The sequence below is a fragment of the Leuresthes tenuis genome, unplaced genomic scaffold (assembly GCF_036924035.1).
Source record: "Leuresthes tenuis unplaced genomic scaffold, fLeuTen1.0.hap1 SCAF_78, whole genome shotgun sequence".
NCBI lineage: Eukaryota > Metazoa > Chordata > Actinopteri > Atheriniformes > Atherinopsidae > Leuresthes > Leuresthes tenuis.
The window spans coordinates 193,080-254,526 of NW_027325432.1; the positions used below are offsets into that span (position 1 = coordinate 193,080).

The 61,447-nt window shown below is 43.2% G+C and overlaps 3 non-coding genes and 3 pseudogenes across 3 annotated transcripts; 5 read left to right on the forward strand and 1 right to left on the reverse strand.

The window, feature by feature from the left end:
- The first annotated feature begins 39,422 nt into the window (after nt 1-39,422).
- On the forward strand, nt 39,423-39,612 carry LOC140286245 (U2 spliceosomal RNA). Its single transcript, XR_011911096.1, has one exon. It is a non-coding gene; the product is annotated as a U2 spliceosomal RNA (small nuclear RNA).
- Nucleotides 39,613-40,023: 411 nt separating this feature from the next.
- On the forward strand, nt 40,024-40,137 carry LOC140286241 (U5 spliceosomal RNA). The gene has a single exon (XR_011911093.1). It is a non-coding gene; the product is annotated as a U5 spliceosomal RNA (small nuclear RNA).
- A 275-nt stretch (nt 40,138-40,412) lies between these two features.
- LOC140286226 (U2 spliceosomal RNA) lies at nt 40,413-40,600 on the forward strand. Its single transcript, XR_011911088.1, has one exon. It is a non-coding gene; the product is annotated as a U2 spliceosomal RNA (small nuclear RNA).
- A 2,566-nt stretch (nt 40,601-43,166) lies between these two features.
- Nucleotides 43,167-43,334, forward strand: LOC140286235 (U2 spliceosomal RNA; annotated as a pseudogene).
- A 3,767-nt stretch (nt 43,335-47,101) lies between these two features.
- On the reverse strand, nt 47,102-47,251 carry LOC140286238 (U2 spliceosomal RNA; annotated as a pseudogene).
- A 12,681-nt stretch (nt 47,252-59,932) lies between these two features.
- Nucleotides 59,933-60,099, forward strand: LOC140286230 (U2 spliceosomal RNA; annotated as a pseudogene).
- The last annotated feature ends 1,348 nt before the right edge of the window (nt 60,100-61,447 follow it).

Consider the following 61,447-nt stretch of genomic DNA (forward strand, 5'->3'; position numbering starts at 1 on the left):
TCAAATGGTCTAAGACCACAGTTCTGCCCATTAACTGTAGGGTCCAGAATATACCTGCGATCACTTTACAGTCAGGAAATATTAGATATTTAGGCATAAACATTTCCTCCAGGCTCTCAGAGCTAACAAAGCTAAATTATGTGCAATTATTAAAGAGAGTAGAGGACGATCTCTCTCGTTGGAAGTCCTTACCTATATCACTTATGGGGAGAGTTACAACCATTAAAATGATGATACTACCAAAAGTTAACTATTTGTTCTCAATGATCCCCATAAAACCATTTGCTACTTGGTTTAAGTCACTAGATTCATGCATCTCCAAATTTCTGTGGAAAAACAAACCACCACGTATTAGTTTAAAAACCCTACAGAAGACCAAGGACAGTGGTGGATTAGATTTACCTAATTTTCAGCACTATTCCTTAGCCAATAGGTTACAATATATATCAAAATGGTTTAAACCTTGTTGTTGTCACAGTTCCCAGAGACGTTGTAATCGTTGAGGATTCTATATTCACCCCCTCATTAGAGGCACGTGTTGCAGATTGATGACACTGAATCTTCTTCTCTGTTCATTGCTGGCATCATTCCCAGCATCGTAAGTGTTCGTGGCATTGTTAGCCTCTTCTTCTGGATCTTGATATCGAGCATCCTTTTGTATTTCTGGTTTGTAAGTCCTCTCTCTTCGTTCACCGGAGTCTTCGTCTCTTTGTCCTTGAGTTTGGTGATTTTTTCTTCTTTTGATGCCTTGACACAGTGTGACAGGTGATACCACGTGGGAGATCCTTTAACTTGGACTGCTGTCCCTGTGCTGCGAAATGGCTGTGCTGCTCAAATGGTCTCTCCTTCATCATATACACAGTTATTTATACATCACCTTCCACCATGAAGCGTTGTCCCTTTTTGTTTCTCTCTTTGTTCTTAAAATGCTGTTATGCATGTCTAAACCAATCCATTAAACTAGATCATTTTGGCAGTAAAGCGATCTACAATGTGCTTGGTCGCAAAGCTGCTCATCTGTGGTAAACAGCTCTTCAAAAAGGCATTCTTCAATTGATTTCACTAATTTTATGTAATAATTTTGTGATTTCCTACAAAACTACACTTCTTCTCCCATCGGTATGAGTATTTAATATTGTCTGGGTCCCGTTAAAACATGTATTTTTCCCATCTAATTCCTTGTTTGCTTTAAAACAAGTATTCCCCATTTTCTATCCCTTCAGTAGCCAACCAGTTTGTATGGAGTACACTGGAGCAACTTGACTGATCAGTAAAACACTGCTTTTGTTGTCACCGCAAGGCTTCCCCCGTCGGTTGTTTCACTGAGACACTACTGAGTAACTACAACTCAACACAGTTTATACACATAACATTCATATACATACTAACAAACAAACAAACAATAATTTATCGCAATTTTCTCATCTCTGTTTGAACGTACACCCAGGTAAATATTCCTGTAGTCTTCTCATACCGACTATGGACCCATTCATTGTTTAACTTCACTGTTTTGCAAATCCTAATTGAATATTACACATTGACATTGAACTTTACTGGATAAGCAGGTCTTCATTGCATTCAGCAGCCTATATGTGAGCATCTATGTGTAAGCTGTTCTTCTTTGCATTTATCAGCAGCAAGCAATTCTTCACTGCACATGCATATGTAAATAGTAAAACAATTCCAATGTGTTAGCGAAACCTTCTATATCACAGTGGTTTCTAAGATCTATTTTAAGTTCTTTGCCATCAGTGAGATGACATAGTTTACAAAGTGTGTCAAATTATCACTGAAGATCTTTTCAGGAATTTCAAATCTAGAAATGAGTTATTTTACGCGTGATTTTGCTACTGAGAGTGCATCTGCTTGTGCACATGGAAATATTTCAGACCATTTGGTAAAAACCTCTGTTGTCACTGAGCAGAATCGTTTCCCTTAACATTAATTTAGTTCAATGAAATCTACACAATAATGAAATAATGAAATACAAACAAATATGTTGAAAAAGATACACTGGCTTAGGGAATTATCTTCGTTTTGGTCTTAGATTGCCCTGTGGAATGTATTTTGCACATATTTGACCTGCTAGACAAAACTTTATTCATTTATTTATTCTAAAAAAAAAAATTCAATAATTAGTAAAACCATATGCTGTAAAAACCTTGTTCATTATTGCTTCCATCCCTCCTGTTGAGACATGACATGGTCCGTGGCTCAATACTGCAGCATATTTAAACAAATTCTTTGGCAGTATGGTTTTCCTTCCGGTCATTCATACGAGTCTATTGTAGATGGCAATTGAATAACATCTAATAATGCTAAAATATTTGTAGTTTATACATTTAGCTGTGGATGTCAACATACCTGTTTTTCCAATGCTGTGTTAACACATGTACAGTTGAGAAGGCATACTGACTGTCAGTGTAAACGTTAACAACCTTTTTGTTATTTAATTTACAAGCTTCAGTTAAAGCTACCAATTCGACTGCTTGAAAAGAGTAATTTTTTGGTAGTGGTTGTTTTAAGAAAACTTCAGTTTCTGTTACTACTGCAAATCCTGTAGCATTTGTGCCATCAGGGTTTTTTGCTTGACCTGTTGAATAAATATAGTTATTTCTGCATTTTCATAACGTATATCAGTTAAGTCTGGCCTGGGTAAAACACTGATGGTTATTTCTGACATGCAATCATGAGGCTTTCCATCTGTGGGGTAGGTAGCAGTGTGGATGGATTAAGTGTAGCACATCTCTCGACAACAAGGTGTGGCTGTGAAAGAAGAACTGTTATGTAGGAGAGATGTCTGGTAAAGATATTTTGTTAAGTAACCATATCACAGCCACTGCATGAGGTACCTTAAGTGTTAATGGGTGAAATAACACCATTATTGTTGATGCCTGCACTGCCAATGGCTTCTGGCCATTGATTCAAAAGTACGATCTCGTCCCTTTTTCCCCCTTTCAGTGGACACTGGCCCCTAATTACCGCAATTCAGCAGGGGGTCTTTCATTAGGAGTACTGGACTCCCCCGTGCATGGTTTCAGCTCCGACCCTGGAAAGCGGAAAAAACGTTGAGATCTGGTTTGAGGACCCAATTGTTGAGAAAAGTCTCTCAATGAGACTCAGAGTTGCTGGAGTCAGTTAATGCAAATGTTTAATCTTGCAGCAAGTTCAAGAATGTGTGTGTGTATGGGTGTATGTGTGCGAACGTGTGTGAGTTTGTGTGTGTGAGAGTTTAAAGAACCTGTTATCCACAGGCAGGTCTTAACTAGTATGGCACAGGTCCAGCCTGTCTCATCTTTTTTGGAAGGTCCAGCGCTCGGCCGTAACCCTTCTGTCTGTTTGGACTCTCACATACATTCGGTTAATCATAGAAAAACGAGAACAAAACTTTTTAGCCCCTTAAATTCATAAAACAGACATGGTGCAGTTATTTCCATTCTAGAAAATAAGAGTAATCACCACCATTCCTATAAATTCTGGATATTCTAACAATCTGAATCTTTTTTAAATGTTCGATGAAGCCCTTTGCTGTTCTGTTTAGAGACTCAGCTGATCATAAACCAAGTTTTGCTCTTGAACCAAGCTTCTAAACTCTTCACCTTTTTCATTTCTCAGTTAGTATTCACTTTAAAACTGATTAAAAGAAAAATTAAATGAATGCCTATCAACAAATGTGGGATCTAAACTCTAGTGCTTTCTCTAAAATAATTTCCTTTCTCAATTCAGAAATGTGTGTGTGTAAGTCACAGCACCCGTGACACCAAAACGGCTTTCTTTCCTCTCTTTTCTCTACACTCTGCACTGTGAGCACACACACCAAATAAGAAAGGCTTTTTTCTCTCTTTTCTACATTATGGACTGTGGGGACACAAAACCGCTCTCTCTCTTTTTTTTTTTGATTGTGTGCCAGGGCGTTGTCTCACGTATTAGATTATGCTTAAGATACGAATGGGTTTATCAGTCACATCAGAATCCATACATACTGATCCTCCCGTAATAAAATGGTCGGATCTTATCAAACACACTTTGTTTCTTGTGACAAGTCAGCGAAACAGCGTATACACGTCAAGACACTGAATCAAGTTTGCCACAAGAACTCATAAGTTTGGCAGTATTGCTCTGCCGTCAGCAATCATACACCCATTTTATTTTCATGAGACATGTGCAGGCACCTGTTCATCTACTGTTCTATCACTATGAATTAGTTTATCTATTATCAATAAGGATACTTCTACAACTACTATCAAAGTATGTCCGGACTTCTTATGTTGTCAGTTGCTATATATGAATAAGTGGGTTGCTACTGAAAAGCATTAAGCATGTCACACAGCCCAAACATATAACATTTCAGGACACACCACACAGTTAACAACCACAGTGAAGCGTGTCAAAGCCCAAACATGTAACATTCAACAGGACACTTACACAACACATTCAAATCAAACAGTCAGACAACATACAAGAACATATACCCCAGCCGGGTAGGAAGGTCCAGCGCTCGGCCGTAACCCTTCTGTCTGTTTGGACTCTCACATACATTCGGTTAATCATAGAAAAACGAGAACAAAACTTTTTAGCCCCTTAAATTCATAAAACAGATAGTCTGAGACGATAGGACTGCTTTTTAGTTTTTATTTGAATAAAAGAGGGTTTCCCGGTTGTGTCATTAGTGAGACAGAGATTTCATGGGTAAGTGAAACTTTTGAAGCAGTCCGAAGAAGTGTGAAGTACTCCGAAGAAGTGTGAGTACAGATTAAGGTCCTCATTGGAGACGTCCTTTGAGTGAAGGAATATATTTCCCCATTCCAAGTCTGAGAATGGGAAACAGTAGGTCTCAGACTTTTGACCCTACCGGGGGACCTAAGCATGATGAAATGAAAAAGACATATGGTCCAGAGGTTTTCCACCAGAAGGTTCTTTTAGTATGTTAGAAATAAGAAAATTAGAAGAAAAGTTTTGCAAATATGAGAAAGAGATGAAGCAAAAAAAAAGAAAATTAAGTTTAAATAAGAAGTAAGAAAGGTATAGAATTTTGGAAAAAATAAAGTGTATTAAGAGAAAGAAAGGAAAATGTTAAACAAATGCCATGACGGAATGATGATAATAATTTAGTATTAGCTGTGCCGGATCCAGACCTGGACTCCTGCCCTCCACAACGCCTGCAACAACAACAGCCAGCCCTGCCACAAGCCTCTGGCTCTCGGGAAGAAGGGACTTCTTCCATCCTCCCTCGGGAAGAAATTCCATCATTCTCACAACATCAGCTACATAGGTCTGATGATGAGGAAAAGGAAGACGTTTGGTTCTCCAGCGTACCTGCCCAAGAACTTTTAACGCAAGTGACAAAAATCCTTTACCCACAATCTGGACTTCAGAGATCTAAACGTGAGAAAAAACAAAACCAGATTCAAACCATGCCTATGGTTAAAGTTGCAGTTCCCACTGGACCATTACTGGTTTATCGACCCTGGACTGAGACTGACATCATGGAAGCATAACAATGCTTACCAGATCCAGAGATTTCTGGACCCCATTTTGCTGACGAGTTGCGAGATTTCTGCGCACAATTCTGCCCGACTGGGGTTGAATTGCGTCGCATATTGGCAAAAAAGTTCAAACCGTCCGACCTCTGCAAAATAGAGGCCAGTATGCTACAACTGGATTTGCGACCTACCAACAGTGAACGAGGACATAATGATAACGCTCAATATGAAGCAGCCAACCAAAGACTGTGTCAAGCCATCACCACTCAATTTCCAACCAAAATCAATATGTCCCACATTTACACCTGCAAACAGAAACCCGGTGAAGGGACTGATGATTTTGTACACCGCATCCTTGAGGAAGTCAGCAAGCACAGCGGTCATCAGAGACCAAGGGATTTGGGTAATGAATCAGGACCATGGGAGAGTATTGCATGCAATGCAATAATTAAAGGCCTCATGCCAGATGTCGCCACTGAAGTAAAGAACATTTACGTGGGATGGTGTGAGGGTCCTCGTTTGGCTGACGTTCGCCGATATGCTCGCCATGCTCATAACCAAGTTGAGACGCGTAAGACAACCAAAAGGGACAAGTGTGAAAAGGAGCTGCATTTGGCAGCCATGACCATGTATTACGCAGTTGGTGTAAACAGAGGACGAGGCCGAAGTCGAAGACGTGGATGTGTGGGATCAGAGCTATGATCCGAATATTTGTTTTTACTGTGGCCAGACTGGACACTGGAAGAAGGACTGTCCACAGCTGAAAAGTGATGAAATTGGGCAAAAGGCTGACTGAGGGTGGGAGGCAGGTTCTGGACGTCACGCGGCAGCGGAGCCTCCACTAATGGGTGATAGCACAAACACACTCACACATTTTTCCTGCTCTGTGTAGTGAAGAAACGCTTGCCGACTGTGATTCACGTAGTAAAGTTTTGCATGCTATTTCCGTCCTAGAGCAAAGATATTTCTCTCAGATTATGGGAACTTATGTTCATCAGTAGTGACGTCAGGGGAGTTTTATTGTCCTCCAAAGTTAAGTGGAAACCACGTTTACTCTATGTCTGCCTCAGGCCAGGTTGTGAAGGAGAAAATGACAATGCCCATTGCGTGTTGTCACTCCCGATGAGCTCTCCTTCAAACACTCATTTTTGTTATCAGAGTTGTGTCCCATTAACCTGATGGGCTGTGATCTCATGTGTAAATTAGGCATTATTTTAACTTCTACACCAGAGGGTGTTAAGGTTATGTTACAGCCTGACAAAGTTTTCACAGCAGTGCAGTTTGATTCATCGGCACTTACATATGCTTATGAGTGGAAACTTCCCAGCTCTCCTTTTTCACAACAACTAGTGGAAGAAGCAAAAGTGTTAGTTTCACCCCTTTCTGATTTCATGCAACCTACTGATTTGCACTGCACATCACACATTTCTTTGGGGCCTGACAATGACTATGAGAAGAAGTGAAAAAATATGTGCGCCTACTTTATTGGCTGTGTCGCTCACTCCAGAGCACTTCGATTTTTTTAATGTTTGTGGTACTCGCCCTCACATTTCCTTGGCCAAACGTACACACTGGCAGTGACAAGGTGTGGGAGAGTTTGTTGCTACATGTCAGAAATAAATGGAGTGGACTGTTTCACCTGCTGATCCAAATTTGATGTTTTCTGAACGATTGTCAGCATACAAAAAAACATTTTTGAGTACAATGCATTGTCAAAGAACTGTGGACTTAATTCCTACCACAGAATCACATTTTGAAGCATGTTTTTTATCTGAAACAGATTTGTCTTCGATACCCATGTTGGCTGAAGTGCCCAATGATCTTTGGGCTAAGAGCAAATATGATGTGGGGTTGATAAAAGGCTGTGAACCAGTAATTGTCACCCCTAAATCAGACTTTTGTCCATGTAAAAAACAGTACCCTTTTAAGCCTGAAGCAATTAAAGGGATTAAACCTGTTTTTCAATCTTTTCAGAAAACAGGCGTTATTGTTCCTTTTGAAAATTCACCTGTGCTTACTCCATTGTTTCCTGTTAAAAAGATTAAAGATGCTGGCCAGCCAGATGAATGGCGTTTTGTACAGGACCTCCAAGCGGTGAATGCTGCAGTTCAGCCACATGCTCCTACTGTGCCCAACCCACACACTATTTTGTCTCAAATTACATCAGATGCACAGTTTTTCTCAGTGGTTGACTTGTCGCCAGTGCACCCTGATAGCCCATTTTGGTTTGCTTTTTAGTTTGAAGGGAGATCTTGGACTTTTACCCGGTTATGCCAGGGGTACTGTGAAAGTCCCACTATTTACAATGCTGCCCTCAAAGCTAGTCTGGATTAACTTCAATCAACCACAGGCTCTGCTCTTTTGCAGTATGTGGATGACATCCTTTTATGTGGTCCATCTAAACAACAGTGTGAAAAAGACAGTGAATCTGTTGAAACATCTTCCTTCTTATGGCCATAAAGCCAGCCTTTCTAAGTTACAGTTTGTACAGGACGAAGTCACCTTTTTGGGTCATGTGATTTCTAAGGATGGGCGCTCACTTTCTCCTAAACGTGTTGCTGCAGTTCAGATCATTCCTAAACCGGTTACTAAAAAACAGCTTATGTCATTCTTAGGTATAACATCTTACTGCAGGAACTTTATTCCTAACTACTCTTTTCTCGAAGCTCTCTTAGGTGCTCTTATCCATGGTAAAGGCAGCTGCAGTTCTGACATGCAGCTCCAGTCAGCTGATCGTGTTCCATGGACTCCTGAGGCTGAATCAGCCTTTAGTCAGCTTAAGCTGGCTCTTCAAACTGCACCAACACTTGGCATTCCAGATCCTCATAAACCTTTCATACAGGCAGTTGATGAGAAGCATGGTTGTATGACATCTGTTCTTATGCAGGAACATGGGGCAGGCAAAGGCCAGTGGCTCATTTCTCAGCAAAACTGGACTCTGTGGCTGCAGGCCTGCCTGGTTGTCTTCGTGCTGTTGCAGCTGCAGAGAAAGCTGTCCTGGCCTCCCAAGATATTGTGGGCTACGCTAATTTGACTGTTTTGGTTCCTCATACTGTTGCCATTATTCTTCTCGAGCAGAAAACTTCACATCTTTCAACTGCTTGTTGGCTCAGATACACCTCTGTGCTCCGTGATATGCCAAATGTCACTGTTAAACGTTGTACTGTTCTGAATCCTGCTACTTTGCTTCCGACTCCTGAGGATGGGGAGCCTCATGACTGTGAAGCTGTTTTGGAACAAGTTTGTACACCCCGACCTGATCTTTTAGAGACTCCTCTTCCAAACTCTGACATGATTCTTTTTGTAGATGGATCAGCTTTGCGTGATCCAGCCACAGGTACTAACTGTGTTTGGTTTGCAGTATGTTCTTCACATGACACTTTGTTGTCTGGTTCTCTTCCTAAACATTTCTCCGCTCAAACTACTGAGCTTATTGCACTTACTGAAGCTTGTAAGTTGGCAGCTGGTAAGTCTGTCACTATTTACACAGATTCCAGATATGCTTTTGGTGTTGTTCATGACTTTGGTGCGCTGTGGAAACACAGGCATTTCCTTAAATCAGATGGTAAAACTATTCTGAACTCCAAGCAGGTTTCTGATCTTCTTGATGCGATCCTTTTGCCTACAGCAATCTCGGTCTGTAAGTGTGCAGCTCACACTAACTCAGACGATCCTGTTGCTTGTGGCAATGCCAGAGCTGATGCTGCAGCTAAGCAGGCAGCTAATTTTTTTCCTGTTTTCGCTTCCCTCTCTTTGCAGGCAGAAGACTCCCTCACAGATCTCCATGCTTTGCAAACTTTTGCCTCTGCAGATGAAATTTGGTCCTCTGGACGCATTTGGTCCTCTGTGGGTGCAACTCATACGGATGGTGTTTGGATGGGACCTGAGGGTAAACCCTGTCTACCTAAACATTTTTTTCCTCATTTTTCAAAATTGACACATGGGTTGAACCATGTGTCAAAAGGAGGGATGCTGAATGCACTCACTGCTCAGTGGTTCACAAAAGGGTTCAGTTCATATGCGCAAAAATACTGTCAGTCATGTATGGTTTGTGCCACACATAATGTAGGAAAGGCATTACACACATCGCAAGTTGCACACCCTCCACCAGAGAAACCTTTTGAACATTTGATGATGGATTTTGTTGAACTCACACCAGCTGAAGGAAAGAAATATGCACTAGTAATAGTGGACGTGTTTAGTAAATGGGTTGAAGTTTTCCCTGCAAAACATGCAAACAGTAATGCAGTGACTAAAGCACTGCTAAACAGAAATCATTCCTAGATGGGGCATTCCAGAGAAGATCAGCAGTGATAATGGCACACATTTTGTAAACACTGCATTGACTGAGGTTGGTAAATTCCTGGGAATAAGCTTGCGCACACATTGTGCTTATCATCCACAGAGTGGAGGTGCTGTGGAAAGAGAAAATGGTACATTAAAGTCCAAGTTAGCCAAATGTTGTGAAGAAACAGGTCTGCCATGGACAAAAGCATTACCTATTGTGCTTACCTACATGAGAATGAGAATCAGAGCTCAAGTGAATCTCAGCCCATTTGAAATTTTATTTGGCAGACCTCCTAACCTGGGATTGGGACCTGTAACCAGACCCCTCCCTTCCACAACTGTTTGTGATGATGCTATGTTTTCTTACTGTCGAAACATTTCCACTGTTCTATCTCAAGTTTCACAGGCAGTAAAAGCAGCCCTTCCAGCCACAGAAAACACACCACTCCAACCAGATGACAGGTGGTGAAAGAACTTCACATTGGAAGCACAAACGTTGGCAAGGCCCGTTCCAGGTGCTACTGGTCACTCACACAGCTGTTAAAGTTGCAGAGAGAGCAACCTGGATTCATGCCAGTCACTGTAAGAAGGTACCAGAACCAGTAGATGACTTCCACCCTGACATACATCAGCCTAACCAACACGCCCGGAAGGACAAAGATAAGAGTCAGCAGTAAAAGCTGTACTCCACCGGTGTGTTAAGTGCTAGTAACCTCTGACACCGAAGATTGAAACATCCTTACTGAGACCAGCGATGAAGATGATCATACACATGCTGTGAACCATGGAAGAAACTGTTTGTTGTTTGTATTTTCTTATTTGTAACCAGCATGTGCACATTGTATCTTGATTTCACAGGAAGCAATAATACAGGGCTGCCGTATTTCCCCACGACCCGAGAGACCACCAGACGCCCGAAGCCACACAGCCCCCCCCAGCACACACCCAACCGCCCAGAGCGACGGGACAGCAACCCACCACCACCACTATGTGATCAAGCTAATCAGAAGGGACCAGAGAGAATTAAATTCAGCCAATTGATGTTTTGAGGAAGCAGACATTGTTTCCATGCTAATATAATCTAAAAGAAAATTTCTAAACTGGTTAATACACAGATTGTTCTTCGCTTTCCAGTTCATGAGAATAGTTTTCTTTGCTATACATAACACTGTGAGGATCATGTGTGCTAAGCTAAATTCCACATTGATGTTGTCTAAGTCACCCAGTATGCACAGTGTGGGGCATGCAGGAATGGTACACTTTAGTCATGTTGATAGGTCCGCACAGACTTCAAGCCAGAACTTCTGGACAGGCGCACAAAACCACAAAGCGTGTGCATAATCATCAGGTGTGTTATCTGTGCAATGTGAGCAGATGTTTGAGTGTGTTAAACCCATCCTGAACATCCTTTGTCCTGTATAGTGTGTTCTATGAAGAATTTTGTATTGTATGAGCTGTAAATTAGGATTTCGAGTCATTCTGAAGGTGTTCAAACATATATGTGGCCAGAAGCTATGACTAGAACTGATGGATAAATCTGCCTCCCATTTTGAGGACGGTAGAGACATTGTGTCATCTATCTTAGACAATAATTTATATATTTTTGATAGTAGTTTTGGGGTGCAGATGCTTAGAAATTCTACTACCCTAATCGGGAGTTGTAAGTCTGGTTGGTGGAGGATATATTTCTTTTTTATTATAGACTTAAGTTGTTGATATTCTAGGAATTTATTGCTGCCTATCTCATGTTGTGATATGAGCTCATAAAATAAAATAAAATGTCCATTTTGGATTATATATATAATAAGAAAATACAAACAACAAACAGTTTCTTCCATGGTTCACAGCATGTGTATGATCATCTTCATCGCTGGTCTCAGTAAGGATGTTTCAATCTTCGGTGTCAGAGGTTACTAGCACTTAACACACCGGTGGAGTACAGCTTTTACTGCTGACTCTTATCTTTGTCCTTCCGGGCGTGTTGGTTAGGCTGATGTATGTCAGGGTGGAAGTCATCTACTGGTTCTGGTACCTTCTTACAGTGACTGGCATGAATCCAGGTTGCTCTCTCTGCAACTTTAACAGCTGTATGAGTGACCAGTAGCACCTGGAACGGGCCTTGCCAACGTTTGGACTTCCAATGTTTCCTGCGAAGTTCCTTCACCACCTGTCATCTGGTTGGAGTGGTGTGTTTTCTGTGGCTGGAAGGGCTGCTTTTACTGTCTGTGAAACTTGAGATAGAACAGTGGAAAGGTTTCGACAGTAAGACAACATAGCATCATCACAAACAGTTGTGGAAGGGAGGGGTCTGGTTACAGGTCCCAATCCCAGGTTAGGAGGTCTGCCAAATAAAATTTCAAATGGGCTGAGATTCACTTGAGCTCTGATTCTCATTCTCATGTAGGTAAGCACAATAGGTAATGTTTTTGTCCATGGCAGACCTGTTTCTTCACAACATTTGGCTAACTTGGACTTTAATGTACCATTTTCTCTTTCCACAGCACCTCCACTCTGTGGATGATAAGCACAATGTGTGCGCAAGGTTATTCCCAGGAATTTACCAACCTCAGTCAATGCAGTGTTTACAAAATGTGTGCCATTATCACTGCTGATCTTCTCTGGAATGCCCCATCTAGGAATGATTTCTGTTTAGCAGTGCTTTAGTCACTGCATTACTGTTTGCATGTTTTGCAGTGAAAACTTCAACCCATTTACTAAACACGTCCACTATTACTAGTGCATATTTCTTTCCTTCAGCTGGTGTGAGTTCAACAAAATCCATCATCAAATGTTCAAAAGGTTTCTCTGATGGAGGGTGTGGAACTTGCGATGTGTGTAATGCCTTTCCTACATTATGTGTGGCACAAACCATACATGACTGACAGTATTTTTGCGCATATGAACTGAACCCTTTTGTGAACCACTGAGCAGTGAGTGCATTCAGCATCCCCCCTTTTGACACATGGTCCAACCCATGTGTCAATTTTGAAAAATGAGGAAAAAAATGTTTAGGTAGACAGGGTTTACCATCAGGTCCCATCCAAACACCATCCATATAAGTTGCACCCACAGAGGACCAAATGCGTCCAGAGGACCAAATTTCATCTGCAGAGGCAAAGGTTTACAAAGCATGGAGATCTGTGAGGGAGTCTTCTGCCTGCAAAGAGAGCTGCATGTCAGAACTGCAGCTGCCTTTACCATGGATAAGAGCACCTAAGAGAGCTTCGAGAAAAGAGTAGTTAGGAATAAAGTTCCTGCAGTAAGATGTTATACCTAAGAATGACATAAGCTGTTTTTTAGTAACCGGTTTAGGAATGATCTGAACTGCAGCAACACGTTTAGGAGAAAGTGAGCGCCCATCCTTAGAAATCACATGACCCAAAAAGGTGACTTCGTCCTGTACAAACTGTAACTTAGAAAGGCTGGCTTTATGGCCATAAGAAGGAAGATGTTTCAACAGATTCACTGTCTTTTTCACACTGTTGTTTAGATGGACCACATAAAAGGATGTCATCCACATACTGCAAAAGAGCAGAGCCTGTGGTTGATTGAAGTTAATCCAGACTAGCTTTGAGGGCAGCATTGTAAATAGTGGGACTTTCACAGTACCCCTGGCATAACCGGGTAAAAGTCCAAGATCTCCCTTCAAACTAAAAAGCAAACCAAAATGGGCTATCAGGGTGCACTGGCGACAAGTCAACCACGGAGAAAAACTGTGCATCTGATGTAATTTGAGACAAAATAGTGTGTGGGTTGGGCACAGTAGGAGCATGTGGCTGAACTGCAGCATTCACCGCTTGGAGGTCCTGTACAAAACGCCATTCATCTGGCTGGCCAGCATCTTTAATCTTTTTAACAGGAAACAATGGAGTAACCACAGGTGAATTTTCAAAAGGAACAATAACGCCTGTTTTCTGAAAAGATTGAAAAACAGGTTTAATCCCTTTAATTGCTTCAGGCTTAAAAGGGTATTGTTTTTTACATGGACAAAAGTCTGATTTAGGGGTGACAATTACTGGTTCACAGCCTTTTATCAACCCCACATCATATTTGCTCTTAGCCCAAAGATCATTGGGCACTTCAGCCAACATGGGTATCGAAGACAAATCTGTTTCAGATAAAAAACATGCTTCAAAATGTGATTCTGTGGTAGGAATTAAGTCCACAGTTCTTTGACAATGCATTGTACTCAAAAATGTTTTTTTGTATGCTGACAATCGTTCAGAAAACATCAAATTTGGATCAGCAGGTGAAACGGTCCACTCCATTTCTTTCTGACATGTAGCAACAAACTCTCCCACACCTTGTCACTGCCAGTGTGTACGTTTGGCCAAGGAAATGTGAGGGCGAGTACCACAAACATTAAAAAAATCGAAGTGCTCTGGAGTGAGCGACACAGCCAATAAAGTAGGCGCACATATTTTTTCACTTCTTCTCATAGTCATTGTCAGGCCCCGAAGAAATGTGTGATGTGCAGTGCAAATCAGTAGGTTGCATGAAATCAGAAAGGGGTGAAACTAACGCTTTTGCTTCTTCCACTAGTTGTTGTGAAAAAGGAGAGCTGGGAAGTTTCCACTCATAAGCATATGTAAGTGCCGATGAATCAAACTGCACTGCTGTGAAAACTTTGTCAGGCTGTAACATAACCTTAACACCCTCTGGTGTAGAAGTTAAAATAATGCCTAATTTACACATGAGATCACAGCCCATCAGGTTAATGGGACACAACTCTGATAACAAAAATGAGTGTTTGAAGGAGAGCTCATCGGGAGTGACAACACGCAATGGGCATTGTCATTTTCTCCTTCACAACCTGGCCTGAGGCAGACATACAGTAAACGTGGTTTCCACTTAACTTTTGAGGACAATCAAACTCCCCTGACGTCACTACTGATGAACATAAGTTCCTATATTCTGAAAGAAATATCTTTGCTCTAGGACGGAAATAGCATGCAAAACTTTACTACGTGAATCACAGTCGGCAAGCGTTTCTTCACTACACAGAGCAGGAAAAATGTGTGAGTGTGTTTGTGCTATCACCCATCAGTGGAGGCTCCGCTGCCGCGTGACGTCCAGAACCTGCCTCCCACCCTCAGTCAGCCTTTTGCCCAATTTCATCACTTTTCAGCTGTGGACAGTCCTTCTTCCAGTGTCCAGTCTGGCCACAGTAAAAACAAATATTCGGATCATAGCTCTGGCGTGGCCCATTTCGACCTCCTCTCCCACACGTCCACGTCTTCAACTTCGGCCTCGTCCTCTGTTTACACCAACTGCGTAATACATGGTCATGGCTGCCAAATGCAGCTCCTTTTCACACTTGTCCCTTTTGGTTGTCTTACGCGTCTCAACTTGGTTATGAGCATGGCAAACATATCGGCGAACGTCAGCCAAACGAGGACCCTCACACCATCCCACGTAAATGTTCTTTACTTCAGTGGCGACATCTGGCATGAGGCCTTTAATTATTGCATTGCATGCAATACTCTCCCATGGTCCTGATTCATTACCCAAATCCCTTGGTCTCTGATGACCGCTGTGCTTGCTGACTTCCTCAAGGATGCGGTGTACAAAATCATCAGTCCCTTCACCGGGTTTCTGTTTGCAGGTGTAAATGTGGGACATATTGATTTTGGTTGGAAATTGAGTGGTGATGGCTTGACACAGTCTTTGGATGGCTGCTTCATATTGAGCGTTATCATTATGTCCTCGTTCACTGTTGGTAGGTCGCAAATCCAGTTGTAGCATACTGGCCTCTATTTTGCAGAGGTCGGTCGGTTTGAACTTTTTTGCCAATGTGCGACGCAATTCAACCCCAGTCGGGCAGATTGTGCGCAGAAATCTCGCAACTCGTCAGCAAAATGGGGTCCAGAAATCTCTGGATCTGGTAAGCATTGTTATGCTTCCATGATGTCAGTCTCAGTCCAGGGTCGATAAACCAGTAATGGTCCAGTGGGAACTGCAACTTTAACCATAGGCATGGTTTGAATCTGGTTTTGTTTTTTCTCACGTTTAGATCTCTGAAGTCCAGATTGTGGGTAAAGGATTTTTGTCACTTGCGTTAAAAGTTCTTGGGCAGGTACGCTGGAGAACCAAACGTCTTCCTTTTCCTCATCATCAGACCTATGTAACTGATGTTGTGAGAATGATGGAATTTCTTCCCGAGGGAGGATGGAAGAAGTCCCTTCTTCCCGAGAGCCAGAGGCTTGTGGCAGGGCTGGCTGTTGTTGTTGCAGGCGTCGTGGAGGGCAGGAGTCCAGGTCTGGATCCGGCACAGCGAGAGCGCTCAGGGTGGGGTAAAGAGGTGCAGAAGGAGAAAAAGTGTTATCAGTGGAATATGGTGGTGGTTTAAAAGAAGATTCAGTCTTAATCAGAGCTGAATTATGTTTTCGTCCACATACTAAATTATTATCATCATTCCGTCATGGCATTTGTTTAACATTTTCCTTTCTTTCTCTTAATACACTTTATTTTTTCCAACATTCTATACCTTTCTTACTTCTTATTTAAACTTAATTTTCTTTTTTTTGCTTCATCTCTTTCTCATATTTGCAAAACTTTTCTTCTAATTTTCTTATTTCTAACATACTAAAAGAACCTTCAGGTGGAAAACCTCTGGACCATATTTCTTTTTCATTTCAACATGCTTAGGTCCCCCGGTAGGGTCAAAAGTCTGAGACCTACTGTTTCCCATTCTCAGACTTGGAATGGGGAAATATATTCCTTCACTCAAAGGACGTCTCCAATGAGGACCTTTAATCTGTACTCACACTTCTTCAGAGTACTTCACACTTCTTCGGACTGCTTCAAAAGTTTCACTTACCCATGAAATCTCTGTCTCACTAATGACACAACCGGGAAACCCTCTTTTATTCAAATAAAAACTAAAAAGCAGTCCTATCGTCTCAGACTATCATATTTAAAAAATTATCCCAGCGCTGGTATTCAGGAAAAGGACCTGCCAGTCCTCTCTCTCAGAAAAGGCCTTGGAGGTATGAGGCTGGAACAGCTACTTCAGTCCAGGCTGGCCATGCACTGCGGTCCGGTCCAGAGACACCAGTCGAGGGATCCTGTTCGTGACGCCAAAATTGTGGACATTGAAGGGCATGTTGAAGGTGTGAATGTCCGACCATAGTTGGTAAAAAGCGGGTAAGAAAAGGTTAAAATACCCGACTCTACACAATCAATAGCGGGAGCGGAGTTGTTCGGCTAAAAGAAGGTGTGAAAGTCCGACCATGGTTTGTAAAAAGCGGGTAAGAAAAGGTTCGAATGCCAAAATATACACCATCAAAAGCGGAAGCCGAGGTGTTCGGCTGCAAGTAGGTGTGAATGTCAGATCATAATTTGCAAAAAGCTGATGAGAAAGGTGTGAATGACCAACAAAAGTTGCTGAAAAATGTGATTCTGTGGTAGGAATTAATTCCACAGTTCTTTGACAATGCATTGTACTCAAAAATGTTTTTTTGTATGCTGACAATCGTTCAGAAAACATCAAATTTGGATCAGCAGGTGAAACGGTCCAATCTGTTTCTTTCTGACATGTAGCAACAAACTCTCCCACACCTTGTCAATGCCAGTGTGTAGGTTTGGCCAAGGAAATGTGAGGGCGAGCACCACAAACATTAAAAAAATCGAATTGCTCTGGAGTGAGCGACACAGCCAATAAAGTAGGCGCACATATTTTTTCACTACTGTTTCCCATTCTCAGACTTGGAATGGGGAAATATATTCCTTCACTCAAAGGACGTCTCCAATGACGGTGTGAATGACCGACAATAATTGCTGAAAAATGTGTTAGAAAAGGTAAGAATGCCAGACCATTCATCATCAAAAGCGGGAGTAGAGGTGTTCCGCTGTAAGATGGTGCGAATGTCCGACCATAGTTGGTAAAAAGCGGGTAAAAAAAGGTTCGAATGCCCGAATATATACCATCAAAAGCGGAAGCGGAGGTGTTCGGCTGCAAGAAGGTGTGAACGTCCGACCAAAGTTTGTAAAAAGCAGGTAAGAAAAGGTGCGAATGCCCGAACATACACCATCAAAAGAGGGAGCGGAGGTGTTCCGCTGTAAGATGGTGCGAATGTCCGACCATAGTTGGTAAAAAGCGGGTAAGAAAAGGTTCGAATGCCCGAATATATACCATCAAAAGCGGAAGCGGAGGTGTTCGGCTGCAAGAAGGTGTGAATGTCCGACCAAAGTTTGTAAAAAGCAGTTAAGAAAAGGTTCGAATATCCAACCAAACAATCAAAAGTGGGAGCAGAGCTGTTCGACTGCAAGTAGGTGTGAATGTCCACCCATAATTCCTGAAAAATGGGTAAGAAAAGGTGCGAATGCCCAACCATACATCATCAAAAGAAGAAGTGGATGTGTTCTGCTACAAGAAGGTTTGAATGTCCGACCATAGTTTGTAAAAAGTGGGTAAGAAAAAGTTCGAATGCCCGAACATACACCATCAAAAGAGGGAGCGGAGGTGTTCCGCTGTAAGACGGTGTGAATGTCCGACCATAATTGGTAAAAAGCGGGTAAGAAAAGGTTAAAATACCCGACTGTACACAATCAATAGCGGGAGCGGAGTTGTTCGGCTACAAGAAGGTGTGAAAGTCCGACCATGGTTTGTAAAACGCGGGTAAGACAAGGTGCGAATGCCCGACAATGTATGATCAAAAGAGGGAGCGGAGGTGTTCGGCTGCAAGGTCTGAATTTCCAACAATAATTTGTAAACACCGTTGAAGAAAAGCCTCGAAAGCCCGACTATACACCATCAAAAGCGGGAGCAGAGGTGTTCAGCTGCAAGAAGGTCTGAATGTCCACCAATAATTACTGAAAAATGGGTAAGAAAAGGTGTGAATGCCCAACTATACATCATAAAAAGCAGAAGTGGATGTGTTCGGCCACAAGAAGGTTTGAATGTCCGACCATAGTTTGTAAAAGGCGGGTAAGAAAAGGTTTGAATGCCCGAACATACACAATCAAAAGAGGGAGCGGAGGTGTTTCGCTGCAAGAAGGTGTGAATGTCCGAGCATAGTTTGTAAAAAGTCGGTAAGAAAAGGTTCGAATGCCAGAACATACACCATCAAAAGAGGGAGCGGAGGTGTTCCGCTGTAAGAAGGTGTGAATGTCCGACCATAGTTGGTAAAAAGCGGGTAAGAAAAGGTTAAAATACCCGACTCTACACAATCAATAGCGGGAGCGGAGTTGTTCGGCTAAAAGAAGGTGTGAAAGTCCGACCATGGTTTGTAAAAAGCGGGTAAGAAAAGGTTCGAATGCCAAAATATACACCATCAAAAGCGGAAGCCGAGGTGTTCGGCTGCAAGTAGGTGTGAATGTCAGATCATAATTTGCAAAAAGCTGATGAGAAAGGTGTGAATGACCGACAATAATTGCTGAAAAATGTGTTAGAAAAGGTAAGAATGCCGGACAATTCATCATCAAAAGCGGGAGAAGAGGTGTTCGGCTGCAAGAAGCTGTGAATTTCCAGCCATAATTACCTAAAAACGGGTAAGAAAAGGTAGTATTGCCAGACCATAAATGATCAAAACAGGGAGCGGAGGTGTTCCGCCGAAAGAAGGTGTGAATGTCCGACCATAATTGGTAAAAAGCGGGTAAGAAAAGGTTAAAATACCCGACTGTACACAATCAATAGCGGGAGCGGAGTTGTTTGGCTACTAAAAGGTGTGAAAGTCCGACCATGGTTTGTAAAAAGCGGGTACGAAAAGGTGCGAATGTCCGACAATATATGATCAAAAGAGAGAGCGGAGGTTTTCGGATACAAGAAGGTTTGAATGTCCCACCATAGTTTGTAAAAAGCGGGTAAGAAAAGGTTCGAAAGCCCGACTATACACCATCAAAAGCGGGAGCAGAGGTGTTCCGCTGTAAGACGGTGTGAATGTCCGACCATAGTTGGTAAAAAGCGGGTAAGAAAAGGTTAAAATACCCGACTGTACAAAATCAATAGCGGGAGCGGAGTTGTTTGGCTACAAGAAGGTGTGAAAGTCACACCATGGTTTGTAAAAACCGGGAAGAAAAGGCTCGAAAGCCCGACTATACACAATCAAAAAGAAGGTTTGAATGTCCATCAATAATTGCTTTAAAACAAGAAAGTAAATTTTCGAATATCAAACCGTACATGATCATAAGCGGGAGAGGAGGTGTTCCGCTGTAAGACGGTGTGAATGTCCGACCATAGTTGGTAAAAAGCGGGTAAGAAAAGGTTAAAATACCCGACTGTACACAATCAATAGCGGGAGCGGAGTTGTTCGGCTACTAAAAGGTGTGAAAGTCCGACCCTGGTTTGTAAAAGCGGGTAAGAAAAGGTTCGAATGCCCGAACATACACCATCAAAAGAGGGAGCGGAGGTGTTCCGCTGTAAGACGGTGTGAATGTCCGATCATAGTTGGTAAAAAGCGGGTAAGAAAAGGTTAAAATACCCGACTGTACACAATCAAAAGAGAGAGCGGAGGTTTTCGGATACAAGAAGGTTTGAATGTCCCACCATAGTTTGTAAAAAGCGGGTAAGAAAAGGTTCGAAAGCCCGACTATACACCATCAAAAGCGGGAGCAGAGGTGTTCCGCTGTAAGACGGTGTGAATGTCCGACCATAGTTGGTAAAAAGCGGGTAAGAAAAGGTTAAAATACCCGACTGTACAAAATCAATAGCGGGAGCGGAGTTGTTTGGCTACAAGAAGGTGTGAAAGTCACACCATGGTTTGTAAAAACCGGGAAGAAAAGGCTCGAAAGCCCGACTATACACAATCAAAAAGAAGGTTTGAATGTCCATCAATAATTGCTTTAAAACAAGAAAGTAAATTTTCGAATATCAAACCGTACATGATCATAAGCGGGAGAGGAGGTGTTCCGCTGTAAGACGGTGTGAATGTCCGACCATAGTTGGTAAAAAGCGGGTAAGAAAAGGTTAAAATACCCGACTGTACACAATCAATAGCGGGAGCGGAGTTGTTCGGCTACTAAAAGGTGTGAAAGTCCGACCCTGGTTTGTAAAAGCGGGTAAGAAAAGGTTCGAATGCCCGAACATACACCATCAAAAGAGGGAGCGGAGGTGTTCCGCTGTAAGACGGTGTGAATGTCCGATCATAGTTGGTAAAAAGCGGGTAAGAAAAGGTTAAAATACCCGACTGTACACAATCAAAAGAGGGAGCGGAGTTGTTCAGCTAAGAGAAGGTGTGAAAGTCCGACCATGGTTTGTAAAAAGCGGGTAAGAAAAGGTTCGTATGCCCGAATATACACTATCAAAACCGGAAGCGTAGGTGTTCGGCTGCAAGAAGGTGTGAACGTCCGACCAAAGTTTGTAAAAAAGCAGTTAAGAAAAGGTTCGAATATCTAACCAAACATAATCAAAAGCGGGAGCAGAGCTGTTTGACTGCAAGTAGGTGTGACTGTCAGAGAATAATTTGCAAAAAGCTGATGAGAAAGGGTGAGAAATCCCGACTATACACCATCAAATGCGGTAGCGGAGTTGTTCGACTGTGAGTAGGTGTGATTCTCCAACCATAATTGCTGAAAAATGTGTTAGAAAAGGTAAGAATGCTGGTCCATACATCATCAAAAGCGGGAGAGGTGGTGTTCGGCTGCAAGTAGGTGTGAATGTCCATTAATAATTGCTTTAAAACATGAAAGAAAATTTTCGAATATCAAACCTTACATGATCATTAGCGGGAGAGGAGGTGTTCAGCTGCAAGAAGATGTGAATATCCACCCATAATTACTGAAAAATGGGTAGGAAAAGATGCGAATGTCCAACCATAAATCATCAAAAGCAGGAGTGGAGTTGTTCAGCTACAAGAAGGTATGAAAGTCCAACCATGGTTTGTAAAAAGCGGGTAAGAGAAGGTTCGAATACTGAAAAATGTGTTAGAAAAGGTAAGAATGCCGGACCATATATCATCAAAAGCGGGAGAGGTTGTGTTCGGCTGCAAGAAGGTGTGAATGTCCAGCCATAATTACTCACAAACGGGTAAGAAAAGGTACTATTGCCAGACCATATATGATCAAAACAGGGAGCGGAGGTGGTTCAGCTGCAAGAAGGTTTGAATGTCCGACTAAAGTTTGTAAAAAGCGGGTAAGACAAGGTGTGAATGCCCGACAATGTATGATCAAAAGAGGTGCGGAGGTTTACAGCTGCAAGAAGGTCTGAATATCCACCCATAATTACTGAAAAATGGGTAAGAAAAGGTGCGAAAGCCCAACCGCACATGATCATAAGTGGATGAGAAGGTGTTCGACTGCAAGTAGGTGTGAATGTAAGATCATAATTTGTAAAAAGCGGGTAAGAAAAGGTAAGAATGCCCAACCATAAATTATCAAAAGTGGCAGCAGAGTTTCGGCTGGTATTTATCAATGTCTAGATAGATTTCAACAAAAAACAACGTTGTACTTTGCAGTAAAAGAAAGTGCAAATCAAAAGTTTTAGGAATCCGAGAATAAGCTTATTTTCATGAGTTCTGCACGATTTCGGATTTTATGTATAAAATGAATTTCTTCACGCAAACTAAGTTAACACTGCTTTGTCCTTCATATGTACCCATTTCTACATATATTTCAAGCATAAACTTCCTCATATTACCCTGAATGAGAAAGAGCCACACTTGTGATTAAGCCATACCTCCCTTTTGAGGAGTTCTGCATGATTTGGGATTTTATCTATAAAATTAATTCCTTCACTCAAACTATGTTAAAACGGCTTTTACCTTCATATTTATCAATGTCTCGATAGATTTAAACAAAAAAACCACGTTGTACTTTTCAATAAAAGAAAGAGCCAATCAAAAGTTTTAGGAATCCGAGAATAAGCTTATTTTCATGAGTTCTGCACGATTTCGGATTTTATGTATAAAATGAATTCATTCACTCAAACCAAGTTAAAACTGCTTTTTCCTTCATATTTATCAATGTCTAGATCGACTTCAACAAAGAACAACATTGTATTTTGCAGTAGAAGAAAGAGCAAAACTGAAGGATCAGGAATCCGAGAATAAGCTTCTTTTCATACGTTCTGCATGATTTGGGATTTTATGTATAAAATGAATTCCTTCACTCAAACTAAGTTAACACTGCTTTGTCCTTCATATGTACCCATTTCTACATATATTTCAAGCATAAACTTCCTCATACTACCCTGAATGAGAAAGAACCACACTTGTGATTAAGCCATACGCCCCTTTTGAGGAGTTCTGCATGATTTGGGATTTTATCTATAAAATCAATTCCTTCACTCAAACTATGTTAAAACGGCTTTTACCTTCATATTTATCAATGTCTCGATAGATTTAAACAAAAAAACAACGTTGTTTAAATATTTCTAGACATGGTAAATATGAAGGACAAATCAGTTTTAACATAGTTTGAGTGAAGTAATGCATTTTATAAGCAAAATCCCAAATCATGCAGAACTCACGAAATGCTTTTTCTCACTTTTCACTGCTTTTTACAAACTTTGGTCGGACGTTCACACCTTCTTGCATCCGAACACCTCCGCTTCCGCTTTTGATGATGTATATTCGGGCATTCGAACCTTTTTTTACCCGCTTTTTACAAACCATTGTCGGACTTTCACACCTTCTTGCAGCCGAACACCACCTCTCCCGCTTTTAATGATGTATGGTCCAGTATTCTTACCTTTTCTAACACATTTTTCAGCAATTATGGTCGGACATTCACACCTACTCACAGCTGGACACCTCCGCTCTCGCTTTTGATTATACAATGAAGGGACATCGCTCCTTGTCTTACCAGCTTTTTACAAACTTTAGTCGAACATTCACACCTTCTTGCAGCTGAACACCTCCGCTCCCGCTTTTGATGATGTATAGGCTTTCGAGCCTTTTCTTACCCGGTTTTTACAAATTATGGTTGGACATTCAGACCTTGCAGCCGAACACCTCCGCTCTCTCTTTTGATCATACATTGTTGGGCATTCGCACCTTGTCTTACCCGCTTTTTACAAACTATAGTCAGACATTCACACCTTGCAGCTGAACCTCCGCTCCCTGTTTTGATCATGTATGGTCTGGTAATACTACCTTTTCTTCCCCCGTTTGTGAGTAATTATGGCTGGACATTCACACCTACTTGCAGTCGAACAGCTCTGCTCCCGCTTTTGATTATGTTTGGTTGGATATTCGAACCTTTTCTTAACTGCTTTTTACAAACCATGGTCGGACTTTCACACCTTCTTGTAGCCGAACAACTCCGCTCCCGCTATTGATTGTGTACAGTCGGGTATTTTAACCTTTTCTTACCCGCTTTTTACCAACTATGGTCGGACATTCACACCGTCTTACAGCGGAACACCTCCGCTCCCGCTTTTTATGGTGTATAGTCGGGCATTCGAACCTTTTCTTACCCGCTATTTACAAACTATGGTAGGACATACAAACCTTCGTGTATCCGAAAACCTCCGCTCTCTCTTTTGATCATACATTGTCGGACATTCGCACCTTTTCTTACCCGCTTTTTACAAACCATGGTCGGACTGTCACACCTTCTTGTAGCCGAACACATCCGCTCCCGCTATTGATTGTGTACAGTCGGGTATTTTAACCTTTTCTTACCCGCTTTTTACCAAGTATGGTTGGACATTCACACTTTCGTACAGCGGAACACCTCCGCTCCCTCTTTTGATGGTGTATGTTCGGGCATTCAAACCTTTTCTTACCCGCTTTTTCCAAACTATGGTCGGCTATTCACAGCTTCCTCTCCACCATACTTGTATGGTGGGATATTCACACCCACTTGCATCCGAAAACCTCCGCCCCAAATTTTGTTGATATTTAGTCGGACATTCGCACCTTACCCGCTTCTGGCAAACTATGGCCTTCTTGCAGCCAAACAACTCTGATCTCGCTTTTGATGATGTAAGGTTGGGCATTCAGACCTTGCTTCACCTGCTTTTCACCAAATATAGTCGGACATTCACACCTTCTTGCAGCCGAACACTTCCGCTCCAACTTTTAGTGTTCTATCACACCTTTTTTTTCACCGCATTTTATACATTATGGTTGGAAATTTTCAACCACTTTCATCCGAAGACCTCTCCTCCCGCTTTTGTTAATATATTTGAACTTTACTTTGACATTCAAACCTTCTTGCAGCTGAACCACCTCCGCTCCCTGTTTTGATCATATATGGTCTGGCAATACTACCTTTTCTTACCCGTTTGTGAGTAATTATGGCTGGACATTCACACCTACTCACAGCCGAACAACTCCGCTCCCGCATTTGATGGTGTATAGTCGGGCATTCTCACCCTTTCTCATCAGCTTTTTGCAAATTATGATCTGACATTCACACCTACTTGCAGTCGAACAGCTCTGCTCCCGCTTTTGATTATGTTTGGTTGGATATTCGAACCTTTTCTTAACTTCTTTTTACATATTTTGGTTGGACGTTCACACCTTCTTGTTGCCGAACACTTCCACTCCTGCTTTTGATGATGTATGGTTGGGCATTCACACCTTTTTTTGCCCATTTTTCAGGAATTATGGGTGGACATTCACACCTTGCAGCTGAACACCTCCTATCCCACTTATGATCATGTGCGGTTTGATTTTCGAAAAGTTTCTTTCATGTTTTCTAGCAATTATTGATGGACATGTAGACCTTCTTGCAGCTGAACACCTCCGCTCCCGCTTTTGATCATACATTGTCAGGCATTCGCACCTTGTCTTACCCACTTTTTACAAACTTTAGTCGAACAGTCACACCTTTTTGCAGCCGAACACCACCTCTACCGCTTTTGATGATGTATGGTCCAGCATTCTTACCTTTTCTAACACATTCTTCAGCAATTATGGTCGGACATTCACACCTACTCAGAGCCGAACACCTCCGCTCCCGCATTTGATGGTCTATAGTCGGGCATTCTACAGCGGAAAAGACTCATTCTTATGTTTGGTTAGATATTCGAACCTTTTCTTAACTGCTTTTTACAAACTTTGGTCGGACGTTCACAATATCTTGCAGCCGAACACCTCCGCTTCCGCTTTTGATGGTGTATATTCGGGCATACGAACCTTTTCTTACCCGCTTTTTACAAACCAAGGTCGGACTTTCACACCTTCTCTTAGCTGAACAACTCCGCTCCCTCTTTTGATGGTGTACAGTCGGGTAATTTAACCTTTTCTTACCCGCTTTTTACCATCTATGGTCGGACATTCACACCGTCTTACAGCGGAACACCTCCGCTCCCTCTTTTGATGATGTATGGTTAGGCAATCGCACCTTTTCTTACCCATTTTTCAGTAATTATGGGTAGACATTCACACCTTCTTGCAGCTGAACACCTCTTCTCCTGCTTATGATCATGTGCAGTTTGATATTTGAAAATTTTCTTTCATGTTTTCTAGCAATTATTGATGGACATTCAGACCGTCTTGAAGTTGAACACCTCCGCTCCCACTTTTGATGGTGTATAGTCGGGCTTTCGAGCCTTTTCTTCCCCGGTTTTTACAAATTATGGTTGGACATTCAGACCTTCTTGCAGCCGAAAACCTCCACTCCCTCTTTTGATCATACATTGTCGGGCATTCGCACCTTTTCTTACCCGCTTTTTACAAACCATGGTCGGACTTTCACACCTTCTTGTAGCGGAACAACTCCGCTCCCGCTATTGATTGTGTACAGTCGGGTATTTTAACCTTTTCTTACCCGCTTTTTACCAACTATTGTTGGACATTCACACCGTCTTACAGCGGAACACCTCCGCTCCCTCTTTTGATGGTGTATGTTCGGGCACTCGAACCTTTTCTTACCCGCTTTTTACAAACTATGGTCAGACATTCAAACCTTCTTGTAGCCGAACACATCCACTCCTGCTTTTGATGATGGGTATTCAAACCTACTTGTTGCCCGCTTTTTATTAATTATGGGTGGACATACACACCTTGTCGCAGCCAAACACCTCCGCTCCCTGTTTTGATCATGTATGATTGGACATTCGCACCTTTTCTCACCCGCTTTTTACTATGGTCGGCCATTCACAGCTTCCTCTCCACCATACTTGTATGGTGGAATATTCACACCCACTTGCATCCGAAGACCTCCGCCCCCACTTTTGTTGATATTTAGCCGGTCATTCGCAGCTTACCCGCTTTTGGCAAACTATGACCTTCTTGCAGCCAAACACCTCTGATCTCGTTTTTGATGATGTAAGGTTGGGCATTCAGACCTTGCTTCACCTGCTTTTCACCAAATATAGTCGAACAGTCACACCTTCTTGCAGCCGAACACTTCTGCTCCACCTTTTAGTGTTCTATGGGGTATTCACACCTTTTTTTTCATCGCATTTTATTGATTATGGTTGGAAATTCTCACCCACTCTTATCCGAAGACCTCTCCTCCTGCTTTTGTTAATATATAGTCGAGCATTCAAACCTTTTCTTACCCGCTTTTTACAAATTATGGTTGAACATTCACACCTACTTGCAGCCGAACACCTCCGCTCCCGCTTTTGATGGTGTATAGTCGGGCTTTCGAGCCTTTTCTTCCCCGGTTTTTACAAATTATGGTTGTACATTCAGACCTTGCAGCCGAAAACCTCCGCTCCCTCATTTGATCATACATTGTCAGGCATTCGCACCTTGTCTTACCCGCTTTTTATAAACTTTAGTCAGATATTCACACCTTGCAGCTGAACCACCTCCGCTCCCTGTTTTGATAATGTATGGTCTGGCAATACTACCTTTTCTTACCGGTTTGTGAGTAATTATGGCTGTATATTCACACCTACTTGCAGCCGAACACCACTTTTCCCGCTTTTGATGATGTATGGTCCGGCATTCTAGTCTTTTCTAACACATTTTTCAGCAATTATGGTTTGACATTCACACCTACTCACAGCCGAACACTTCCGCTCCCGCATTTGATGGTGTATAGCCGGGCATTCTCACCCTTTCTCATCAGCTTTTTGCAAATTATGATCTGACATTCACACCTACTTGCAGTCGAACAGCTCTGCTCCCGCTTTTGATTATGTTTGGTTGGATATTCGAAACTTTTCTTCACTGCTTTTTACAAACTTTGGTCGGACGTTCACACCTTCTTGTAGCCGAACACATCCACTCCTGCTTTTGATGATGGGTATTCAAACCTACTTGTTGCCCGCTTTTCATTAATTATGGGTGGACATACACACCTTGTCGCAGCCAAACACCTCCGCTCCCTGTTAGGATCATGTATGGTTGGGCATTCGTACCTTTTCTTACCCATTTTGCAGTAATTATGGGTGGACATTCACACCTTCTTGCATTTGAACACCTCCTCTCCCGCTTATGATCATGTGCGGTTTGATATTCGAAAATTCTCTTCCATGTTTTCTAGCAATTATTGATGGACATTCAGACCTTCTTGCAGCTGAACACCTCCGCTCCAGCTGTTGATGGTGTATAGTCGGGCTTTCGAGCCTTTTCTTCCCAGATTTTTACAAAATATGGATGGACATTCAGACCTTGTTTCAGCCGAAAACCTCCTCTCCCTCTTTTGATCATACATTGTCGGGCATTCACACCTTTTCTTACCCGCTTTTTACAAACCATGGTCGGACTTTCACACCTTTTAGTAGCGGAACAACTCTGCTCCCGCTATTGATTGTGTACAATCGGGTATTTTAACCTTTTCTTACCTGCTTTTTGCCAACTATGGTCGGACATTCACACCTTCTTACAGCTGAACACCTCCGCTCCCTCCTTTGATGGTGTATGTTCGGGCATTCGAACCTTTTCTTACCCGCTTTTTACAAACTATGGTCAGACATTCACACCTTCTTGCAGCCGAACACCTCCGCTCCCGCTTTTGATGGTGTATAGTCGGGCTTTCGAGCCTTTTCTTCCCCGGTTTTTACAAATTATGGTTGGACATTCAGACCTTGCAGCCGAAAACCTCCGCTCCCTCTTTTGATCATACATTGTCATGCATTCGCACCTACTTGCAGCCGAATACTTCCGCTCCACCTTTTAGTGATGTATGGTTGGCATTTGCACCTTTTCTTACCCTTTCTTACCCTACTGATTGCTTAAGATGAAGTTGTTTTTTCTCAAACTACATTTTTTTAATTGTTGAAACTTGATTTGAAGTGGATAAATAAGGAGGACAAACAGTTTTAAGTCAGGCTGATAGAAGGAATTAATTTTATAGCAAAATCTGTATTTCGTCATATGTCGAGAGATGCTTATTGCTGAAGAAGTTCTTTCTCATTCTAGAAAGTACAACGTTGTTTATCGTTGAAACTTGATTAGACATGAATAAATATGAAGTACAAAGCAGTCTTAACTTGGTTAGAGTTAAGGAATTCGTTTTATAGGAGAATCCGAATTCGTGCATAACTCGTAAAATAGAGCTTATTTTCGGATTCCTGAAGAATGAGTCTGGTTCTTTCTCATAATACAAAGTTTGTTGTTTATTGTTGAAACTTCATCAGAAGTGAAGAAATAAATGAATGCCTATCAACAAATGTGGGATCTAAACTCTAGTGCTTCCTCTAAAATAATTTCCTTTCTCAATTCAGAAATGTGTGTGTGTAAGTCACAACACCCGTGACACCAAAACTCAAAGGACGTCTCCAATGAGGACCTTTAATCTGTACTCACACTTCTTCGGAGTACTTCACACTTCTTCGGACTGCTTCAAAAGTTTCACTTACCCATGAAATCTCTGTCTCACTGATGACACAACCGGGAAACACTCTTTTATTCAAATAAAAACTAAAAAGCAGTCCTATCGTCTCAGACTATCATATTTCAAAAATGATCCCAGCGCTGGTATTCAAGAAAAGGACCTGCCAGTCCTCTCTCTCAGAAAAGGCCTTGGAGGTATGAGGCTGGAACAGCTACTTCAGTCCAGGCTGGCCATGCACTGCGATCCGGTCCAGAGACACCAGTCGAGGGATCCTGTTCGTGACGCCAAAATTGTGGTGGAAATTTAGTAACGCACAGAGTCAGTTATTTTCTTCTGAGGAGATAAGAGGCTTTAATAATAATATCTTGAAAGAGAGAACAACACAGTACAGAATACAGAGTTGCTCTGACCACTGAAGCAAAAACACACAGTTATATTGCCCGCTCATCACGTCATCTGTCTTTGGTTGATAGTTGATTGTTCTTCTAACTTTCCTCCCCAACCATCAGTTTAGGTTACCCAAAAGGAGTGTATTGCTCCATCACAAGTATGCTTCTTTCACATACAGGGTAATATGAAGAATTTTATGCCTGAAACCTATTTAGACATGCAAAAATATGAAGGACAAAGCAGTTTTAACTTGGTTTGAGTGAAGGAATTCATTTTATATCAAAATCCGGAATTGTGCATTATGGCAGCAGAATTGTAGTCTGAATACCTTTATGCCAAACAGATTTGCTTTGCCAAGGGAAGTTTTATAAATGTTTATTGTTTATGTTTACAATATATAAACTAGCAGAATAATTAATTCATCCTCCTGGTCCCTCCCACCCCGGAGAGGGCAGCCAGAGACTGGCTGCAATAGGCATCCCCGCTACCTGGGACCCAACACAGGGCAGGAGGGCCTGATGTCCACCAGGCTCGGGGCCTGCAGTCACCATATTCCGGGAGCTACTGTACCCCCAGAAGGAACCCATCCCGCCCCACCCCACTCAACCCAACCCCATCCCGGAGGACAAACAAACAACAACAAAAATCAAACAAACAAACAAACAAATCACCCGGTCACACCAGTCGCAGCAGCGAGACCCACCATCACCCAGGCCCCCCCCAACAGGGGAAAAGCACACCCCCACACAGACCCCCTCCCCCTCACCGCACGCCCCAACACCCTAAAAAAAATAACCACCTGCGGACACCTTGGAGTTCCCAGAGCAACAAGGCCGGCACCAGGATCTGCACCAACCCACGCATATTGTGGCATGTCCAGGGCAACCCAGACCCCCCAGGCACAGGCAGGGCCCCGCCCCGGGCGCAAGGCAGCGGCAAGCCACCAGGTCCAGGCCCAGCTCCACCACCCACGCCAGAGCGGCCCGGTCACCCGGTACAGAGCCAGCAGCCACCACCCCAAGGCCCCTAAAGGACCCCGCCCCACACCGCAAGACAGCCCCACCCGCAAGCCCCCAAAACTGCCCTCCAAGCCCGACACACAGTCCCCCCCAGCAATGACCAACCCGGTCCCCACGACCCGAGAGACCACCAGACGCCCGAAGCCACACAGCCCCCCCCAGCACACACCCAACCGCCCAGAGCGACGGGACAGCAACCCACCACCAACACTATGTGATCAAGCTAATCAGAGGGGACCAGAGAGAATTAAATTCAGCCAATTGATGTTTTGAGGAGGTAGACATTGTTTCCATGCTAATATAATCTAAAAGAAAATTTCTAAACTGGTTAATACACAGATTGTTCTTCGCTTTCCAGTTCATGAGAATAGTTTTCTTTGCTATACATAACACTGTGAGGATCATGTGTGCTAAGCTAAATTCCACGTTGATGTTGTCTAAGTCACCCAGTATGCACAGTGTGGGGCATGCAGGAATGCTACACTTTAGCCATGTTGATAGGTCCGCACAGACTTCAAGCCAGAACTTCTGGACAGGCGCACAAAACCACAAAGCGTGTGCATAATCATCAGGTGTGTTATCTGTGCAATGTGAGCAGATGTTTGAGTGTGTTAGACCCATCCTGAACATCCTTTGTCCTGTATAGTGTGTTCTATGAAGAATTTTGTATTGTATGAGCTGTAAATTAGGATTTTGAGTCATTCTGAAGGTGTTCAAACATATTTGTGGCCAGAAGCTATGACTAGAACTGATGGATAAATCTGCCTCCCATTTTGAGGACGGTAGAGACATTGTGTCATCTATCTTAGACAATAATTTATATATTTTTGATAGTAGTTTTGGGGTGCAGATGCTTAGAAATTCTGCTACCCTAATCGGGAGTTGTAAGTCTGGTTGGTGGAGGATATATTTCTTTGTTATTATAGACTTAAGTTGTTGATATTCTAGGAATTTATTGCTGCCTATCTCATGTTGTGATATGAGCTCATCAAATGAAATAAAATGTCCATTTTGGATTATATGTTACAGATGTTTGATTCCTTTGATCTTCCACAGAGTAAAGTTTAGCATTTTTTTGTTTTGCAGGATGTCAGGATTGTTCCAGATGGGTGTAAGCTTACACGGGACAAGTGAAGACTTTGTTATTTTAAGAAATTCCCACCAGGCTGTCAGAGAGGTGCTGATGTTAATGCTTTTGAAACATTTGTGATTTTTTACGTTTTGACTAATAAGTGGCAGGTCAGAGATTTCCAGATTATCACACAATGCTTGTTCTATATTTATCCATGTTCATCTATTGGGCTAGGTTTAAACCATTTTGATATATACCGTAACCTATTGGCTAAGGAATAGTGCTGAAAATTAGGTAAATCTAATCCACCACTGTCCTTGGTCTTCTGTAGGGTTTTTAAACTAATACGTGGTGGTTTGTTTTTCCACGGAAATTTGGAGATGCATGAATCTAGTGACTTAAACCAAGTAGCAGGTTGGTTTTATTGGGATCATTGAGAACAAATAGTTAACTTTTGGTAGTATCATCATTTTAATGGTTGTAACTCTCCCCATAAGTGATATAGGTAAGGACTTCCAACGAGAGAGATTGTCCTCTACTGTCTTTAATAATTGCACATAAATTAGCTTTGTTAGCTCTGAGAGCCTGGAGGAAATGTTTATGCCTAAATATCTAATATTTCCTGACTGTAAAGTGATCGCAGGTATATTCTGGACCCTACAGTTAATGGGCAGAACTGTGGTCTTAGACCAATTGATAGAGTAGTCAGAAAGTGCTGAGAATTTATTTATGAGTGTGATCGTGAGTGAGAGACGTCTGTGAGTTCTGAAGGAAAAGTAATACATCATCAGCATAAAGACTTATTTTATGCTCAATATTTTGGGGTTGGATGTCTTTAATATTTCTATCTTGTCTGATAGCAGCTGCTAAAGGTTTGATGAAAATAGCAAAAGGTGAGGGAGAAAGTGAGCAACCCTGTCTTGTACTTCTCTGCAGACTGAAGCTTGGAGAAGTTTGATCATTTGTCCTGACACTTGCATTTGGGGAGTCAGTTATTTTCTTGTGAGGAGATAAGAGACTTTAATAATAATATCTTGCAAGAGAGAACAACACAGTACAGAATACAGAGTTGCTCTGACCACTGAAGCAAAAACACACAGTTATATTGCCCGCTCATCACGTCATCTGTTTTTGGGTATAATTGATTGTTCTTCTAACTTTCCTCCCCAACCATCAGTTGAGGTTACCCAGACACACTCGTAAATACCAGCCTAACCCTGTCCCCCCTAAAGTGCAGCTATCTCATTATAACAAGCCCACCATTGTAAAGAGGAATTTAAGAAAACAGGGCAGAGTGGTACCTTGCAGCTTGGTCATTTGCAGGTTATACACAGTAACACTCAATACAATGCATATAAGAATTATTTTCCATTACATTCCTCCCTTTTGATTATAATAATACCATTATATTAATCAACCCAAAAGAAACAAGGAAAATAATAACTTTATCTGTAAAACATCAGCCTGCATTTGCACACAACGTGAGTTTAAAATGCAGGCATCATAGTAATAAAGGGTCCAATGATAAACAATCAAAACATGAACAATTAAACATGATTATCTTCATCCCTCTCTAAGTCAGCGTCACTAGAGGAAAAATTTTGAAAGCAAAAAAGTTATTTGAGTCATTTGGTCTTTTTCACACTGTTGTTTAGATGGACTACATAAAATGATGTCATCCACATACTGCAAAATAGCAGAGCCTGTGGTTGATTGAAGTTAATCCAGACTAGCTTTGAGGGCAGCATTGTAAATAGTGGGACTTTCACAGTACCCCTGGCATAACCGGGTAAAAGTCCAAGATCTCCCTTCAAACTAAAAAGCAAACCAAAATGGGCTATCAGGGTGCACTGGCGACAAGTCAACCACTGAGAAAAACTGTGCATCTGATGTAATTTGAGACAAAATAGTGTGTGGGTTGGGCACAGTAGGAGCATGTGGCTGAACTGCAGCATTCACCGCTTGGAGGTCCTGTACAAAACGCCATTCATCTGGCTGGCCAGCATCTTTAATCTTTTTAACAGGAAACAATGGAGTAAGCACAGGTGAATTTTCAAAAGGAACAATAACGCCTGTTTTCTGAAAAGATTGAAAAACAGGTTTAATCCCTTTAATTGCTTCAGGCTTAAAAGGGTATTGTTTTTTACATGGACAAAAGTCTGATTTAGGGGTGACAATTACTGGTTCACAGCCTTTTATCAACCCCACATCATATTTGCTCTTAGCCCAAAGATCATTGGGCACTTCAGCCAACATGGGTATCGAAGACAAATCTGTTTCAGATAAAAAACATGCTTCAAAATGTGATTCTGTGGTAGGAATTAAGTCCACAGTTCTTTGACAATGTATTGTACTCAAAAATGTTTTTTTGTATGCTGACAATCGTTCAGAAAACATCAAATTTGGATCAGCAGGTGAAACAGTCCACTCCATTTATTTCTGACATGTAGCAACAAACTCTCCCACACCTTGTCACTGCCAGTGTGTACGTTTGGCCAAGGAAATGTGAGGGCGAGTACCACAAACATTAAAAAAATCGAAGTGCTCTGGAGTGAGCGACACAGCCAATAAAGTAGGCGCACATATTTTTTCACTTCTTCTCATAGTCATTGTCAGGCCCCAAAGAAATGTGTGATGTGCAGTGCAAATCAGTAGGTTGCATGAAATCAGAAAGGGGTGAAACTAACGCTTTTGCTTCTTCCACTAGTTGTTGTGAAAAAGGAGAGCTGGGAAGTTTCCACTCATAAGCATATGTAAGTGCCGATGAATCAAACTGCACTGCTGTGAAAACTTTGTCAGGCTGTAACATAACCTTAACACCCTCTGGTGTAGAAGTTAAAATAATGCCTAATTTACACATGAGATCACAGCCCATCAGGTTAATGGGACACAACTCTGATAACAAAAATGAGTGTTTGAAGGAGAGCTCATCGGGAGTGACAACACGCAATGGGCATTGTCATTTTCTCCTTCACAACCTGGCCTGATGCAGACATACAGTAAACGTGGTTTCCACTTAACTTTGGAGGACAATCAAACTCCCCTGACGTCACTACTGATGAACATAAGTTCCTATATTCTGAGAGAAATATCTTTGCTCTAGGACGGAAATAGCATGCAAAACTTTACTACGTGAATCACAGTCGGCAAGCGTTGCTTCACTACACAGAGCAGGAAAAATGTGTGAGTGTGTTTGTGCTATCACCCATTAGTGGAGGCTCCGCTGCCGCGTGACGTCCAGAACCTGCCTCCCACCCTCAGTCAGCCTTTTGCCCAATTTCATCACTTTTTAGCTGTGGACAGTCCTTCTTCCAGTGTCCAGTCTGGCCACAGTAAAAACAAATATTCGGATCATAGCTCTGGCGTGGCTCCTCTCCCACACGTCCACGTCTTCGACTTCGGCCTCGTCCTCTGTTTACACCAACTGCGTAATACATGGTCATGGTTGCCACATGCATCTCCTTTTCACACTTGTCCCTTTTGGTTGTCTTACGCGTCTCAACTTGGTTCTGAGCATGGCGAGCATATCGGCGAACGTCAGCCAAACGAGGACCCTCACACCATCCCACGTAAATGTTCTTTACTTCAGTGGCGACATCTATATAATATTGTCTGGGTCCCGTTAAAACATGTATTTTTCCCATCTAATTCCTTGTTTGCTTTAAAACAAGTATTCCCCATTTTCTATCCCTTCAGTAGCCAACCAGTTTGTATGGAGTACACTGGAGCAACTTGACTGATCAGTAAAACACTGCTTTTGTTGTCACCGCAAGGCTTCCCCCGTCGGTTGTTTCACTGAGACACTACTGAGTAACTACAACTCAACACAGTTTATACACATAACATTCATATACATACTAACAAACAAACAAACAATAATTTATCGCAATTTTCTCATCTCTGTTTGAACGTACACCCAGGTAAATATTCCTGTAGTCTTCTCATACCGACTATGGACCCATTCATTGTTTAACTTCACTGTTTTGCAAATCCTAATTGAATATTACACATTGACATTGAACTTTACTGGATAAGCAGGTCTTCATTGCATTCAGCAGCCTATATGTGAGCATCTATGTGTAAGCTGTTCTTCTTTGCATTTATCAGCAGCAAGCAATTCTTCACTGCACATGCATATGTAAATAGTAAAACAATTCCAATGTGTTAGCGAAACCTTCTATATCACAGTGGTTTCTAAGATCTATTTTAAGTTCTTTGCCATCAGTGAGATGACATAGTTTACAAAGTGTGTCAAATTATCACTGAAGATCTTTTCAGGAATTTCAAATCTAGAAATGAGTTATTTTACGCGTGATTTTGCTACTGAGAGTGCATCTGCTTGTGCACATGGAAATATTTCAGACCATTTGGTAAAAACCTCTGTTGTCACTGAGCAGAATCGTTTCCCTTAACATTAATTTAGTTCAATGAAATCTACACAATAATGAAATAATGAAATACAAACAAATATGTTGAAAAAGATACACTGGCTTAGGGAATTATCTTCGTTTTGGTCTTAGATTGCCCTGTGGAATGTATTTTGCACATATTTGACCTGCTAGACAAAACTTTATTCATTTATTTATTCTAAAAAAAAAATTCAATAATTAGTAAAACCATATGCTGTAAAAACCTTGTTCATTATTGCTTCCATCCCTCCTGTTGAGACATGACATGGTCCGTGGCTCAATACTGCAGCATATTTAAACAAATTCTTTGGCAGTATGGTTTTCCTTCCGGTCATTCATACGAGTCTATTGTAGATGGCAATTGAATAACATCTAATAATGCTAAAATATTTGTAGTTTATACATTTAGCTGTGGATGTCAACATACCTGTTTTTCCAATGCTGTGTTAACACATGTACAGTTGAGAAGGCATACTGACTGTCAGTGTAAACGTTAACAACCTTTTTGTTATTTAATTTACAAGCTTCAGTTAAAGCTACCAATTCGACTGCTTGAACAGAGTAATTTTTTGGTAGTTGGTGTTTTAAGAAAACTTCAGTTTCTGTTACTACTGCAAATCCTGTAGCATTTGTGCCATCAGGGTTTTTTGCTTGACCTGTTGAATAAATATAGTTATTTCTGCATTTTCATAACGTATATCAGTTAAGTCTGGCCTGGGTAAAACACTGATGGTTATTTCTGACATGCAATCATGAGGCTTTCCATCTGTGGGGTAGGTAGCAGTGTGGATGGATTAAGTGTAGCACATCTCTCGACAACAAGGTGTGGCTGTGAAAGAAGAACTGTTATGTAGGAGAGATGTCTGGTAAAGATATTTTGTTAAGTAACCATATCACAGCCACTGCATGAGGTACCTTAAGTGTTAATGGGTGAAATAACACCATTATTGTTGATGCCTGCACTGCCAATGGCTTCTGGCCATTGATTCAAAAGTACGATCTCGTCCCTGTTTCCCCCTTTCAGTGGACACTTGCCCCTAATTACCGCAATTCAGCAGGGGGTCTTTCATTAGGAGTACTGGACTCCCCCGTGCACGGTTTCAGCTCCGACCCTGGAAAGCGGAAAAAACGTTGAGATCTGGTTTGAGGACCCAATTGTTGAGAAAAGTCTCTCAATGAGACTCAGAGTTGCTGGAGTCAGTTAATGCAAATGTTTAATCTTGCAGCAAGTTCAAGAATGTGTGTGTGAATGGGTGTATGTGTGCGAACGTGTGTGAGTTTGTGTATGTGAGAGTTTAATGAACCTGTTATCCACAGGCAGGTCTTAACTAGTATGGCACAGGTCCAGCCTGTCTCATCTTTTTTGGAAGGTCCAGCGCTCGGCCGTAACCCTTCTGTCTGTTTGGACTCTCACATACATTCGGTTAATCATAGAAAAACGAGAACAAAACTTTTTAGCCCCTTAAATTCATAAAACAGACATGGTGCAGTTATTTCCATTCTAGAAAATAAGAGTAATCACCACCATTCCTATAAATTCTGGATATTCTAACAATCTGAATCTTTTTTAAATGTTCGATGAAGCCCTTTGCTGTTCTGTTTAGAGACTCAGCTGATCATAAACCAAGTTTTGCTCTTGAACCAAGCTTCTAAACTCTTCACCTTTTTCATTTCTCAGTTAGTATTCACTTTAAAACTGATTAAAAGAAAAATTAAATGAATGCCTATCAACAAATGTGGGATCTAAACTCTAGTGCTTTCTCTAAAATAATTTCCTTTCTCAATTCAGAAATGTGTGTGTGTAAGTCACAACACCCGTGACACCAAAACAGCTTTCTTTTCTCTCTTTTCTCTACACTCTGCACTGTGAGCACACACACCAAATCAGAAAGGCTTTTTTCTCTCTTTTCTACATTATGGACTGTGGGGACACAAAACCGCTCTCTCTCTTTTTTTTTTTGATTGTGTGCCAGGGCGTTGTCTCACGTATTAGATTATGCTTAAGATACGAATGGGTTTATCAGTCACATCAGAATCCATACATACTGATCCTCCCGTAATAAAATGGTCGGATCTTATCAAACACACTTTGTTTCTTGTGACAAGTCAGCGAAACAGCGTATACACGTCAAGACACTGAATCAAGTTTGCCACAAGAACTCATAAGTTTGGCAGTATTGCTCTGCCGTCAGCAATCATACACCCATTTTATTTTCATGAGACATGTGCAGGCACCTGTTCATCTACTGTTCTATCACTATGAATTAGTTTATCTATTATCAATAAGGATACTTCTACAACTACTATCAAAGTATGTCCGGACTTCTTATGTTGTCAGTTGCTATATATGAATAAGTGGGTTGCTACTGAAAAGCATTAAGCATGTCACACAGCCCAAACATATAACATTTCAGGACACTTACACAACACATTCAAATCAAACAGTCAGACAACATACAAGAACATATACCCCAGCCGGCATTGCTCCCTGCCTATTTTCCTACAACTCACTATGTGTGCGCACACCTTTATTCACAAACTCTTCAACTTATACTCTTTTACCGAAGCTGCTACAGCTCGATTGGCCAAATACCCTTAGATCCTATTTCGGTGAATTTGACATCTGCCTTGTATGTAACAGATTAGCGGTTTAGCAGTTTTAATTTAGTTTGAGTGAAGGAATTCATTTTATAGCAAAATCCGAAATCGTGAAGAACTCATGAAAGTAAGCTTATTCTCGGATTCCTGAAACTTTAGATTTGCTCTTTCTTTTACTGCAAAGTACAACGTTGAGCAGCACTAATGAGTTGTTTCTATTTTTGGCAGGCTTTACCTTTGCGGATGAAGCCCTTTCTGTCTGTGCAAAAGAAATCTTGTTACTGTGCAGAGTGACTTCTCTGACTAGAGTCGCCTTACTTGTTGCGACTGTGCCGATGTTCGAAGCTGGAGTGCAAAGTTGTTGCTTGAATGGTGCTCGCTGGAGCGTGTGGTAGTGTAAAGTTATACCATTTAAAAGGGCTGAAGAGTGCTCAGTGCAGCGGGTGGGCGGAGGTGCAAAGTGACACTATGGCCATAAAAAGAACACCGCTACAAGTGCGCATTGTGCCAGGAAGGGCCCTCGGACGTGAACCAGTGGACAGTTATCGCTTCTCGGCCTTTTGGCTAAGATCAAGTGTAGTATCTGTTCTTATCAGTTTAATGTCTGATATGTCCTCTATGCGAGACTACATATTAAATGGATTTTTATCAATAGGAGTTGAAAAAGGAGCTTGCTCCGTTCACTCCAAGCATCGACCCGGTACTGCAGTGCCGCTGGGAACGGTGCGCTCTCCTCTGCTCTTGTGAAAAAGCAAACAGCGGTGCAGGATGGAAGTTTCAGGGAGCCTAAGATGAAACTTTCTTTTAATCTGCTGATAAAAGAGAGTGAATGCGAAGCAGACTTTAACACGGCTCTGGGAGCGAGCCGAGTGCGGGCTAACCGGGAGAATTGCTTGAAAGAAACGCGACACCGAATGAGCAGTCAGATCAAAGCCTCAATACGGTGTTCCCGTGTTGTTTGTGGCTGCCTTGTCTTTTGCACAGAGTAAAAGACAAGGCAGCCATCGAATAGGGCCCAATTGTTCCTACTTGGTCAGCCGAGGAGCAAGGGGGGGGAGCAAGCGTCTCAACCAAGCAAAGCTCACCATGGGGAAGGTGGCTATGCCAACTAGCCTGATGCCCTGCTCCCGCAGTGATGGATAATCATACACTGGTTTCTCTTCATAATGTACAAGTCTTTCGCCTTTTACTAAAGACTTCCGTGGAGAGCAGCACTAATGAATTGTTTCTATTTTTGGCAGGCTTTACCTTTGCGGGTGAAGCCCTTTCTGTCTGTGCAAAAGAAATCTTGTTACTGTGCAGAGTGACTTCTCTGAGTAGAGTCGCCTTACTTGTTGCGACTGTGCCGATGTTGCTTGAATGGTGCTCGCTGGAGCGTGCGGTAGTGTAAAGTTATACCATTTAAAAGGGCTGAAGAGTGCTCAGTGCAGCGGGTGGGCCGAGGTGCAAAGTGACACTATGGCCATTAAAAGAACACCGCTACAAGTGCGCATTGTGCCAGGAAGGGCCCTCGGACGTGAACCAGTGGACAGTTATCGCTTCTCGGCCTTTTGGCTAAGATCAAGTGTAGTATCTGTACTTATCAGTTTAATATGTGATATGTCTATGCAAGGACTACATATTAAATGGATTTTTATCAATAGGAGTTGAAAAAGGAGCTTGCTCCGTTCACTCCAAGCATCGACCCGGTACTGCAGTGCCGCTGGGAACGGTGCGCTCTCCTCTGCTCTTGTGAAAAAGCAAACAGCGGTGCAGGATGGAAGTTTCTTTAATCTGCTGAGAAAAGAGAGTGAATGCGAAGCAGACTTTAACACGGCTCTGGGAGCGAGCCGAGTGCGGGCTAACCAGGAGAATTGCTTGAAAGAAACGCGACACCGAATGAGCGGTCAGAACAAAGCCTCAATACGGTGTTCCTGTGGTGTTTTTATAAAATGCGGTGTAAAAAAAGGTGTGAATGCCCCATAGAAAACTAAAAGGTGGAGCGGAAGTGTTCGGCTGCAAGAAGGTGTGAATGTCCGACTATATTTGGTGAAAAGCAGGTGAAGCAAGGTCTGAATGCCCAACCTTACATCATCAAAAGCGAGATCAGAGGTTTTTGGCTGCAAGAAGGCCATAGTTTGCCAAAAGCGGGTAAGGTGCGAATGATCGGCTAAATATCAACAAAAGTGGGGGCGGAGGTCTTCGGATGCAAGTGGGTGTGAATATCCCACCATACAAGTATGGTGGAGAGGAAGCTGTGAATGGCCGACCATAGTTTGCAAAAAGCGGGTGAGAAAAGGTGCGAATGTCCAACCATACATGATCAAAACAGGGAGCGAATGGAAAGCTATAGGCCGATCACGTTGCTCTGTGTGGACTACAAAATTGTGGCTCGAGTCCTAGTTGGTCGTCTTCGGAAGGCTCTACCTCATGTAATCCATGAGGATCAGACGTGTGGGGTGGAGGGAAGGCTAATACAGTGGAATCTGGGATTGGTGAGGGACTGTATTCATTGGGTGGAGGAGCGGGGGATCAATATGAGTTTGGTGGGGTTAGATATGGAGAAAGCGTTTGACAGGGTGAACCACAGGTTTCTTTTTGCAGTTTTGGAGAGGATGGGATTTGGGCCCCGTTTTATAGAGTGGTTGGAGATCATGTACAAGGGGGTGGGGAGCAGAGTTATGGTGAACGGGCACTTGGGTACAGTGGTGGCACAGAGAACTGGGGTGAGGCAGGGATGCCCACTCTCCCCGCTGCTCTTTGTGGCTTACATGGAGCCGCTGGGTTCGGTGGTGCGGGGGGACCCGGGTGTGGTGGGTCTGCACCTTCCTGGAGCAGGTCCGGACAAGTTGACAGTGATGCAGTATGCGGATGACATGACCTTTTTTTTGACAACAGAGAGGTCGGTCACACGGCTGTTGAAAGTGGTGGAGAGTTTTTCAATAGTGTCGGGGGCCAAGGTGAACTTAGGGAAGTCCACCATTAAGTTTTTTGGACCATGGGCTGGTAGGGTGGGAGGCCTAGCTGGTCTGCCCCAGTGCCAGGGCCCAGTGAGAGTCCTGGGGGTAGAGTTTCAGGGAGAAGGGAGTGCAGCATTAAATTGGGGAAGGCGTCTGGCTGCAGCCCGTTCGCGGATGGGGCTGTGGAAATCCCGGCAACTTTCCTTAAGTGGTAGAGTGCTGGTTTTGAAGGCTGATATTTTGCCATTTTTGGTATACCTAGCGTATGTTTTTCCTTTACCTCCTCAATATAGGAGAAGTTTCATGAGAGATGTTTTTTCTTTTGTATGGGGGGGGTATGAATATGTGAGAAGGGAGTGGATGTACCAGGAAGTTCGGATGGGAGGGAGGGGTGTGCCGGACATCCCACTTAAGTTGGATGTGGTTTTCTTTTCCTTTTTGTGCAGGTCTGTGCAACAGACAAGTGGCCATCATTTTCAGGCACTTTTGCTGTTTTGGTTGTCATTCCCCTTCAGGAGATTGGTGTCCTGGGACAATAGAAGGCCAAAGGGGGATGTCTTACCCCCGTATTATAGGCAGGTGGTATGCTGGGGGAAAAAGCACCCAGAGTGTCAGGAGGGGGACCTGTGCTTCAGTCACCGGCGCCTGTACAGGGCTCTGGTGGAAAAAAGGGGGCTGGTGGGGGTGTATGGGGTGGGGCAACAAGGGTGGGTTTTCACACAGCAGAAAGGTCTCACAAACAGGGCGAGGGATATAAATTGGCTCGCCTTACACAGGAGGTTGCCAGTCAGGGAAGTTTTAAATAGACACGGGTTGACACGGGGGAGTTTGTGCCCAAGGGAGGGGTGTGGGGCTGATGAGACAATTGAGCATGTGTTTTGGGAATGTGGGTTTGCAACAAAAGTGTGGGTTGAGTTGGTTCTTTTTTTTCCAAGATTGGGGTCTTTAAAGTATGACATGATAATGCTGGGCTTGGGTTTAAGGGGGAAAGGTAGGGAGGGTTTTCTGTTATGGTTGGTTCTGTCTATGGGAAAGGTGGCGCTGTGGGATGCAAGGACGGCGTTGATTAAAAACAATGTGGACTGGCAGGTGGGAAGGGTGGTGGCAAGGGTGAGGGCAGAGATTGGATGCATGAGAAGAATGGAGGAGGAAAAGTACGGGTATCACGCTGCAAGAGAGCGATGGAAGACTTTATTTTCATGAGCGGGTAGTGTTTCTTTGTGGTTGTTTCTTATGTTTGTATGGTTTTTGTGTCGGACATGTAAAGCATTACTTTGACTGTTTTGTCATGTTGTTCTAAATGTTTCTTGGAAGTTTTGTAATAAAAAAAAAAAAAAAAAAAAAAAAAAAAAAAAAAAAAAAAAAAATCTGTACTTATCAGTTTAATATGTGATATGTCTATGCAAGGACTACATATTAAATGGATTTTTATCAATAGGAGTTGAAAAAGGAGCTTGCTCCGTTCACTCCAAGCATCGACCCGGTACTGCAGTGCCGCTGGGAACGGTGCGCTCTCCTCTGCTCTTGTGAAAAAGCAAACAGCGGTGCAGGATGGAAGTTTCTTTAATCTGCTGAGAAAAGAGAGTGAATGCGAAGCAGACTTTAACACGGCTCTGGGAGCGAGCCGAGTGCGGGCTAACCAGGAGAAGTGGTTTAGAATTTCCAACCATTATCTATAAAATGCGGTGAAAAAAAAGGTGTGATAGAACACTAAAAGGTGGAGCGGAAGTGTTCGGCTGCAAGAAGGTGTGAATGTCCGACTATATTTAGTGAAAAGCAGGTGAAGCAAGGTCTGCATGCCCAACCTTACATCATGAAAAGCGAGATCAGAGGTGTTTGGCTGAGAGAAGGCCACAGTTTGCGATGCAATAATTAAAGGCCTCATGCCAGATGTCGCCACTGAAGTAAAGAACATTTACGTGGGATGGTATGAGGGTCCTCGTTTGGCTGACGTTCGCCGATATGCTCGCCATGCTCAGAACCAAGTTGAGACGCGTAAGACAACCAAAAGGGACAAGTGTGAAAAGGAGCTGCATTTGGCAGCCATGACCATGTATTACGCAGTTGGTGTAAACAGAGCACGAGGCCGAAGTTGAAGACGTGGACGTGTGAGAGAGGAGGTCGAAATGGGCCACGCCAGAGCTATGATCCGAATATTTGTTTTTACTGTGGCCAGACTGGACACTGGAAGAAGGACTGTCCACAGCTGAAAAGTGATGAAATTTGGCCAAAGGCTGACTGAGGGTGGGAGGCAGGTTCTGGACGTCACGCGGCAGCGGAGCCTCCACTAATGGGTGATAGCACAAACACACTCACACATTTTTCCTGCTCTGTGTAGTGAAGAAACGCTTGCCGACTGTGATTCACGTAGTAAAGTTTTGCATGCTATTTCCGTCCTAGAGCAAAGATATTTCTCTCAGAATATAGGAACTTATGTTCATCAGTAGTGACGTCAGGGGAGTTTGATTGTCCTCCAAAGTTAAGTGGAAACCACGTTTACTCTATGTCTGCATCAGGCCAGGTTGTGAAGGAGAAAATGACATCGCCCATTGCGTGTGTCACTCCCGATGGGCTCTCCTTCAAACACTCATTTTTGTTATCAGAGTTGTGTCCCATTAACCTAATGGGCTGTGATCTCATGTGTAAATTAGGCATTATTTTAACTTCTACACCAGAGGGTATTAACGTTATGTTACAGCCTGACAAAGTTTTCACAGCAGTGCAGTTTGATTCATCTGCACTTACATATGCTTATGAGTGGAAACTTCCCAGCTCTCCTTTTTCACAACAACTAGTGGAAGAAGCAAAAGCGTTAGTTTCACCCCTTTCTGATTTCATGCAACCTGCTGATTTGCACTGCACATCACACATTTCTTTGGGGCCTGACAATGACTATGAGAAGAAGTGAAAAAATATGTGCGCCTACTTTATTGGCTGTGTCGCTCACTCCAGAGCAATTCGATTTTTTTAATGTTTGTGGTACTCGCCCTCACATTTCCTTGGCCAAACCTACACACTGGCATTGACAAGGTGTGGGAGAGTTTGTTGCTACATGTCAGAAAGAAACGGATTTGACCGTTTCACCTGCTGATCCAAATTTGATGTTTTCTGAACGATTGTCAGCATACAAAAAAATATTTTTGAGTACAATGCATTGTCAAAGAACTGTGGAATTAATTCCTACCACAGAATCACATTTTGAAGCATGTTTTTAATCTGAAAAAGATTTGTCTTCGATACCCATGTTGGCTGAAGTGCCCAATGATCTTTGGGCGAAGAGCAAATATGATGTGGGGTTGTTTATTGTTGAAACTAGATTAGAAGTAGATAAATATGAAGGACAAAGCAGTTTGAACTTGGTTTGAGAGAAGGAATTAATTTTATTGCAAAATCCGAATTCATGCATAACTCGTCAAATAGATAGTGATGTGTCGTTCGTGAGCGATTCGTTCGACATGAACAAATTTTTTATATGACTCGGGAGTAACGAGTTGTCTCAGTGAGTGATTCGTTCATTTTCATGCAGTACCCTTCCTCACCACATGGCAGGCGGCAGCTTCATAAGCTCAGTCAGCAGGACAGGAAACAGTATTGATTCGTTCATGACTCAACTCCTCGACTGACAGGTCCTCGCACAGGAAACAGTATTGATTAGTTTACGACTCAACTCCTTGGGTCTTCGTTCATTTGTCACGTTTTAAATTCTACGTTTCATTTGACAGGCTGAAGAGCAGTAGGCACAACAGTTCGTTCACAAACCGGATCATTAATCTCATAGACTATTCTACCATCAACAACTTGGAAACCACAATCGACTCTCTAGATGCAGAAAAAGCATTTAATGGAGTGAACTGGAAATTTTTTTACAAACTATGCTCGGACATTCAAACCTTCTTGTAACCGAACACATCCAGTCCTGCTTTTGATGATGTATGGTTGGGCATTCGCACCTTTTTTTTTACCCATTTTTGAGGAATTATGGGTGGACATTCACACCTTCTTGAAGCTGAACACCTCCTCTCCCACTTATGATCATGTGCGGTTGGATATTCGAACATTTTTTTTCATGTTTTCTAGCAATTATTGATGGACATTCAGACCTTCTTGCAGCTGAACACCTCCGCTCCCGCTTTTGATGGTGTATAGTCGGGCTTCCGAGCCTTTTCTTCCCCGGTTTTTACAAATTATGGTTGGACATTTAGACCTTCTTGCAGCCGAAAACCTCCGTTCCCTCTTTTGATCATACATTGTCCGGCATTCGCACCTTTTCTTACCCGCTTTTTACAAACCATGGTCGGACTTTCACACCTTTTAGTAGCCAAACAACTCCGCTCCCGCTATTGATTGTGTACAGTCGGGTATTTTAACCTTTTCTTACCCGCTTTTTACCAATTATGGTCGGACATTCACACCTTCTTACAGCGGAACACCTCCGCTCCCTGTTTTGATAATTTATGGTCTGGCAATACTACCTTTTCTTACCCGTTTTTGAGTAATTATGGCTGGACATTCACAGCTTCTTGTAGCCGAACACATCCACTCCTGCTTTTGATGATGTATGGTATGGCATTCGAACCTACTTGTTGCCCGCTTTTCATTAATTATGGGTGGACATTCACACCTTGTCGCAGCCAAACACCTCCGCTCCCTGTTTTGATCATGTATGGTTGGACATTCGCACCTTTTCTCACCCGCTTTTTGCAAACTATGGTCGGCCATTCACAGCTTCCTCTCCACCATACTTGTATGGTGGGATATTCACACCCACTTGCATCCGAAGACCTCCGCCCCCACTTTTATTTATATTTTACTTCACTTTTACTTGATATTTAGTCGGTCATTCGCACCTTACCCGCTTTTGGCAAACTATGGCCTTCTTGCAGCCAAAAACCTCTGATCTCGCTTTTGATGATGTAAGGTTGGGCATTCAGACCTTGCTTCACCTGCTTTTCACCAAATATAGTCGGACATTCACACCTTCTTGCAGCCGAACACTTCCGCTCCACCTTTTAGTTTTCTCTGGGGCATTCACACCTTTATTTTCACTGCATTTTATAAAAACACCACAGGAACACCGTATTGAGGCTTTGTTCTGACCGCTCATTCGGTGTCGCATTTCTTTCAAGCAATTCTCCTGGTTAGCCCGCACTCGGCTCGCTCCCAGAGCCGTGTTAAAGTGTACTTCGCATTCACTCTCTTTTCTCAGCAGACTAAAAGAAAGTTTCATCTTGGGGTCCCTGAAACTTCCATCCTGCACCGCTGTTTGCTTTTTCACAAGAGCAGAGGAGAGCGCACCGTTCCCAGCGGCACTGCAGTACCGGGTCGATGCTTGGAGTGAACGGAGCAAGCTCCTTTTTCAACTCCTATTGATACAAATCCATTTAATATGTGGTCCTTGCATAGACATATCACAACTTGGTTTGAGTGAAGGAATTAATTTTATATCAAAATCCGGAATTGTGTAGAACTCGTGAAACGACGCTTATTCTCGGATTCCTGAAAAGGTTTAGTGTTGTTCTCTCCTATCCTGCAAAGTACAACGTTCTTTTTTGTTTAAAGCTATTTGGACATGGATAAATATGAAGGACAAAGAAGTTTTAACTTAGTTTGAGTGAAGGAATTCATTTTATATCAAAATCCGAAATTGTGTAGAACTCGTAAAAATAAGCTTATTCTCGGATTCCTAAAGGTTTAGTGTTGTTGTTTCCTATCCTGCAAAGTACAACGTTCTTTTTTGTTCAAAGCTATTTAGACATGGATAAATATGAAGGAAAATGCAGTTTTAACTTGGTTTGAGTGAAGGAATTCATTTTATATCAAAATCCGGAATTGTGCATTATGGCAGCAGAATTGTAGTCTGAATACCTTTATGCCAAACAGATTTGCTTTGCCAAGGGAAGTTTTATAATTGTTTATTGTTTATGTTTACAATATATAAACTAGCAGAATAATTAATTCATCCTCCTGGTCCCTCCCACCCCGGAGAGGGCAGCCAGAGACTGGCTGCAATAGGCATCCCCGCTACCTGGGACCCAACACAGGGCAGGAGGGCCTGATGTCCACCAGGCTCGGGGCCTGCAGTCACCATATTCCGGGAGCTACTGTACCCCCAGAAGGAACCCATCCCGCCCCACCCCACTCAACCCAACCCCACCCCAGAGGACCTCTACAAAAACAAACAAACAACAACAAAAATCAAACAAACAAACAAACAAATCACCCGGTTACACCAGTCGCAGCAGCCCGGGCCTGAGACCCACCATCACCCAGGCCCCCCCAGGCCCCCCCCAACAGGGGAAAAGCACACCCCCATACAGACCCCCTCCTCCTCACCGCACGCCCCAACACCCTAAAAAAAACAACCACCTGCGGACACCTTGGAGTTCCCAGAGCAACAAGGCCGGCACCAGGACCTGCACCAACCCACGCATACTGTGGCATGTCCAGGGCAACCCAGACCCCCCAGGCACAGGCAGGGCCCCGCCCCGGGCACAAGGCAGCGGCAAGCCACCAGGTCCAGGCCCAGCTCCACCACCCACGCCAGAGCGGCCCCGTCACCCGGTACAGAGCCAGCAGCCACCACCCCAAGGCCCCTAAGGGACCCCGCCCCACACCGCAAGACAGCCCCACCCGCAAGCCCCCAAAACTGCCCTCCAAGCCCGACACACAGTCCCCCCCAGCAATGACCAACCCGGTCCCCACGACCCGAGAGACCACCAGACGCCCGAAGCCACACAGCCCCCCCCCAGCACACACCCAACCGCCCAGAGCGACGGGACATCAACCCACCACCAACACTATGTGATCAAGCTAATCAGAGGGGACCAGAGAGAATTAAATTCAGCCAATTGATGTTTTGAGGAAGCAGACATTGTTTCCATGCTAATATAATCTAAAAGAAAATTTCTAAACTGGTTAATACACAGATTGTTCTTCGCTTTCCAGTTCATGAGAATAGTTTTCTTTGCTATACATAACACTGTGAGGATCATGTGTGCTAAGCTAAATTCCACGTTGATGTTGTCTAAGTCACCCAGTATGCACAGTGTGGGGCATGCAGGAATGCTACACTTTAGCCATGTTGATAGGTCCGCACAGACTTCAAGCCAGAACTTCTGGACAGGCGCACAAAACCACAAAGCGTGTGCATAATCATCAGGTGTGTTATCTGTGCAATGTGAGCAGATGTTTGAGTGTGTTAGACCCATCCTGAACATCCTTTGTCCGGTATAGTGTGTTCTATGAAGAATTTTGTATTGTATGAGCTGTAAATTAGGATTTCGAGTCATTCTGAAGGTGTTCAAACATATTTGTGGCCAGAAGCTATGACTAGAACTGATGGATAAATCTGCCTCCCATTTTGAGGACGGTAGAGACATTGTGTCATCTATCTTAGACAATAATTTATATATTTTTGATAGTAGTTTTGGGGTGCAGATGCTTAGAAATTCTGCTACCCTAATCGGGAGTTGTAAGTCTGGTTGGTGGAGGATATATTTCTTTGTTATTATAGACTTAAGTTGTTGATATTCTAGGAATTTATTGCTGCCTATCTCATGTTGTGATATGAGCTCATCAAATGAAATAAAATGTCCATTTTGGATTATATGTTCCAGATGTTTGATTCCTTTGATCTTCCACAGAGTAAAGTTTAGCATTTTTTTGTTTTGCAGGATGTCAGGATTGTTCCAGATGGGTGTAAGCTTACACGGGACAAGTGAAGACTTTGTTATTTTAAGAAATTCCCACCAGGCTGTCAGAGAGGTGCTGATGTTAATGCTTTTGAAACATTTGTGATTTTTCACTATTTGACTAATAAGTGGCAGGTCAGAGATTTCCAGATTATCACACAATGCTTGTTCTATACTTATCCATGTTCATCTATTGGGCTAGGTTTAAACCATTTTGATATATACTGTAACCTATTGGCTAAGGAATAGTGCTGAAAATTAGGTAAATCTAATCCACCCTGTCCTTGGTCTTCTGTAGGGTTTTTAAACTAATACGTGGTGGTTTGTTTTTCCACAGAAATTTAGAGATGCATGAATCTAGTGACTTAAACCAAGTAGCAGGTGGTTTTATGGGGATCATTGAGAACAGATAGTTAACTTTTGGTAGTATCATCATTTTAATGGTTGTAACTCTCCCGATAAGTGATATAGGTAAGGACTTCCAACGAGAGAGATCGTCCTTTACTGTCTTTAATAATTCCACATTGAGGCGGCCTGTTGCCACTGCGGGTTCTTTCAGAGAGACTCAGAGACAGAGGACGGTTCAACGTATAGTTTATTTAACCCTTTTTCATGAATGTGGAGTCGTTCGCAGGCCTTCCCTCCCGGTTCGTGCTGCCGACTCCACTTCAATCCTCCTTACAGCTCTGAGTTTTTTAAAGAGGAGAGTGATTAGACAAGTGACTGCCGGTGTACTAATCACTCACCTAGTCCTGCTCCCCAGAGCTCTCTCCACAGCTCTCTCCTGCAGCTGATGCACCACGCCCCCTCCACATACCTCCACCGCCTGACCTTGCGGTCCGGCCTAACCCCCCCCCCCCCCCCCGCTACCTGGGACCCAACACAGGGCAGGAGGGCCTGATGTCCACCAGGCTCGGGGCCTGCAGTCACCATATTCCGGGAGCTACTGTACCCCCAGAAGGAACCCATCCCGCCCCACCCCACTCAACCCAACCCCACCCCAGAGGACCTCTACAAAAACAAACAAACAACAACAAAAATCAAACAAACAAACAAACAAATCACCCGGTTACACCAGTCGCAGCAGCCCGGGCCTGAGACCCACCATCACCCAGGCCCCCCCAGGCCCCCCCCAACAGGGGAAAAGCACACCCCCATACAGACCCCCTCCTCCTCACCGCACGCCCCAACACCCTAAAAAAAACAACCACCTGCGGACACCTTGGAGTTCCCAGAGCAACAAGGCCGGCACCAGGACCTGCACCAACCCACGCATACTGTGGCATGTCCAGGGCAACCCAGACCCCCCAGGCACAGGCAGGGCCCCGCCCCGGGCACAAGGCAGCGGCAAGCCACCAGGTCCAGGCCCAGCTCCACCACCCACGCCAGAGCGGCCCCGTCACCCGGTACAGAGCCAGCAGCCACCACCCCAAGGCCCCTAAGGGACCCCGCCCCACACCGCAAGACAGCCCCACCCGCAAGCCCCCAAAACTGCCCTCCAAGCCCGACACACAGTCCCCCCCAGCAATGACCAACCCGGTCCCCACGACCCGAGAGACCACCAGACGCCCGAAGCCACACAGCCCCCCCCCAGCACACACCCAACCGCCCAGAGCGACGGGACATCAACCCACCACCAACACTATGTGATCAAGCTAATCAGAGGGGACCAGAGAGAATTAAATTCAGCCAATTGATGTTTTGAGGAAGCAGACATTGTTTCCATGCTAATATAATCTAAAAGAAAATTTCTAAACTGGTTAATACACAGATTGTTCTTCGCTTTCCAGTTCATGAGAATAGTTTTCTTTGCTATACATAACACTGTGAGGATCATGTGTGCTAAGCTAAATTCCACGTTGATGTTGTCTAAGTCACCCAGTATGCACAGTGTGGGGCATGCAGGAATGCTACACTTTAGCCATGTTGATAGGTCCGCACAGACTTCAAGCCAGAACTTCTGGACAGGCGCACAAAACCACAAAGCGTGTGCATAATCATCAGGTGTGTTATCTGTGCAATGTGAGCAGATGTTTGAGTGTGTTAGACCCATCCTGAACATCCTTTGTCCGGTATAGTGTGTTCTATGAAGAATTTTGTATTGTATGAGCTGTAAATTAGGATTTCGAGTCATTCTGAAGGTGTTCAAACATATTTGTGGCCAGAAGCTATGACTAGAACTGATGGATAAATCTGCCTCCCATTTTGAGGACGGTAGAGACATTGTGTCATCTATCTTAGACAATAATTTATATATTTTTGATAGTAGTTTTGGGGTGCAGATGCTTAGAAATTCTGCTACCCTAATCGGGAGTTGTAAGTCTGGTTGGTGGAGGATATATTTCTTTGTTATTATAGACTTAAGTTGTTGATATTCTAGGAATTTATTGCTGCCTATCTCATGTTGTGATATGAGCTCATCAAATGAAATAAAATGTCCATTTTGGATTATATGTTCCAGATGTTTGATTCCTTTGATCTTCCACAGAGTAAAGTTTAGCATTTTTTTGTTTTGCAGGATGTCAGGATTGTTCCAGATGGGTGTAAGCTTACACGGGACAAGTGAAGACTTTGTTATTTTAAGAAATTCCCACCAGGCTGTCAGAGAGGTGCTGATGTTAATGCTTTTGAAACATTTGTGATTTTTCACTATTTGACTAATAAGTGGCAGGTCAGAGATTTCCAGATTATCACACAATGCTTGTTCTATACTTATCCATGTTCATCTATTGGGCTAGGTTTAAACCATTTTGATATATACTGTAACCTATTGGCTAAGGAATAGTGCTGAAAATTAGGTAAATCTAATCCACCCTGTCCTTGGTCTTCTGTAGGGTTTTTAAACTAATACGTGGTGGTTTGTTTTTCCACAGAAATTTAGAGATGCATGAATCTAGTGACTTAAACCAAGTAGCAGGTGGTTTTATGGGGATCATTGAGAACAGATAGTTAACTTTTGGTAGTATCATCATTTTAATGGTTGTAACTCTCCCGATAAGTGATATAGGTAAGGACTTCCAACGAGAGAGATCGTCCTTTACTGTCTTTAATAATTCCACATTGAGGCGGCCTGTTGCCACTGCGGGTTCTTTCAGAGAGACTCAGAGACAGAGGACGGTTCAACGTATAGTTTATTTAACCCTTTTTCATGAATGTGGAGTCGTTCGCAGGCCTTCCCTCCCGGTTCGTGCTGCCGACTCCACTTCAATCCTCCTTACAGCTCTGAGTTTTTTAAAGAGGAGAGTGATTAGACAAGTGACTGCCGGTGTACTAATCACTCACCTAGTCCTGCTCCCCAGAGCTCTCTCCACAGCTCTCTCCTGCAGCTGATGCACCACGCCCCCTCCACATACCTCCACCGCCTGACCTTGCGGTCCGGCCTAACCCCCCCCCCCCCCCCCCCCCCCCCCCCCCCCCCACACACACACACACACCTCGCCATGCGAGCTGTAAAGGAAGTCGGCCACAGCCATCTGTGCCCCCGGCCTATGGACCACTTTGAATTTAAAAGGCTGTAGTGCCAGATACCAGCAGGTGATCCGTGCATTGACATTTTTCATTCGGTGGAGCCACTGGAGGGGAGCAAGGTCCGAGCAAAGGGTGAATGGGCGCCCCAGCAAGTAATACCGCAGAGCGCCGACCACGCACCGGATGGCCAGGCACTCCCTCTCCACCGTGTTGTATCTGGTCTCCCTCTCGGATAGTTTCTGGCTGATGTAAAGCACTGGGTGGTCAACGCCCCGCACCTGCTGGGACAGAACAGCCCCCAACCCCCTTCCCGATGCATCAGTCTGCAGGACAAATGGGAGAGAGGAGTTAGGTGTGTGGAGAAGAGGCTCCCCACAGAGGGTCTGCTTTACCCTCTCAAGTGACACCTGGCACTGCTTCGTCCACCGGACCGGATCAGAGGCACCTTTTCGGGTAAGGTTGGTCAAAGGGCTGGTCAGCTCCGCGAAGTTGGGAATAAATCGCCGGTAATATCCGGCCAGCCCCAAAAACCGCCTCACCTCTTTCTTGGTCTTAGGTTTTGGGCAGGCTGCAATCGCTGCTGTCTTGTCTACCTGTGGACGCACCTGTCCGCCGCCCAAGTGGTACCCCAGATACCGTACCTCCCTCCATCCAACTGCACACTTCTTTGGGTTGGCCGTGAGCCCCGTGACTCCAGCACTGCCGCCATCTGCTGAACATGCTCCGCCCAGCTGTTGCTATGGATGATGACGTGATCCAGGTAAGCGGCAGCATACGCAGGAACTTACATCATGAAAAGCGAGATCAGAGGTGTTTGGCTGAGAGAAGGCCACAGTTTGCGATGCAATAATTAAAGGCCTCATGCCAGATGTCGCCACTGAAGTAAAGAACATTTACGTGGGATGGTGTGAGGGTCCTCGTTTGGCTGACGTTCGCCGATATGCTCGCCATGCTCATAACCAAGTTGAGACGCGTAAGACAACCAAAAGGGACAAGTGTGAAAAGGAGCTGCATTTGGCAGCCATGACCATGTATTACGCAGTGTGTGTAAACAGAGGACGAGGCCGAAGTCGAAGACGTGGACGTGTGGGAGAGGAGGTCGAAATGGGCCACGCCAGAGCTATGATCCGAATATTTGTTTTTACTGTGGCCAGACTGGACACTGGAAGAAGGACTGTCCACAGCTGAAAAGTGATGAAATTGGGCAAAAGGCTGACTGAGGGTGGGAGGCAGGTTCTGGACGTCACGCGGCAGCGGAGCCTCCACTAATGGGTGATAGCACAAACACACTCACACATTTTTCCTGCTCTGTGTAGTGAAGAAACGCTTGCCGACTGTGATTCACGTAGTAAAGTTTTGCATGCTATTTCCGTCCTAGAGCAAAGATATTTCTCTCAGAATATAGGAAATTATGTTCATCAGTAGTGACGTCAGGGGAGTTTGATTGTCCTCCAAAGTTAAGTGGAAACCACGTTTACTCTATGTCTGCATCAGGCCAGGTTATGAAGGAGAAAATGACAATGCCCATTGCGTGTTGTCACTCCCGATGAGCTCTCCTTCAAACACTCATTTTTGTTATCAGAGTTGTGTCCCATTAACCTGATGGGCTGTGATCTCATGTGTAAATTAGGCATTATTTTAACTTCTACACCAGAGGGTGTTAAGGTTATGTTACAGTCTGACAAAGTTTTCACAGCAGTGCAGTTTGATTCATCGGCACTTACATATGCTTATGAGTGGAAACTTCCCAGCTCTCCTTTTTCACAACAACTAGTGGAAGAAGCAAAAGCGTTAGTTTCACCCCTTTCTGATTTCATGCAACCTACTGATTTGCACTGCACATCACACATTTCTTTGGGGCCTGACAATGACTATGAGAAGAAGTGAAAAAATATGTGCGCCTACTTTATTGGCTGTGTCGCTCACTCCAGAGCACTTCGATTTTTTTAATGTTTGTGGTACTCGCCCTCACATTTCCTTGGCCAAACGTACACACTGGCAGTGACAAGGTGTGGGAGAGTTTGTTGCTACATGTCAGAGAGAAATGGAGTGGACCGTTTCACCTGCTGATCCAAATTTGATGTTTTCTGAACGATTGTCAGCGTACAAAAAAACATTTTTGAGTACAATGCATTCTCAAAGAACTGTGGACTTAATTCCTACCACAGAATCACATTTTGAAGCATGTTTTTTATCTGAAACAGATTTGTCTTCGATACCCATGTTGGCTGAAGTGCCCAATGATCTTTGGGCTAAGAGCAAATATGATGTGGGGTTGATAAAAGGCTGTGAACCAGTAATTGTCACCCCTAAATCAGACTTTTGTCCATGTAAAAAACAATACCCTTTTAAGCCTGAAGCAATTAAAGGGATTAAACCTGTTTTTCAATCTTTTCAGAAAACAGGCGTTATTGTTCCTTTTGAAAATTCACCTGTGCTTACTCCATTGTTTCCTGTTAAAAAGATTAAAGATGCTGGCCAGCCAGATGAATGGCGTTTTGTACAGGACCTCCAAGCGGTGAATGCTGCAGTTCAGCCACATGCTCCTACTGTGCCCAACCCACACACTATTTTGTCTCAAATTACATCAGATGCACAGTTTTTCTCAGTGGTTGACTTGTCGCCAGTGCACCCTGATAGCCCATTTTGGTTTGCTTTTTAGTTTGAAGGGAGATCTTGGACTTTTACCCGGTTATGCCAGGGGTACTGTGAAAGTCCCACTATTTACAATGCTGCCCTCAAAGCTAGTCTGGATTAACTTCAATCAACCACAGGCTCCGCTCTTTTGCAGTATGTGGATGACATCCTTTTATGTAGTCCATCTAAACAACAGTGTGAAAAAGACAGTGAATCTGTTGAAACATCTTCCTTCTTATGGCCATAAAGCCAGCCTTTCTAATTTACAGTTTGTACAGGACGAAGTCACCTTTTTGGGTCATGTGATTTCTAAGGATGGGCGCTCACTTTCTCCTAAACGTGTTGCTGCAGTTCAGATCATTCCTAAACCGGTTACTAAAAAACAGCTTATGTCATTCTTAGGTATAACATCTTACTGCAGGAACTTTATTCCTAACTACTCTTTTCTCGAAGCTCTCTTAGGTGCTCTTATCCATGGTAAAGGCCTCCAGTCAGCTGATCGTGTTCCATGGACTCCTGAGGCTGAATCAGCCTTTAGTCAGCTTAAGCTGGCTCTTCAAACAGCACCAACACTTGGCATTCCAGATCCTCATAAACCTTTCATACAGGCAGTTGATGAGAAGCATGGTTGTATGACATCTGTTCTTATGCAGGAACATGGGGCAGGCAAAGGCCAGTGGCTCATTTCTCAGCAAAACTGGACTCTGTGGCTGCAGGCCTGCCTGGTTGTCTTCGTGCTGTTGCAGCTGCAGAGAAAGCTGTCCTGGCCTCCCAAGATATTGTGGGCTACGCTAATTTGACTGTTTTGGTTCCTCATGCTGTTGCCATTATTCTTCTCGAGCAGAAAACTTCACATCTTTCAACTGCTCGTTGGCTCAGATACACCTCTGTGATATGCCAAATGTCACTGTTAAACGTTGTACTGTTCTGAATCCTGCTACTTTGCTTCCAACTCCTGAGGATGGGGAGCCTCATGACTGTGAAGCTGTTTTGGAACAAGTTTGTACACCCCGACCTGATCTTTTAGAGACTCCTCTTCCAAACTCTGACATGATTCTTTTTGTAGATGGATCAGCTTTGCGTGATCCAGCCACAGGTACTAACTGTGTTTGGTTTGCAGTATGTTCTTCACATGACACTTTGTTGTCTGGTTCTCTTCCTAAACATTTCTCTGCTCAAACTACTGAGCTTATTGCACTTACTGAAGCTTGTAAGTTGGCAGCTGGTAAGTCACTATTTACACAGATTCCAGATATGCTTTTGGTGTTGTTCATGACTTTGGTGCGCTGTGGAAACACAGGCATTTCCTTAAATCAGATGGTAAAACTATTCTGAACTCCAAGCAGGTTTCTGATCTTCTTGATGCGATCCTTTTGCCTACAGCAATCTCGGTCTGTAAGTGTGCGGCTCACACTAACTCAGACGATCCTGTTGCTTGTGGCAATGCCAGAGCTGATGCTGCAGCTAAGCAAGCAGCTAAATCTTTTCCTGTTTTCGCTTCCCTCTCTTTGCAGGCAGAAGACTCCCTCACAGATCTCCATGCTTTGCAAACTTTTGCCTCTGCAGATGAAATTTGGTCACACTTAGCATACTGACTGTCAGTGTAAACGTTAACAACCTTTTTGTTATTTAATTTACAAGCTTCAGTTAAAGCTACCAATTCGACCGCTTGAACAGAGTAATTTTTTGGTAGTGGTTGTTTTAAGAAAACTTCAGTTTTTGTTACTACTGTAAATCCTGTAGCATTTGTGCCATCAGGGTTTTTTGCTTGACCTGTTGAATAAATATAGTTATTTCTGCATTTTCATAACGTATATCAGTTAAGTCTGGCCTGGGTAAAACACTGATGGTTATTTCTGACATGCAATCATGAGGCTTTCCATCTGTGGGGTAGGTAGCAGTGTGGATGGATTAAGTGTAGCACATCTCTCGACAACAAGGTGTGGCTGTGAAAGAAGAACTGTTATGTAGGAGAGATGTCTGGTAAAGATATTTTGTTAAGTAACCATATCACAGCCACTGCATGAGGTACCTTAAGTGTTAATGGGTGAAATAACACCATTATTGTTGATGCCTGCACTGCCAATGGCTTCTGGCCATTGATTCAAAAGTACGATCTCGTCCCTTTTTCCCCCTTTCAGTGGACACTGGCCCCTAATTACCGCAATTCAGCAGGGGGTCTTTCATTAGGAGTACTGGACTCCCCCGTGCACGGTTTCAGCTCCGACCCTGGACAGCGGAAAAAACGTTGAGATCTGGTTTGAGGACCCAATTGTTGAGAAAAGTCTCTCAATGAGACTCAGAGTTGCTGGAGTCAGTTAATGCAAAGGTTTAATCTTGCAGCAAGTTCAAGAATGTGTGTGTGTATGGGTGTATGTGTGCGAACGTGTGTGAGTTTGTGAGAGTTTAAAGAACCTGTTATCCACAGGCAGGTCTTAACTAGTATGGCACGGGTCCAGCCTGTCTCATCTTTTTTGGAAGGTCCAGCGCTCGGCCGTAACCCTTCTGTCTGTTTGGACTCTCACATACATTCGGTTAATCATAGAAAAACGAGAACAAAACTTTTTAGCCCCTTAAATTCATAAAACAGACATGGTGCAGTTATTTCCATTCTAGAAAATAAGAGTAATCACCACCATTTCTATAAATTCTGGATATTCTAACAATCTGAATCTTTTTTAAATGTTCGATGAAGCCCTTTGCTGTTCTGTTTAGAGACTCAGCTGATCATAAACCAAGTTTTGCTCTTGAACCAAGCTTCTAAACTCTTCACCTTTTTCATTTCTCAGTTAGTATTCACTTTAAAACTGATTAAAAGAAAAATTAAATGAATGCCTATCAACAAATGTGGGATCTAAACTCTAGTGCTTCCTCTAAAATAATTTCCTTTCTCAATTCAGAAATGTGTGTGTTTAAGTCACAACTCCCGTGACACCAAAACGGCTTTCTTTTCTCTCTTTTCTCTACACTCTGCACTGTGAGCACACACACCAAATCAGAAAGGCTTTTTTCTCTCTTTTCTACATTATGGACTGTGGGGACACAAAACCGCTCTCTCTTTTTTTTTTTTTGATTGTGTGCCAGGGCGTTGTCTCACGTATTTGATTATGCTTAAGATACGAATGGGTTTATCAGTCACATCAGAATCCATACATACTGATCCTCCCATAATAAAATGGTCGGATCTTATCAAACACACTTTGTTTCTTGTGACAAGTCAGCGAAACAGCGTATACACGTCAAGACACTGAATCAAGTTTGCCACAAGAACTCATAAGTTTGGCAGTATTGCTCTGCCGTCAGCAATCATACACCCATTTTATTTTCATGAGACATGTGCAGGCACCTGTTCATCTACTGTTCTATCACTATGAATTAGTTTATCTATTATCAATAAGGATACTTCTACAACTACTATCAAAGATGTCCGGACTTCTTATGTTGTCAGTTGCTATATATGAATAAGTGGGTTGCTACTGAAAAGCATTAAGCATGTCACACAGCCCAAACATATAACATTTCAGGACACACCACACAGTTAACAACCACAGTGAAGCGTGTCAAAGCCCAAACATGTAACATTCAACAGGACACTTACACAACATATTCAAATCAAACAGTCAGACAACATACAAGAACATATACCCCAGCCGGCATTGCTCCCTGCCTATTTTCCTACAACTCACTATGTGTGCGCACACCTTTATTCACAAACTCTTCAACTTATACTCTTTTACCGAAGCTGCTACAGCTCGATTGGCCAAATACCCTTAGATCCTATTTCGGTGAATTTGACATCTGCCTTGCATTTAACAGATTAGCGGTTTAGCAGTTTTAATTTAGTTTGAGTGAAGGAATTCATTTTATAGCAAAATCCAAAATCGTGAAGAAGAAAGAAGAAAGTATGCTTATTCTCGGATTCCTGAAACTTTAGATTTGCTCTTTCTTTTACTGCAAAGTACAACGTTGAGCAGCACTAATGAGTTGTTTCTATTTTTGGCAGGCTTTACCTTTGTGGATGAAGCCCTTTCTGTCTGTGCAAAAGAAATCTTGTTACTGTGCAGAGTGACTTCTCTGAGTAGAGTCGCCTTACTTGTTGCGACTGTGCCGATGTTCAAAGCTGGAGTGCAAAGTTGTTGCTTGAATGGTGCTCGCTGGAGCATGCGGTAGTGTAAAGTTATACCATTTAAAAGGGTTGAAGAGTGCTCAGTGCAGCGGGTGGGTGGAGGTGCAAAGTGACACTATGGCCATAAAAAGAACACCGCTACAAGTGCGCATTGTGCCAGGAAGGGCCCTCGGACGTGAACCAGTGGACAGATATCGCTTCTCGGCCTTTTGGCTAAGATCAAGTGTAGTATGTGATATGTCTATGCAAGGACTACATATTAAATGGATTTTTATCAATAGGATTTGAAAAAGGAGCTTGCTCCGTTCACTCCAAGCATCGACCCGGTACTGCAGTGCCGCTGGGAACGGTGCGCTCTCCTCTGCTCTTGTGAAAAAGCAAACAGTGGTGCAGGATGGAAGTTTCTTTTAGTCTGCTGAGAAAAGAGAGTGAATGCGAAGTAGACTTTAACACGGCTCTGGGAGCGAGCCGAGTGCGGGCTAACCAGGAGAATTGCTTGAAAGAAACGCGAACCGAATGAGCGGTCAGAACAAAGCCTCAATACGGTGTTCCTGTGGTGTTTTTATAAAATGCGTTGAAAAAAAAGGTGTGAATGCCCCAGAGAAAACTAAAAGGTGGAGCGGAAGTGTTCGGCTGCAAGAAGGTGTGAATGTCCGACTATATTTGGTGAAAAGCAGGTGAAGCAAGGTCTGAATGCCCAACCTTACATCATCAAAAGCGAGATCAGAGGTTTTTGGCTGCAAGAAGGCGATAGTTTGCCAAAAGCGGGTAAGGTGCGAATGACCGACTAAATATCAACAAAAGTGAGGGCGGAGGTCTTCGGATGCAAGTGGGTGTGAATATCCCACCATACAAGTATGGTGGAGAGGAAGCTGTGAATGGCCGACCATAGTTTGCAAAAAGCGGGTGAGAAAAGGTGAGAATGTCCAACCATACATGATCAAAACAGGGAGCGGAGGTGTTTGGCTGCGACAAGGTGTGAATGTCCACCCATAATTAATGAAAAGCGGGCAACAAGTAGGTTCGAATGCCCAACCATACATCATCAAAAGCAGGAGTGGATGTGTTCGGCTACAAGAAGGTTTGTATGTCTGAGCATAGTTTGTAAAAAGCGGGTAAGAAAAGGTTCGAATGCCCAAACATACACCATCAAAACAGGGAGCGGAGGTGTTCCGCTGTAAGACTGTGTGAATGTCCGACCATATTTGGTAAAAAGTGGGTATGAAAAGGTTCGAATGCCCAAATTCGGCTGCAAAAAACTGTGTTCGGCTGCAAAAAGGTGTGAATGTTTGACTAAAGTTTGTAAAAAGCGGGTAAGACAAGGTGCGAATGCCTGACAATGTATGATCAAAAGCGGGAGCGGAGGTGTTCAGCTGCAAGAAGGTCTAAATGTCCATCATTAATTGCTAGAAAACATGAAAGAAAATTTTCGAAAATCAATCCGCACATGATCATAAGTGGGAGAGGAGGTGTTCAGCTGCAAGAAGGTGTGAATGTCCTACCATAATTGCTGAAAAATGTGTTAGAAACGGTAAGAATGCCGGACCATACATCATCAAAAGCTAGAGAGGTGGTGTTCGGCTGCAAGTAGGTGTGAATGTCTGACTAAAGTTCAAATATATTAACAAAAGCGGGAGGAGAGGTCTTCGGATGAGTGGTTGAGAATTTCCGACCATAATCTATAAAATGCGGTGAAAAAAAAGGTGTG